Source organism: Phragmites australis, chromosome 13 (assembly GCF_958298935.1).
Source record: "Phragmites australis chromosome 13, lpPhrAust1.1, whole genome shotgun sequence".
NCBI lineage: Eukaryota > Viridiplantae > Streptophyta > Magnoliopsida > Poales > Poaceae > Phragmites > Phragmites australis.
The window spans coordinates 11480199-11552287 of NC_084933.1; the positions used below are offsets into that span (position 1 = coordinate 11480199).

General features: G+C 42.9%; 1 protein-coding gene across 1 annotated transcript; it reads left to right on the plus strand.

The window, feature by feature from the left end:
* The first annotated feature begins 20195 nt into the window (after positions 1-20195).
* LOC133887694 (protein MICRORCHIDIA 7-like) lies at positions 20196-44914 on the plus strand. Its single transcript, XM_062327663.1, has 20 exons — positions 20196-20632; positions 21733-21810; positions 21969-22003; positions 22087-22174; positions 23194-23286; positions 23376-23460; positions 24266-24341; positions 24624-24749; positions 25871-25969; positions 26051-26152; positions 32800-32958; positions 33039-33134; positions 33626-33677; positions 33762-33873; positions 34040-34110; positions 40861-41213; positions 41891-41988; positions 42972-43047; positions 44346-44468; positions 44579-44914. Exons 1-20 carry the CDS (start codon positions 20260-20262, stop codon positions 44645-44647), a joined length of 2364 nt encoding a protein of 787 aa, XP_062183647.1. The 5' UTR covers positions 20196-20259; the 3' UTR covers positions 44648-44914.
* The last annotated feature ends 27175 nt before the right edge of the window (positions 44915-72089 follow it).

The following is a 72089-nucleotide window of genomic DNA, read 5'->3' on the forward strand; positions in this document are numbered from 1 at the left end:
ATGCTGCTATACTCTGAGATATCTAGTCATTCCATACTGCTAATGATCTCATGTGCTGGACAACCTGGTTGGCTCTTTGATGGCTAGAATGATTATGTAAAAGGGTTCTTTTCAGTCACTGTCCAGAACGTAATTTAATTTTCAGTCCAGATTCTCTAAGCTAGTTGAGAACTCATTAATAGCCCAATCTATGATAAAAAGAAAGAACAATTTGGGAGCAAGATTCATATGTCTTGGGGCCAATTGTTACATAAATCTGAGAGCACTTTATTCATTTTCAATTTACTGCTGTCAGTATGTTGTGCAGATTATACTCATATGCTTTATTTTGATATTCAGTTATTGTTGGTATACATGTTTGAGGTGTTTTCTGCTGTTAGACTTATTTCTTTCAGCTGCTTAATCCTGTGTATAAATAGCTCAAATATCTGGTATGTTATATATATAGTTGGAATAAGGTATATGCTCATTATATGGCACTATATTATTCTACAATCACCTGATCCACACTCTCTGCACAGCCGCGCTAACTTCTCTGTTTTAGAGCTTTGTCACCCCGGCACTAGCCTACCGATGACCCGTCACCTCGCCGTGGCTGGTGGCATCCCCACCGCCTTGCTGCTGTGCCCCACTCCTGCCTCCTCTGCCTGGCCTACCTGCCTCCCCCATAGACTCTTCTAAGTTTGACAACCATGGAAGACTCCCTAAATCCCAAAACTCTTAACACTAATGATGAGCCCATGGCTTCTTCAGATACGATCAATATCGTCAATAATCCTGAAATCATACAAGGTCTAATTACAAGAGCACGTGCACGATAATTAGACCACCAGATGAACTCGTGGATGGATTACTACTAAATTTTTATGATATTTTATTGCTTAGGAACGTGGAAGAAGCACTATAACCTTACCCGGACATCACCCCTCGAAGGCCAAGTCTACTCGGACTCGAGGCTGAGCTCTAGTCGAAGTCGTGGACGTGGTCGAAGTTGTGGTCGTGATCGAGTCTCAAGATAGCACGTCAGTAAAACGGGTATAACGCTCTCATACGAAGTTCGTTTTAGGCGTTCTTGGACTTGCTGGAAAACTTATGTCGAGCCATTTTCAACGGATTTACGCTCGACCAAATATTCCTTATAGCTTAGTCAGAGTCGAAGTAATAAGGTGATGCATCACCGTTTTGGACCCTGTCGGGTCTTGTAATCATGACGAGGTCGGAGTCTAGGTTGCACACGCTTCTTTTCATGGCTGCACAACCCTAAGTTAACCCCCTCATGTCCCCCTATAAATATACGGTAGCCGTTATAGTTTAGGTTCGGATTTAGCTTAGATTATTCTGTTTAGACAGTTTTGCCGTTTATCGGTTTGTTAAACCCCAACTTGAGCACTTGGTAATTAGCAATATTCAGATTGCATCTACCTGTTCTTGCTTGTGTTCTCGATTCGCTTACAGGAAAAACCTTCTTGGCGAGGTTAACCGCGTCTTGACATGGTTGATAACTACGGAGTAATGATGTAGTGGTTGCGAGGATTCTCGATCTGTTCTAATCGGACCTTTGAATCATCAACATCGAAATTCCACCAATCGACTTATCATATTACCTTCGAAAAATCGGGTAAACATGCATCAACTAACCCCGATCGATAGCCGTCGTTCTTCATCGCCTAAAATCGAGCTCGTTTTCAAGCGTATGAAGGATATGAGAATTGATTAATATTTTGATTGAACTTTTAAAAATAATATAGCTAGATTTGTCTTGAAGAGTATATTCGAAATATTACTACACTCTTTTGTGATGGAGTACTCTATTGTGACCGAAGAAAGTATTCTAAGATGGATTGTGTGCGCTTGTGTGTCTTCTACCGTGTCGATCACAACTGTCTTTTCTCTATGTAGTGCCTGCCTCCACGTTTTTCTGCATGCTGCAGTGGATGTTATTGCAGGTTGGTAGGACTGGTCTTGGCACGCTGGGCAGAAATATCATGCTATTGCATATAGTGTAGGAGGTTGTGTCGTGGAAAATGAAAATGGCAGATTTAAGTTATCCAATTTGTACCATCCCTAAGGAAAGTGGTATGTTATTTGACTACTCATGTGTCATTTAAATACCTCCTTTACAAATAATTGACATCTTTGATTGTACTGTTCAAACTTTGAAGGGTCTAATTATGAGTATCTTAAAATCTTGGATGGATTTGTTTGGTGATTAGGGGATTATTTGATTGGTGGATAGCAATAGGTACTCTGAAAAGAAAAAAAATGTTATCTCACCCTTAGACCTTTTAAGACATGGTTTTCCTTATGCCTTGTGCATGAGCTGACCTAATGCACATGGTCAACACCTTTTGCCCTTTGACACTGCCCTCAACGAATTGATATACGATCTCAGTGAGACACCGTAACCATTTTTTTGGGTTGTGCTACAACCCTTGATTTTACCGGGTAGCCTGGACAATGATCTTATTACCCATGTGGCACCTACCCCGTAATGTTCACCCTAGTCTTTACCCTCGACTCTGGGGTCACGCTTGGATGAGCTCCTTAGTGCCTTACATCACGCTTCCATTGTTTTCTTGCCTGAGTAGAAATATGCTCTCGGCTCGATCGTGACAATTGGCAAAGTTGTTATATGCTTGTACATTCTTGGGAACATATCTAAATACCTCACATGACTAGAAATGCTAGGTCTCAGTATCTCTACGCACACAAAGATATTAGGTTCAATTTGATTTGAATGCTAAATCTTAATCTCTTCACACCCAAAGATATTAGGTTCAAGCAGATTTGAATGGTAAATCTCTATCTCTTTACACTCATAAATATTATGTTCAATTTGATTTGATTGATGAATATCAATCTCTTTACACCCAAGGATATTGGGTTCCGTTTGATTTGATTGCTAAATCTCAATTTCTTTACACCCAATGATACTGGTTCAATTTGATTTGAATGCTTGATGACGCTCATTATATACACATATTAGTATCATATTCTCTTAATATATTACTAATTATTCATTATTATTATTAATATATTAGTGCTAACCTTGATGCCACACACGCCTATAAATAGCACCCCATGCCCTCGGAACCACTTCAACAGTAAGCCATTCTCATCTTTCTCTTCTTCTTTCTTTTCAAGCCATTTAAATTAGTGAAGCTCTGTCAAAAATATTTTCTAGCATAGTATAGGTCCTTCAACCTGTTAATTTAGTGAGTTGGGTTAAGATTGTATTATGCTGGTAGGGCAATCTAAGCTGACCATTTCTTTTTGCATATTTATCACTTGTTTGCTAGCCTTTTTATCCATGCATTGCCCATTCTACACTGGAATTAGCGCAAACTTTGCTGGATATCCCTTGAAAACCAAATATCTCTTTTTGTGTTACGCATCCTTGTCCACAACCTATTGATATGAGTTTCTCATCAAGCCATTGCATTTCTATAATGGTCAAAATTTAGATGATGACACAATCAACAATTGATCAGCACGACTTCTTCAAAGGACTATATACTCGAGGACAAGCAAAATTCAAGGAGCAAGCCCGCAATCAAAGGAAGAAGTGAGCAAAAAGGCCATCAAACTTTCAAATAGTGTAATTGTTTGGTTGAAACTCATATCTTTCCAACCATGTGCAATCTGATAACAAGGACATCATTCGTGCCTTTATATCAACCTTTGCCATTTGCACATAGCCACTTTTCTAAAGAGAGTGTTCTCCCCTCTCACATCATTGAGTTTCTAATAGCCTTTTTATGAGTTTGTCGTAAAACCAAGCAGAATTATATCTTAGCTTGAAAATATTTCGAGTCAAAGATTTTGGTATCATTGTTTCTCTCACCAAGCTACACATATCAGCCATCCAATAAATATTTGTAGAATAGAAGAATGTTTAGCCTTTGGCTTGAGAGATTTGTGAGATGAGTGTTTACTAGGACAATGTGCAATAACCTTTATTACTTAGTATGAATGAGACAATATGTTTGGAAAAACTTGATCTGGAAACATCAATTAAAGAGTAATTTGCTTTGGGAGATGGGTGCATAGCAGTTATCTAGGTATGTTTTTGTGGTCGGTTCTACGACTATATATGTACCCCACATTGTTTAAAGGTCTTAGAACTGATGTATAAATCTTGAAATTTGGAAACTGTAAAGCAGAATAGATATGCATATATTCTAGATAAATGCAGGTGGATAACATGATTACAATGCTAATCCCCTATTGAGATAATTTATGTACTTGGTTTTTGTGGGGACCAGCTAATTAATAAATAAAATAAACTTGATTAACAAAATAAATTGCATGTATTAATTATGCAAAGAAATAATTAGTCAATGGCCCAGATGTGGTAACCATATCTTTCTCACGTTAGAATTTCACTTCATGCCAACCAATAGAAATGGAAACAGTAGTTCAAATATTATTGTTTGCTTTAAGGCCCACATATCAGCCATAAAATTGAGTTCTCACGGTGCAGCACATTACTACTTTAGCCATTTTCTATCATCTATATCCAACTAGATAAGTCTACTAGCCTGCACAGCACCATGAACTAGCCTTTAGTTTTTATTATGTCCACAAATGAAGAGCGAGGCTTCCATATGGGATCGTTTGCTGGTCAGATCTATCCAAACAAAAAAAAAAACTACTATCTACATAGGATAGCAACAACACCGAGCAAAAGTGATTGAAATCTATCCGACACGTCATCACAAATCAGCAACACATGCAGTTTTGAACTACTAACTTAGAGCACCCGTATTCATTCCTTTGGCAAGCTCATATACCAGGACCTGCTCCTTGTTTGCAAAGGGTGGTTAGCTAACCAGTGAGACTTCCAAGTGGGACCCAACGTTGGAGCCGGCAGGTTCACATTCTGTAGTCAATGGATTAGTTAAAGTTAGTTGATATCTTTTGCACTTTTGGATCATGCTTCTGTACCAGCCAAGATTCTTCATCTATAAATAGAGCATACCATCCATAAAAGCTTAAGCCTCCTTTCTGTAAGATCTAGGACACCAGCTAGAAGGAGTAAATAAGCTATTATTATAGAAAATGTTATCATTATTTTCTTTTCACTATCAGTTCAAAAATAACAAAAAAACTGACAATAAAATTCTATCCGACAAAATCCGGCAATGATACTTGATTAAGACTGTCGGTTCATAACTAGAACTGACAGTGATAATCAAATATCATTGTCAGTTCAATTAAAAAACTAAGAATGATACTATCACTACTAGTTTATTATATGAAGTCAGATGGAAATAAATGTTTTTATATGAAGTCAGATGGAGACAAACTGTATATAAAAATTGTAGAACTCGACAAAATCTACAACTTTGTAATTGATATCTTTTTTATTTGAAGCCATATAAATGCCCAAACAATTGTCTGAATACTGTCGAAGGAAAACCACGAACTGGACCACAAAGTAAATTGTTGGATCTATTGTAACACTAGTAGGAGTGATTGACAAAGCCACACATAGAGCCACAAAGTTGAAAATTACAAATTTAAATATTTTTATCATAAGTTTGGTAACTCGAATTGATGAAACATCTACACAATACTTACTTTTAGATGTAGCACTATGTCTAAAAAAATTCAGGTAAATTGAAGAAGGTCAATTTTTGACAAAAACTTAAGAGGTCCTGTCGAGCATCTTCAAAGCATTTTTGGAAAGGGGGGGGGGGGTCAAGAAAGATACATGTGTAAACACTTGTATTTTTTTTTAGATACGCCTTCTCTTTAGCTTCGAAAGTAGAGGTCCAACGTTAAAATCAGACTTTGTATGCAAAAGTTATGGATGTTTTACCGAATGGTGCATGGATTAGAGATAAACTTTTTCATACGGAGCCGGATGAACACAAACTTTATATGAAAACTATAGATATCAACGAGATATACAACTTTTTAGTGATAACACTTTCACTTGAAGCAATCTATATACCTAAATAATTATCCAAAGATTTGAGCAAGAAAGGTCAAAAGAATAAATTTTTCCATAGCCATCAGGTAAGACTGTAGGTGAGATTTTAATGAAGCTTCGTGCGAGGGGTGAGGTCGCGAGTTCGACTCCCACAAACTGCACGGGTGCATAAATTGCTATATTCGAGTGAGAGTGATCACAGGAGCCGCGCCGGGGAGGGGGTCATCACAAGTCAGAAAAGTAGCCCGAGGAGCCAGGGGTTCGTTCGTCGAGTGTATTTTTTTAGTCTAAAAAAGATCGGATCTGGGACCGAATATCACTATCGGTTTATAACACAAACTGACAGGGTTTATAACACAAACCGACAGTGATAACTCTATTACTACCAGTTCTAGAACTGACAGTGATAATTATAGATTATCACTGCCGCTTATTCACTGCTGGTTCATAAACCGCCAGTATGTTAATTTTGAATCGACAGTGATAACCTTTTCTATAGTAGTGGGTAGTATTAAAAACTAATTACTAAGCAATCAATAAAACATGCGGAATATAACTAGAGATCACTAAGGTAAGATAAACAATTACAACTATGTCGAATAAAGATAAGTTTTGTAATCCTAGGTTGATAAGGAACAATTCAATTTCTTGGAAAGTAAATGCCTTTAAAAGATTGCACAAGAGAGACAAGGATTTTTATCCCATGGTATCGATGATTTACTGATCACCTCTAATCCATGTTGAGGTGAGTTCAAGTCACTAACCGCTGCTCTATCAAGTCACCGAGATGGACTTGGTCTTGAGCTGAATTAGGATAATGAACTACTCAATACCTCTTTTCACTATAGTTGCACTTTACCTCTCCAGCAAGGTGCGCATAATACCTTTCACAAAGTACCACCAAGGCTTCTTCACAATCTTTTTTGAAGAGCTCACCGATTTCACCACCTTCAAGCTATCTAGGAGTCGACGAACTCTAAGAGTAACAAATCGATGACACTTGCTTGAAGAATCACTAGTGCCATAAAGCTCAAACATTTAACGCAATGCACTAGACTACTCTCACTCTTCACCAAGAAGCACAAAAGAGCAAATGAGAGGAGAGGAGACTCAAGGTTCATGAGTATGCAATCCAAATGAGCAAGGGAGTCCTCTTGAACCAGCAAGGGGACTATATGTAAGCTACAAGTCGAAATGTAGCCGTTACACAAAGTCTAACACCTCTGAGTTCCTGGCAGTCAGACCGCAGCTAGCCCATCACTACTTCAGAGCAATGATTGCTCTGATTCTGAACAACATTTGATCTGGAGGTCAGATCGTGAGCCCGAACAGAGACTCCAAACTCTTTGTTCGCTATGGTGGTTAGACCAGCATGACCACTGTCAAACCTCGAGCCAGAACAGAGAGTTTAAACTCTCTGTTCGCTATTACGATTAAACCGGCATGACCATGGTCAAACCATGAGACCATAACACTTGGTCAATGGCAGTGACCTTGCCCTTGCACAGATGGCGGTTAGACCACTAGGCACACATGACATATAAAGGGCAAGGTTTTCTAGTTTCTCTCTAAATGAATTCATCATTCTAGCATGAAATGAAAGTTTGAGCAGAGTAAGAACTAGAGATGATTCAAGCGAATGAACATCAATCCCTCTTAATAGTACGACATCTAATCTTATCAAATCTGGTCATTTTCTTTTCTGATAACCTTATGACCGGCAAAAGAAAAAAATCTCTATCTTATACCTTTGCCTTGAGTTAGCCATCATCCAATGCATTACATGTGCTTCTGTAGGATCGAATATGTGAAAAATACCCAATCATTGGGGGGGTGAATGATTGCGAAAACCAAATTCAAAGATTAACTCACCCAAATCAAAACTCGATTTAAACTCAGTATACCACTCGAAATAGATTGTACATGCTCTAGTAAAAACGATGTATAGAAAGATCTGCTAGTCAGATTGCTCTCAAATTTGGTCAGCAGAAACTAGATTGAATACGAAACTAACCAAACAAGTATTGAGTAAATCAGATATGTGGATCAAAAGTTATTCTAGATCACAATAGACTGTGTCAACCAGTATCGAGTAGAACAAACTTAATCGAGTTGATAAAAAGCTACTCGAGAACAAACCAAATCCACTAGAAATTTTCTCAGATCAAACATTAGATATTCTAGAAATGTTTTGGATGGATTAAACAAGATGAAACTTCATAGACACTTGAAATTAACTGAAAACCAAAACTAAACATGCAGAATATAGAACATAGAGAAAATTCCGAATCAGCAACTCATCAACTTATGAAACTTGATTTACATTGCATAGATGAGTTTACAAGATGTCTCTTCAAAGCATCGAACAAAGATTTTCACAAAATCCCAAAACAACTCTCTTTCTCGAGTTTCTCTTTCTCTCTGCTGCATTGTGCTGCCCTGTTTTGTGCTCTGTTGTACTCTACTCAATACAATAGAACTCTCTATTTATAGGGTAGCCACACACACAAACGTGACCGAATCGAACTACAACTCCCTGTCGTATTCAGTCTGGTCTATGTTCTCCTCTAATCACAAGAGGACAAACAACTTTTGCTAATTAACCTAATTAGCCAACAACTCTTACGTAACCATGCATGCATATCTCTCATGCACACATGCATATACGTAACCAACTTAGAGTCCGTCTCCAATACTAACTCTTGTCTCAAATCCAGCCACCACATGACTCCCTCGTGCCTGCTCTAACTTGAACACGAATTAGTCTTCACGTCCTCTAATGATCAGATCACCTCCTGCGTCCATCGTGAAGCCTTGTCTCCCTATGTATTGTTTTCTCAGCTCAAACGTCCCGTATGACATCCTCAATCACCACAACCTCAGTTCCTCCTGAACCTAGTCGCCGAACCTCAGTTCCTCCCTGAACTTAGTTCGTCGATCCATCATCGACCATGTTCGCCTTCGAGCAACACCTACACATGAATGAAATAACAATCGAGTACGAGCACAAGTCTTTCTCGACTTGACTCAAGATCAGTTCACGCAACACCACGCAAAACTCTAAGCAAAATCAACACGCTAACATAAGCATACCCAACTAATGATAACACATCAAACCAACTCATAAACATCAACCAAATGTCATTATACTAAATCACTTTGCTCTGCTAATTTTATCAATCAAACCAATTTTCATCATATGATCTCACAATCTCCCTCTTGATGAAATCATTGGCAACCCTCATGTGAACATTGGCAACCTTTTAACAGACATGATTTGATTTTAAAATCAAACGCAAAGAGAAATCAAAAGATCAAAAAAAAGCTTTGAAGAAAAAAATTTCTTTCCCCCTTTGAAGCAAAAATGAGTAACTTTCTCTCCCCCTTTGTCAATGATTTCATCAAAAATTCAAAAGAGAGAATCAAATCTTGTTATTTTAATTATTTCAATGAGCATCAGAATTCATCCACATATATAACAAATACTCGACCAAGCCACACTATCAAGAATACTTGCACTAAGAACTCCTATGTAGCATAAGCACTGGTTTCAAAAAAATTATATATATATATGTCATATATGATGCTCATCATATTTAATTGTTTTCTTATTTTTATAAACTTTGACAAAATCCAAGATATAAAAACTCTCCCTCAAAACAATCTCATAAGATGAATAACACCAAGTTCTCCCCGAAGAAAAGTAAACTGAGAAGAATCCAAAGGTTTTGTGAAAATGTCTGCCAATTGGTGTTCAATATTTACACGGAGAAGTTCCTTGTTTCCTTTTTCAACATTGTCTCTAAAAAAATTAAATCTGATATCAATGTGTTTAGTCCGAGAATGTTGCATATGATTTTTAGCAATACTTATAGCACTAGTGTTATCACAGAAAAGTGGAACACTCTCTAAATTAACCCCATAATCTTTAAGTGTAGCAACTATCTAAAGAGTTTGTGAACAACAACTAGCAGCAGCTACATATTCTGATTCAGCAGTAGATTGTGCAACAAAGGACTGTTTCCTAGATGACCATGCCACAAGAGAATTACCCAAGAAATGATATGTACCAGATATACTTTTTCTATCAATTTTACAACCTCCAAAATTAGCATCAGAAAAAGCTCTTAAGCTAATAGATGAAGAAGCAGAAAGTCAAATGCCAAAATCTTGAGTTCCATGAAGATACCTTAGAATCCGTTTGACAGCTTGTCGATATGAAGCGCGTGGAGAAGCTTGAAATCGTGCACACAAGCTTACAACAAATTGTATGTCTGGCCTTGAAGCAGTGAGATACAAAAGTGATCCAACCATACTTCTATATTCTTTTTAATCAGCTAGCTCACCATCTTTATCAGGATCAAGTGTTGTTGTTGCTCCAATAGGTGTCATGATTGGCTTGCTGTTTTCCATCTCAAAACGTCGTAGCAGGTCTCGTGTATACTTACTTTGATGAACAAAAGTACCTTCTTTGGTTTGTTTGACTTGAAGTCCCAAAAAGTACGCTAGTTCACCCATCATACTCATCTCAAATTCCCTGCTCATCGTTTCTGAAAATTAGGACACCAAAGCATGAGAAGAACAACCAAAGATGATATCATCTATATAAACCTGAATAAATAGTTGATCATTACCATGCTTAAGCACAAACAACGTCTTGTCCACTTTTTCTATTACAAAACCCTTTTCAAGCAAGAAGGTTTTAAGCCTATCATACCACGCTCTAGGGGCTGTTTTAAACCATATAAAGCTTTCGACAACTTGTATACATAATCTAGATATTTAGGATTTTCAAAACTAGGTGGTTGCTTAACATAAATCTCTTCATTTATGTAACCATTCAGAAAAGTACTTTTGACATCCATTTGATATAACCTAAAACCTTTATATGCAGTAAAAGCTAAAAGAATTTTAATGGCTTCTAGTCTAGCAATCGGAGCAAAAGTTTTCTCAAAATTTAGCCCTTCTACCCATGTAAAATCTTGAGCTACAAATCTAGCTTTGTTTCTAACAACAACACCATCCTTACTTTGTTTATTTTTAAAAACCCATTTAGTACCAATATGTGTATAATCTGGAGGAGGTGCGACAAGCTTTCATACTTTGTTGCGTTCATAATTTTTACGTTCCTCATGCATGGTATTGATCTTAGATTCGTTAGTTAATGCATGTGAAACATCTTTAGGTTCAAAATAAGCAACAAAAGCCGAATGTGCATGAGAATTAGAATTAATAAACCTAGGCCGTGTGACTCGATCATGCAAATCTCCAATCATCTGATCAGGTAGATGACTCCACTGAATGTGCAAAGGAGCTGTCACTTGAGAAGCAATCTTTTCTTCTCCTTCAATACGCACATATCATGTAGTAGCTTGAGATTGTCTAACTGTAGCTGAAGTGATCGAAGATGTTAAGGGATCTATAGCTGATTGTATCATCGGAAATAAAATCTCATCCTCATCGACCTCATCATCATCCACAAAAATACTCTCAAACTCCCTTTGAATATGTGCACTTGTACCTGCATCACTTGATCTAGTTCCAGGACTAGTCTCATCAAAAGTAACCTCACAGGTTTCAACTATTTTGTTAGTCTCCAAAACAAGCACTCAATAGCCACGAGTATGAGCAGGATATCCAAGAAAAATACCATCTGTTGATCTGGACTCAAACTTATCCAAATTTTCAGATTTCACTATAAAGCGCTTGCAGCCAAAAACTATAAAGTGTAATACACTAGATCTATGTCCAAATCGCAGCTCATATGAAGTTTTACCCAATTTAGATCTCAAGAAAACACGGTTTGAAACATAACAAGTAATAGATATAGCTTCAGCTCAAAATTTTCTAGGAGTACAAAATTCATCTAACATGGTCCTAGCCATCTCAACCAGAGTTCTATTTTTCCTTTCAACTATACCATTTTGTTGAGGAACTTTAGGGGCTAAAAATTGATGTTCATTACCTTTCTCGTCACAAAAGAGATCAAAAGAAGAATTCTTAAATTTTGTTCCATTATCACTTCTAATCACTCTCAAAGATCCTGGGAGATCAACAGATAATCTAAAAACTAAAACTTCTAAAATAACTAAAAGCTTCATCCTTATATGCCATAAAGTAAACCCAAGAATATCTAGAGCATTCATCAACAATAACAAGCACATACCATTTACCTCCAAAAGATTGTACTCTAGAAGGACCAACAGTATAAATGTGTAAAAGTTGACTGGGTGTATTTATCATAACCATGGTACTAGGTGGACGTGAACTTGAATGCATTTTACCATGTCTACAAGAAGAGCAAACTAACTCGTTATCACCCTTAAGCTTAGGCAAACCATGAATAAGATCTAAACCACTAAGTCGAGTGAGATGATCTATACCAACATGACCAAGTCTACGGTGCCAAAAGAATAAATCTTTAGAAACATTAGCAAAGAGACATCTAAGCTTAGAAGAAGGTGATGCATCAAAATCAGCCTTAAAAACTCTTCCAAAATGTGAGATTCTAAAAACTAGATCACCTGAAGCATCTAATACTTTACATTCATTTTTCTTAAAGCGCACCTCAAGGTCTTCATCAATCATTTGTGAGATAAAAAGCAAGTTAAATTTCAAGTTCTCGACTAAAGCAACATCTTTGAACATAAACTTGTCATTTACCTGCACTGTACCTTTTGCAACAACTGAGGTAGAAGAAGCATCTCCAAAAGTAACACTTTCAGCACGACATGCACGTACAAGGGAGGAGAATCAATTTTTATCACCTGACATGTGGCATGGGTATCTGGAATTGACTAGCCAAATGTTCTCCTTCCTCGCTCGAGAAGCCTACAAGTAAATAAAAGATGTCGAGGGCTCAATAATGGGGTTAGTAATAAAGCTTTTAGGAATCCAGTACTGAGTCACTTGACCTACGACACGAGTAGTCAAAACACGAGTAGTTTGAGCAGACTTAACTTGAGAAGCTCGAGTAAGTTCAACTTGAGTTACACGAGTAGTAAAAGGTGATGACTGTTTCACCCGATGCACAAAATGAGGTGTCACAACCTCACGAGGGATAAAACGTGCTTTTCGCAAATTAGACCTAACCTTAAACTTTTCTTTCTTTTGTTGTTTAGCTAGTCTAAAACAAAAATCTACTAAATGTCCATCTCTACCACAATGAGTGAAAGTGTACTTAACCCGATGTATGGATTTTGAAGAAGAAGCAACATTTGCATTCATTATAGAGGATAAAAATCCAATAGATGTAAAAACAACCTTCTTAGGTTAGATTCAGCAAGAGATTCAAATTTGCCACAACCAAGAGCTCTAACAATAGTGAGTGTATTTGTCTTAGAACGAGCATAGGAATCAAAACCTAGACCATGTTTACATGTACTTGATTTAGATGAATCTAAATTCAGGTTTAGATTTTTCTTTCCCTTAGAAAAACGTTCTAAAGTTCATTTCAAGTAATCAACCTGTTTAGAAAGAGCTGGGCACTTATCACAAGCAACACTCATGGGTTTCTTTTGTTTATGACAGTTAGAGCATTAAAGAACCTCATGAGTAATCATGTCATTAGTTATTTGAGAAACTATAGTATTAGCATCATGCAACTTCAATTCAAAAATTGATCAATTAGAGAAATTTAATCATGCAAATCAAACGTTGAACAACTTGCATTTTTAACTGTTTGCAATTTAACACAAAAAGTTTCTTATTTTTCTCAATTTCTTCTCTAAGTTTATCAAGAGTAAAAGCATGAACATCTCTAAGAGAAGTGAGCTCAGAATTAAGTCACATGACTTGCAAGCATCATCATCAGGAATTAAAGCCTTAAGTCTTGCAATTTCAGAATTAAGCGATTGAATTAAAACATCATGTTTCTTAATTTTATGTTTCTTAATTTTCTTGTTATGTTTCTCTAAGAGTGTACCAAGATGAATAACAGCATTAGATAGATCATCATAAGTAGGTAATACCTCGTTACCATCACTGTCAAGTTCATCCTCGGTTGAGCTTTCTTTGTTGCTTACCATGAGACTCACCAGGCTTCATCTCAAAATGCATGTAATCTTTCTTAAATTAATCTTGACATACCTCTTTAATAGTAGATGAACCTTCATGATAATCACATAGTGCTTTCCATACTTCGTACGTCGATTTGAGATGAATTACTCGATTGAAGTCGCTCCTTTCTAAGCCTTGGATGATCAGGTTCCTTGCCTTGCTGTTCGTCTCCACATGAGACATGTTCTATGTCGTCACTTCATTATTCTCAGGAACCACATATGGCTTATAGATCTTTTCCCAGATTGCAAATTCTTGTGCTTGAATATAGGCCTCCATCTTCACCTTACAGAACTGAAAATCAACTTCATCAAAAACACAAGGTTTTGTGGAATACCTATCTGAAGCCATGTTTCTAATTACCGATTAAGATCAATTAAAAAAGATTAAGGCTTTGATACCAATTATAGGATCGAATATGCAAAAAATACCCAATCAAAGGGGGGGGGGGTGAATGATTACGAAAACCAAATTCAAAGATTAACTCACCTAAATCAAAACTTGATTTAAACTCAGTATACCACTCGAAACAGATTGTAAACTCTCTGGTAAAAATGATGTACAGAAAGATCTGCTGGTTGGATTGCTCTAAATTTGGTCAGCAAAAACTAGATTGAAATACAAAACTAAACCAACAAGTATCGAGTAAATCGGATATGTGGATCAAAAGTTATTCCTGGTCGAAGCAGACTGTGTCAACCAGTATCGAGTAGAACAAAACTTAGTTGAGTTGGTAAAAAGCTACTCAAGAATAAACTAAATCTACTTGAAATTTTCTCAGATCAAACACTAGATATTCTAGCAAGGTTTTGGATGGATTAAACCAAGTTGAAACTTCATAGACACTTGAAATTAACTGAAAACCAAAACCAAACATGTAGAATATAGAACATAGAGAAAATTCCGAATTAGCAACTCATTAACTTACAAAACTTGATTTTCATTGCATAGATGAGTTTACAAGATGCCTCTCCAAAGCATTCAACAAGGATTTTCATGAAATCCCAAAACAACTCTCTTTCTCGAGTTTCTCTCTCTCTGTTGCGTTGTGCTGCCCTATTCTGTGCTCTGTTGTACTCAATACAACAGACATCTCTATTTATAGGGTAGCCACACGCACAAACGTGACCGAATCGAACCACATCTCCCTATCGTATTCAATTTGGTCTCTATCCTCCTCTAATTACAAGAGGACAAACAACTTTCGCTAATTAAGCTAATTAGCCAACAACTCTTACGTAATCATGCATGCACATATCTCATGCACACATGCATATACGTAACCAACTCAGATTTCATCTCCAACACTAACTCTTGTCTCCAGTCCAGCCACCACACGACTCCCTCGTGCTTACTCCGACTTGAACATGAATTAGTCTTCACGTCCTCTCACGATCAGATCGCCTCCTAGGTCCATCGCGAAGCCTTGTCTCCATATGCATTATTTTCCCAGCTCGAACATCCCGTATGACATCCTCGATTACCACGACCTCAGTTCCTCCTAAACCTAGTCGCTGAACCTCAATTCCTCCCTGAACTTAGTTCGTCGATCCGTCATCGATCACATTCGCCTTCGAGCAACACCTGCACATGAATCAAATAACAATCGAGTACGAGCACAAGTCCTTCCCGACTTGACTCAAGATCAATTCATGCACACCATACAAACTCCAAGCAAAACCAACACACTAACATAAGCATATCCAACTAATGATAACGCATCAAACCAACTCATGAACATCAACCAAATGTCATTATGCTAAATCACTTTGCTTTGCCAATTTCATCAATCAAACCATTTTTGGAGTCAATTAGATTTTAAGTGTTCTAATTCATCCTCTCTTAGGACATCACCGATCCCTACAAGTGGTATCAGAGTCAGGGCTCACACCTTTTACAAGGACATGACATTCAAGTAGCATTTGAGATCCTGTCTTATTTTGATCGGTTAGGCTTCACCGTTTGGTGAGTTGTGACGTCTGGGGTAGGGATGGATATCCATAGTGCTCTACTTTTTGATGGTACAAATCTCCTCCGTTGGAAAATTCTAATATCTGTTATTTGCAAGCCAAAAGTCTAGATGTTTGGATAGTCACCAAGGAAGGGATGAGGCAACGTATCAAGAAGGAGAGGCAATTAGATGCATTGACGAAGAGTATCCTTTTATATCTTTAAATGTTGATGCATTTAATAGTATTTATTCTCTCACCAATGCATATAATATTTAGACTAGTCTCATTGAAATTCATGAAGGCATAAAGGATGTGCGCAATGAGAAATATCATGTGCTAGTTACTAAGCTCAATAACATCAAACAACTACCCCATGGAGAAAATATCCAAGAATAATACAGAATATGGACAAACAATTCCAAGCTAACTAAAAGTGGTAACTGCACAAAGTATAGAAAAAACTAAAGCCTAACTGGACCAATAAGTTTTTCTATGTTAAACAAACCTTGCTATGTACAACTCCTTGATTATGTAAGCACAAAGGAATCCAGTCTGCCAATAGTAGAAGAAATTTGAATTGTTCAGTGATCAAATCAAGTCAGTAAAACAATATATAAATGATGCTTAAGAATCAACTTACAAACACTCCAAGGAAGATGCTTGACAAAAACAAATAACAGACATTCCCCAGGAATTTCAGCACAACGGCTACATTGCTATCACTCAGAAGATTGTTCCCATAACCAACTTGCAATGCTCAAACATAGTCTGTTGCAGCAAAGATAGCTCCAATTGCTGCAATTGTAACACATCAGAAAGAGATGAGGTTCACCTTGTGACAATATTATTTCTAGGGAAAGTATTACGTCGTAAAATAATGATGGCTTACCAAGAATTTAGAGACCCAACTGAAAAAGACCCAGCTCCGAATTTAGAGACTCAGCTGAAAAAGTGCACTATCCGAAACTACAGACTAATCCATAACTCCCTAACCCCAAATTGCATCCTATTTAACCCAATTCAACCTTTTTTCCTGCTTATCTCTGTAAGAGCATGCTCTCCTTGACCAAATATCACCAAGGCAACAACAAATTAGCACTATTGAAACATCTAAAGCAATCCTATTTCAGTGACAAGAACAATAAAACAAGGAATTGACGGCTCGATTGCAGGGGGGACTGAAAATACTCAGACAAGACAAAAAAAACTCAGGAAGAAAGGGAGCGTACGACCTCTTCGGAGATGATGCAGAGCTCGCTGTCGAAGTAGCTGCAACAACTGGCGAACTCGAGCATCGTGTAGCTCGCACCCACGCTGCCGTCACCCAGGATCACGTACGCAAACAGGCCCCCCTTTGACTCTCCCTCCTAGATGCGGGCTATAGCGGTGTAGTGGAATCGATGAGGCCACCTGGCGAGGCGGCGACATCCGAGATGGGGATCCGACGGCGGCAACGCCCAAAAAACAACGAATCCGGGAGGGGTGGTGTCGGTGACATGGGAACCAGGGGTTTCCGAGTCCCGAGGCCAGTACAACAGAGTGCCACATGGCACCATCCCTCAGGGAATATCTCCCCGAGGTCCGAGAAGACCCAGTTCCGGGAGGTGTGCTCGGGGTCATATACAGTGGTCCCCGAGTACACGAGTTCCCCGAAGACCCGAGAAGTCATAGTTCCAGGAGAGGGCACTCGGAGCCATGAACAGTGGTCCCTGAGTATCCGAGTTCCCCGAGAAATCGAGAAGCGCAAGTTCCGGGAGAAGTGCGCTCAGGGCCATGAACAGTGGTTCTTGAGCACCCACAGTTTTCCGAGGACCGAGAAAAGGCATATCCGGAAGAGAGTGCTCGGGGCTATGAACAGTAGTCCCCGAGCACCTAGAGTTCCCCGAGGACTTAAGAAGCCCCTTGCCGGTGGACCCCACAAGGGTTCAACGGTGAGGTGTCAATTGGTGAGAGGCCCGATGCTGCATTTAAGAGGGAGCATGGCCTGTCACTTCCAACCATCCCCACGCCTGCTGTCAGTCCCTGCCACTGCCTGATAGGGAGGCGTGGGGACATTTAATGCGGCGGGTCCCATCGCGCGTCATCTGGCGCGTCGGATGTCGTCGGGGCTCGAGGCATATCGCCTGCCGCACTACTGTGTCAGGTCTTCTCTGACCGGGCGGACCGCGGGGTTTCTCGGTGGCTGCCCGGTGGGCCCTCCCTGCTGCACCCGCTGAAAAGCGGTATGATGACGACAGGACCGGATGGGGGCGCGTTTTCAACCCCCGTAACGTCAAACTGCAGCCCATGATGGTTGCTTTCCATTATGACGCCTTGGGACTCGTGCCCTCTTTTCTGGGCACACCAAGCCTCCCCAACGGTATAAAAGGAAGGGGTGCACCCTGACGACAAGGACGGAAGCTTTAGAGGTCGACCAAGTCTTATGAGTCTGGAAGGTTGAACAAGGTTCAAGTGAAGTGATAGAAGATGAGCTCAAGAAGTTCAACAGACAAGTAAATAAGCTAACGAAGCTGAGCAGAGGCTCACGTAGACCGAAGCTCTAGACTTAGACAGAAATCCTTGTAACACAAGAGATCCAGACAAAGACACTCAGAGCATTTATAGCATACACACAAGAGTAGGGTATTACGCTCCGTGCGACTCGAACCTGTCTAAAATCCTCTGAGCATTTATTTCCTTTAGCATCCGATCATCCATCCCGCCTGCATCTCATGTACTCTCATTGATTCACGTACGAGGTAGATTCAGAACCATCCCCTGGCCGAATCTTAAAGGGGTCCCTCCGGATCCCCGCTTGGGAGTTCATCCTTCGTCAGACGGCGTTACTCCATCCCAGTCCAGTTACGAGGACGATGGCGCCGGATGGTGGCGCGAGCGCACGGGAGAGAAGACAATTGAGAGATGGCGAGAGACCGAAGATGGAGGATGTAGAGTAGCGTGTGCGATAGAGGAGCTGTTGAGGATAAATTTTTGAGACTGCTAGCTAAAAAACGAGATGACGTGCACGATAGATGGTCTCTTGGGATGCTCTAATTTCTAGCCGTTTTATATGCGACACTAATCTCACGCTAAGCCAGGTGGCCCATGCCCAGTGGCGGGCCTAGCATTTTTAACTTGGGTGTACATACCTATCGTGATCGTGCCCGCGCTCAGCCGTGTGCGCCGCGCCTCGCTCATGCCCGCGCATTCACCGTGCCCCGTCTAGCGTTTGGAGTCTTTCAGAAACATTTTGGTTCCAGATTCTCTCTGGAAACATTTTTTTTTCAGTAACAACAATTGACATACATATACAATATGAGCATCATTTCTGATCATTTTTGAACAATTGTTGCATGCATTTGCATTTAATTGGAATTGATCAAATTCATGAAAAGTGAGGTCATATGAAGAAGCTTGAAATTTCACTATATAACTTAGATCTGGAGATCATTTTAGAAATTAGCCCATTAATTAAGGTGAATATTGGCGATTTTTTCCTTATTTTTGGAATTCTTTTAAAGCTCTAAAAAATCATGAAATGTGCAAAAACAATCAACTTTAATGAATTTTAATTTGAATTCTGTTTAGGCTTTTTAAGTGCAGCCAGTTAAAATGAGTTGCTTATAAATTATACAACCTACACAAAAATTGGTAGATTTTTTGGAGCCTTTTAGAAAGTCTAAACTTATAGGGAAAAGAGATTAAAAATATGGATTTTTGAGGCAATCTTGCAACAGCTGAAGAGAAGGGCTGAATTGGGAGAGAATGTGGAGAAACGGCGATTCGGCCTGATTTTATGGAAAGTTTGGATCGCTGTCGTTTGGATGCCGTTCCGCAAGAATCGTTTGTGAATTCGGAAGCTTCGAGCAACCAAATTAGTAATATTTTTTATAAATATTTGGGTGTACATATGTACACCCATGACCTCACCTGTGCCCGCCCTGGCCATGCCTATCGCACCCTGCGCGCTGGACGCCACGTGGCAAAGCTGCACGTCCGATGTGCCAATCACAGCGGTAATTGTTTCGTTGTTCTACCCTTTGCTTGCGTGTCAATGACATGTCTGGCCTATGTGCACGAGGCTATGTGCACGAGGGAAAGGTAACAAAAGGTTTCCGTCTTTCTAAGGCGCTTTCCAATCTATGCTTACTTGGACACCACTGACAGGCGGGACCAATCAAAATTATAACTGCGGGACCACATGTCAGTTGAGGGATCGCGCGTGGCCCTGCCATATATAAAATCCGAAGGCGTGGAGAAGAAAAGGAAAAGAAAGAAAAAAAAGAAGACCAGGTTTACAGATCGATCCCTCCAACTTCCTCGAGATCGCTCATGAATCCACACGCGGTGAAAACGGAGGCGGCGGATGAGCGCTCCCGTCCCCCGCCGCCGGCCGGCCGCGGCGGGGGAGCGATCGCGGCCGCGGCCGCGTCGGCAGTGATCGACCTCATCAGCGACAGCGACTCCGACTCCGATGGCGAGGGCGGCGTGGGGAGCGGGAATAGGTTGAGGGGCGCTGGAAGGGGCGGCTTGGCGGGGAAGCGGGCTAGGGTCTCGGCGGCGGCGGCGGCGCCCGTGGATATTCCCCGGGGATTCCTCGAGCCTATCCCGCCGCCACCCCCGGCGAGATGCGCCACGAAGCAGTTCTGGAAGGCCGGGGACTACGACGGGAAGCTGCTCGGGGATGGAATGCCGCAGCCGTCCGGTATTCCTTGGCTAACACCCTTCTTCGGTCATTAATTTTTTTTGGTGAAACTTGTGTTCCTTTTGGAGATGTCTGATTAGGGAATTTGAGCTTTCCTTGTTATTTCGTTTTCTTTTAGTTGTGTAGTACTTGCATTAATGCACGAAGCATTTGACAGCGGTTTGGTTCTTTTAGTCGGGAAAAATCATGCAATCCAATGACTTCAGATCTTTTCACCCATTAATGCATTCTTATTTGGCTTCTGACGACTGACGAGCAATGTGGCGAAGAAAAGAAGGTCCTTGTTTGTAAGAGCTTTGCGATGGATTTATTAATTCTTTTGACAATGCAGAATGAGTAATGGCCTCTCCAATCATGTGTGGGAAATTCCAGCTCGAATCTTAAGTCTCAACGTGCAAAATTTGGGATGATGTTTGTTGCAGCTACTGTTTTTCTGACATTAGTTCTCCATGCTGAAATGCACAATAAGTCACTAGTACTAGAATGGGGAGTATTTAGTTCCTTAAGAAAAGAAATAAGGACTTCTGATTTAACAGCAGAATGGTGAAGTTCTATGTGAACATTCAACAACAAAAGATGTGCTGTTGCAGCAGGAATGCTGAAGCGACAGAGGCAAGGCAAAAGACTAATATGTAATTATGTTTATCATAATTTTGTATTGTAGTTACCTGGGGAAGAAACGCCAAGTGTGCTTATTAGGGACATGAGTATGTATGGACTGAAAGTTTTCTTTCTTTATCATGTGTTAATTTTACTTCATCATGAGTGGCAATTCCCCAACTGCTAATGAAAGACAGCAGCTAACAACTTGGGTATTTCGTTATCTTAGAAAGGTACGTGCTTCAGTTTGGAACTGGGCTTTGTTGAATGTTAGGATATGGCAAAGGAAGCACTCGGGAATTTGTTATCTTTTCTCTTTATTGTTAAAAATGTCAACAGAGATGTTCTTTACCGTTAGTGTGCATGTGGTTGTGTGTTTGTGTTTCTGTCTGTTATGTTTATAGTTGTCTGTGAGTAGTTATCTGTGTTCTCACCTACTTCTCATTTCAGTATCTGGAATGTGAGTAGTTATCTGTGTTCTCACCTACTTCTCATTTCAGTATCTGGAATGGATCACGTTCGTGTGCATCCTAAATTTCTGCACTCAAATGCGACAAGCCACAAGTGGGCTCTAGGGGGTATGGTCTTCCTCTTCATTTCACCTTATTCATATCTTTCACATGAATGCTGAATCATGAACTCAGTCAGACAAATCAGCAGTGTGTTATTGGCTTCTGTCATGAACTAATCTTTGATCATATTATTTGTCTAACATATTCTGTGATCAATATTGCAGCTTTAGCTGAACTGCTGGACAACTCTCTCGATGAAGTAAGCTTAACAAGAAATATTAATTGTTCTTCTTTGTATCATCAAATCCTTGCATGCTTATCAAGTATTTGTTTCTTTTTAAGGTTGTAAATGAAGCTACCTATGTGAACATAGACATGTTAGAGAATGGCAAAGATAGCGATGACAAATCCAGAATGCTTCTTGTTGAAGGTGCAAAGCTTTCTCTTACCCTGCATTGTTAACAGATATTTTGTTGGACATGGTTATTTTGACTGACTTGATTTATCTGACTAGAAAGATAAGAAATTTCTCCATCTGTTACAAAGTATCAAAATAAGCATGCCCCTTTCTAAGTTTCTATTCATGTTAGAGTTTAATATCAACTTTGATAAAAAAGAAATGAATTAACTTATATGCTGAGTTAAACACCGGTTATTTGCATCAGACTGTCCTGAACTTTTATAATTGTTAGATTTTAGTTCATCTTAGCTGGTTGCTCGTGCATTACAATGGATTTGAAATAAACGATTATCACAAGGCCTAAACTCCACTGACCTATTCATGATACACAAATAATTATTTTGAATCCTGAAATTACATTTAGAACTTTCAAGTGATCATGAAGCTGCAGAGATTCATATCATAAGCTACATGAATATGATTGTGTTAGTGACTCCATCCTGGGCAAAGGTTCCTCCATGGCACATCTATATGCATGCAGCATGCTTAAATCAATCTGCAAAATCCTCCAAGGTGAAGTTGGTAGATCTTATCGCCTCCACCACCAACTTTTTTAGTAATAATAAAGAAGAGAAACTATCGTTTGACTTTGGCAGATTTCTCGACTTGTCCTCATGTATTGATCTGACTTGTTGTATGGTTAGCTAAACAAAATTTAATATGATGTCATTCTCACATGTTAGGAAGCGTCATGTAATGCCGTTCTATTTTTTTTTTCTGCTTACCAATTAACCGGAAAATAAGCTAAAATTGGCACACAAAAAATTTAGGGTTCTACATCACAATAAACATCTTCTTGAATGAACTCTTTATGAACAACAATCAGCAATATGCTATTTTTGATCCTGTATGCAATATACAACTTGACAACATAGCATGTTTATTAATTATTATACAACTCTCAGACGATATGATATGATTGGATCCACTGATAGCATTCAGGTAATCATGTTGTAACTGATGTTTTTTCTTGTTAAATTATTGTGTAGATGATGGTGGTGGAATGGACCCCGATAAAATGCGGCAGTGCATGTCCTTGGGCTATTCAGCCAAGAGCAAAATTGCTAGTACTATTGGACAATGTAAGTTTGGAAGAATAAATTATGGAAACCCATAACATATTTTGGTTGAAGTATGATGCATTCAAGTTCCTTAATTTGTTGTGTTGCAGATGGAAATGGTTTCAAGACGAGTACAATGAGGCTTGGTGCTGATGTTTTAGTCTTCTCCCGTAGTCGCAGAAAAGCAGGCAAAAGGTTGTGGTCCAATTTTATCTTGAGTTACAATGTAAAAAACAAAAGTTTCTTGAAGATGCTTGTTATCATGAATATTGTATAGCTTTTTGAAAGCACTAAGTTATCTTTAGACAAAAGAGGAAACAAAAAACAATTTTTTTTGTTTGGTTTATGTGATCTTGAGAGCACAGAAATTTTATCTGTCTAATTTTGATGGCCGTTCAAGATCGGTACATCCTGATGTAATGTATGGTGTTGGATTTTACTGCATCCGCTATGCATGTTTTTGCTATGCTGAAAATGTTATTCCTTTATCTCTTGTAGACAGGTATAATCATGTCCTCCCTGTGTCCCAAATATCAATCTTTTCGGACAGCATTTAATCAATCTTTTCCAATTTTAATTACTAATACATTTAGATGGAGTAACTTAGATTGGCTATATGAAAATGACATCAATACCTTCATAATTAAAAGTACTGCCATGTTGTATACTTTATTAATTTTACTAACAGATGATAAGAAGTACTGGTAAGAATTGTGACTTGGAGATATCGAGAAATAAACGAAGACACATAGGGAGGAATGGATGGAGTAATTCGTAGTTGGAACAATATGTAGATAGTAGACTGCATCCAGATGTCACTGTTTGTGTTTAAATGGTTGGCATTTCAGTAAAATACTCATGGTTCTTGCAAATTAGTTCTCTTTTTTAAACTAATGAGTTATACCCTTTTATTATGTTTTTTTTACTATGATACATTTTGAGTTACTTTCCTTGTCAAGAAACTGACAACTTTTACTTATTACTTTTGGATGGCATGAAGGGCCACACAAAGCATTGGCATGCTATCTTATACGTTTCTTAGGAGCACTGGTAAAGAGGATATCATTGTTCCTATGGTAGGATCTGTTCCTTTATGATTTTCTTATATTCTTTTTATATCATATGTTCTTAGCAATCATTGTATTGGTTGTTGTTTGTACAGAATGGCTATTTTTGACAGACTTGAGTCATTGTTTGATTGCTATTTTCTATGAAGAAATTTTTTCTGGAATTTCACAATGTCGTGTGTCTATAGTTTATTCAACAGATGTTTTTATTTTGAGGCACATAATCAGGTTCGTGATCTTTGAAGTACATCAGTACATTCTGAGCATGGTAATTTTATGCACATTCTGCAGATTGATTTTGAATATAAACAAGGTTGGGAAAGAATGGTCCGAACTACATTGGATGATTGGAACACAAGCTTACGGACTATCCTTACATGGTCTCCATATTCAACTGAAGCAGAATTACTTGAACAGGTATAGTTTATGCTGTATTATATATACCATTTAGTTCAGTTGTGTGTATGAATGCGCTGTGCAGTTTGTCAAGGCTTCACCTTGTCACGGTGCTTGCTTTTGAATAAGAATATGTCAACTTTGTAAGATAAACTACTACAACCATTGCTTGTTGAGGCAATTATTCTTAAGAGTAATTGTCATAATTCATGTTTCAAAATCAAAATATCGTCAAATAATAGGTAAACTAATGTAGAAAACTATTAATACTTGCTGCAAGCCAAAAGCAATGGACACATGCTGGACATATGCTGTGGAATAGTATGTAGAGAAAATTGCAAATACCCCACCCCCCGTAGTCACTTAAAGATGCAAATACCTCCCTATAAGCACATTTTTGCCTTAACCACCCTATAGCTCCAGCTTTGGTGCAAAATCTATGAGGGTGCTTAGGCAATGCCATGTCAGCAGATTAGTAGTGACATGACCTTGGGTGCTCCACGTATGCTGCCAACGTGGAAGGTAGGGGAGGGGGTGAAGGTATTACTATGCACTGGGCCCACTGGACTTCTCACTCGGTGTTCATGGAGGGAACTGCAATGATGCATTAGATTTGGTGGGCTCTAGTAGCCCTCCCCTGTCTCATTCTTCCGATGTTGGCATCCTGGTATCCTACGTGGAGCATCCAAAGTTAGATCCACCCTGTCTCATTCTTCCGATGTTGGCATCCTGGTATCCTACGTGGAGCATCCAAAGTTAGATCCACCCTTAGGGGGAATTTTGAATGGTAAATGCACCAAACATACTTTTACTAGGGTATTTGCAACTTGAAGTGACATCTCAGGAGTATCTACAATTGTCCCTTGTATTTTATATCATTCTTTTTGGAGCATGTTGTCTTTTGTTGGAAGCATCATAACATTTGTTCTTGTTCAAATGGCTGTATTTTACATTTACTTTCATGGTTCGTGTTGGAAAACCAAAATATTGTAAAAATGGCAATACGGAAAAGTGTCAATGTAATTGCTGAAGTGCCAAAATTCGACACACATTTTGAACCTATGGTGTGTAATTTTATGTATGTTATTTTACTTCTTTTGGAGAACACTATATTTTATTGTATTGCAAAATGGCTTTTGCAGTTTAGTTCTATGAAAGAACAAGGGACTCGTATTATTATTTATAATCTTTGGGAGGATGACCAAGGAGACTTGGAGCTTGATTTTGATGATGATGTATATGTAAGTTCCAATGTCCAAAGACTGCATCACCATATTAGTTAACCAGCTAACTATGATTTCTAGTGATGTTTGAGATGACAGGATATTCAACTCAGAGGTGGTAATCGTGATGAGAAAAATATCCAGATGGCTAAGCAGTTCCCAAACTCCAAGCATTTCCTCACATACAGGCATTCATTGAGGGTAAGCTCGATCGATCAGGAGATCATGCATGCTTTATTTGAAAGTAAATTGCTGAACTAATATCTATAATTGATGTGTGTTTTTGTAGTGTTATACTGGTAGTCATAATTGTAGAACTTGTTTGGTATTAGTCACGTAATAGTGTCTCCATTTCTTAGATTTATTTTATTCAGGTTTCATTTGTATCCAAAATTGTTCTTTAGTCCATCCCGCCTTCTTAGCAGTGATTTGGACAATTTATATAAAACTGGACAACGGATGTTTACCTTATGTCTCTGCTGTGTGAAAATTGTGAGAAGGTATAGATGAATTGCAAAGGCCAAGTGCTTCCTGTTCAAATTGATGCATCAACAATTCCTTCCACGTATGACATCTTGTAAATTTAGAAGCTTTAAGCATACAGCGACCAAATTGTCGTTGTACATCAATTCATTGAATTTATTGGTGGATTCTGGCATGGTTACTAAGGTGAGGTGAGGTGCCTCACCACTGCCACACTGCCCAAGTGAATAAGGCGTGTCCGCGAGTGGCGTGTTGACACCCTTGATAGTGCGACGTCGGGCCACAATTGGCGACCGACTTGCCGCACTTCAAGGGACAGGCACCACGATAGTTACCACGGTGGATATTTATATCTTAGATAGGGTATAAAGTAGTTATCCAGGATAAGACCTAGTAATTCGGTCAAGTCCTAGATATTTGTACATTATGATAACTTGTACGTCAAGCTATGCATGACCCTATAAATAGGAGCCATGGTCGTCTGGGCTAAGGGACACGAGGTAAACGGCAGAAAGACACAGGTGAAAAAAAATATCAAGTCACGCCGTGATACTCTCCCCAGATTGATCCATTTTTTCTACCTCAATACATTTGTGATGTTCCTTCCTCTAAAATTTTGTCTCCAAGCTTGAGTCTCCTCCTTAGAAGAAACTCTCGCCGTACTTGCTGGGGCAAGACGAACTCTTGCTCCAACATCGCGCCGTCCGTGGGGACTCGAACACAGGAGTGCTAAGAGAGGTAGGAATCCATCATGGAAACCACCAAAGTGCTAGCCAAAACCACCATACCCACCGTTGCAAGCATGCAACCATATGCATGGCTGTCTCAGCCATGCACACCGTATGCATGCTCCACCCCCGCTGCCGTGTGGGACGGCGTTCCTCCGATCTTGGCCAACCCAGAACCCTGGGTCGGTACAGGAACTCCAGACGGCGCGGAGGCCTTCCAGCCTCTGCACGACAAAGACCCTGCCGCCTTAGGAGAGGACGCGGCCGAAGCCACAGCCAAGCAGGCCGCCTTCCAGTGGTTCTGGGCGGTCTAACCCAGGAGTTAACGCCTGGGCTTGGTCCCAAAGTATCACCTTCGACAACATCTGAGATACCTCGAGCGAGCCAACATCTTCGGAAAGTTTATCCACCCAGCGTCCTCCTTGGGCCCCTCAGGCGAAAGAGGGTTCCAAGGAGATGTAGGGCTTCGGGGTGCGCGGACCTTGCCAGCGCCTCCGACGTCGCCGTCACAACGCCAATCGCGCACAGGGAACTCTAAGCCCACCTCATCCGGAGAGGCATAGTCATAACCACTTCGGCTCCAAAAGCCGGTTCACCAGGCAGCCTCGACGGCCTCCCAAAGGGGAAGGAGACCCTGGGGAAACCACAGGCTCCGGGACACGCCGCATCCAACAGCGACCCCAACGACAACTCCAGGCTCCGGTGCCCCCGGAGGCACACGGGTGCATTCTGCACGGACCAGGGCGCAACCACAACACCAACGACTGCTGCACCCTCATGGCCTTCCGGGAGGAATACCTCGAAAGGCAAGCAGGATACTTGGCCGCAGAAGGAGCCAGCGAAGGATGACGCAGGGTTCGGAGGCCTGGGGCAAACTCCCCGGTCCCTCAACCCTGCTCCGTCACTACCAACCCTACTATCAACAGTACTATATCCAGCAACGAGAACCGAGTCGGGGACATGCCGTCGCCAGGCTCCGGTTGGATTACCTCCGGAGCTGGGCAACAGCTAAGGGCCGAGGCGGTCCTCACCTGGAAGGCAGATTATGCCTCTTCCAACTAGCCTTCGACTACGCCTAACATGCCGTCGTCAGGCTTTGGACGGATTACCTCCGGAGCCGGGCAACGGCTAAGGGCGGAGGGGGTAAGCACCACCTCTCCCGGCCTAGCCACAGGCTTTGAGGCCTCCAAGCCTCACAATAGAGGCCTTATTCCTACAAAGGTACGCCCACTGTTAACTGTCAGTAATTTACCTAGTGATCTATCTTTTATACAGCAAGGTTAGAGTATGTTGGAGGTCTCCAACCTTACTGCTAGAAGTCTTTTGCAATAGATAGCCACTAGGTAGAAGCAGTAGAACTTAAGTTATGTCCTCATTTAGCATGAATAGTTATATAACCTAGCTATGTTTTATACTATAATCAGCTTCTTATTGTCAACAGTAAACTGCAAAACTTAGCTAGTATAACCATGCAAAATCCTAAACTCCCGCAGACGCATTGTGCCTAGGTCGCCTGGGGGGCGGGTTTGCCCAGGTTTCCTGGAAGGCATTGTGCGGCCTCGGAAGTGTAGTTGCTATGTATCAAGGGATTTCTTTGATAGACCGTGTTGCGGCGCCACCTGTGGGACATCTTTGGATGGCGTGACAAGCCCACGTACCGCGGATGTAGCATACCTAGGTCACATGGAAAGCAAGACTGCCTAGATTTCCTGGAAGATATTGCGTAGTCTTGGTAGACAGTGAGGCCCACACACCGCGGGCGCCGCTTATGCCTAGGTCACCTGGAAGACAGATTATGCCCAGGGTGCCCTGGAAGGCATTTTGCATTGCGTCGGGTGTCAAAACCACGCCCCGGGGGATGTTCTCGGTGGCGGAGATGCGGTGCTTTGAAAAATGCTGTCGCAAGGAATCCTCGTTGCACGACATGCCTACACACCGCAGGCGTAGCATGCCTAAGTCACCTAGAAGGCAAGACTGCCTAGGTTTCCTGGAAGGTATTGTGTAGCCTCGGTAGTGTGTAGATGCCGATTACCAAGGAACTTCCTTGGTAATGTAGTTGCGGCGCCTCTGGGGGATTTCTCCAGAGGCGTGACAAGCCCATGTACCAATAAGCATCGCTTGCCTAAACCCAAGGTCACCTGACATGCTGTCGCCAGGCTCCGACACGCCGTAGCCAGGCTCCGGACGGAGTACCTCTGGAGCCGGGCAGCGGCTAAGAGCCGAGGGGGTCGCGGACCACCTCTCCCGCCTACCCTTTGGCTTTGCTTCTGACACGCCATCGCCAGGCTCTGGATGGAGTACCTCTGGAGCCGAGAAGTGGCTAAGGGCCGAGGGTGTCGCGGACCACCTCTCCCATCTAGCCTTCGGCTTCGCCTCGCACAACGCTGTCGCCATGCTTTAAACAGATCGCCTCCGAAGCCGGGCAGTGGCTAAGGAACCCGAAGGGTCGAGGACCACCTCCGGAGCTTGTCTCCAAAGGTTCCAGATGGACTTCGCTGGGTCGAAAATTTGGAACAAATTTGAAAGAAGGCCCTACTAGTGCCGAGTTCGAGGAGTACGCAATAACCGGGAACGATAAGGTCGCCACTACTTCACCTGGCCCTCCTTAGTTACCCTACGTATCTACCACCACCACATTCCTGAGGCCACCTCTCCCCTAGAAGGAATGAAACCGGCGATGATCTATGCGAAGGCTCGGTACCTCGGTCATCCGAAAAACTAGCCATCGCCTACGAAGGGGACGAAGAAGCGCGGCTCGAAGGCACGAAGGTACACACATACACTCACCCGTTCGAAAGATCCCCTTGCACTCCAATACAGAAAGAGACACGACCGTCCCCGAAGGTCTATATTATATTATTAAACAGCTAGTACATTCAGAGGACACATTCAAAAGCGATAGTACAGGAATTGCTACGAAGAAGATAGACTCCGACAGAGCAAAACAGGGTGAGAAAGAGTACAATGTGACTAAGTCAAGCCATGGGCCCACAGTAAGGCTATGGTCGACCGTGAGACATGGATGCCTCATGACTTCACCAAGAACTTCCTCCAGGAGATCGCATGGGATGGCGTATGCGCCTCATCTGCGGCCTGCCGCTGCGGAAGCCGATACAGTAGCCGGCTCCCAAGCTGTCGGAGGACGAAGAAGAGTCCGGGGAAGTCACCAGCGGGGCCTTCTCTCTCACCTTCCCAGCCTCCTCCTTCGCCGTCGTCTCCGCAGATGCCTGCTCGCTCTCCCCCCGCAGGAGATCCCAGTCGATCTCCTCATCGTCATCAGAGATATCGATGATCTCGATGGGTGTGGCCTCCCAAGCCAAGGGTCGGGCTGGAGTGGCAGGCAGGCGCCTCCCCTGTAAAGATGGAAGCGGCGTGGCCACCGGAGCCTCCGCCGGCAACCGAAACGGTTCGGCTCCGGAAGAAGCTGTCGAGATCACCGACATCTCCAAAGAGGATAAGGAGGAAGACGACGCCATACTCAAGACAAGGTTAAACCACTCATAGGGCTGTGGAGAATCCAGCCGGGTGGCCACAGCTTTATACCCGGGCCAAGCAGCCACGTAAGCTCGGAAGATGAAGCGGAACCAAGGCAGCGGTGTCCCACATTGAATGCCTGAGGGGACCGTGGTCATACCCCGGTCATTCCGCCAGCACTTGGCAGTGTTCCATGACGAATGCCTCGTTTTCTCGTACGGACATCCCGTCACATTAATAACCCAGACTTCTTTCAGCGCGTGACAGGGGTGTGGGCACAAGACCCTAAACAACCTCCCGCATTGTCCAGTCAGAACGCGGCAGTGGCATGTCTCATCCTGCAAGGCAAACGCGTAGGGTCCCCCGATGCTACACGTAATCTCTACTCTGACGAGCTCAAAAGGCAAGAAGAACCATTACCGAAGGAATCCGGATAGCCTGTATCGGCCTCGGCATGGACCTCGGAGTACACCACCTCCATCGACGCCCTTCTGGCCCGGGGTCCCGACACCGCGCATGCCGGCTCCAACAAGCTTCGGAGCAGATCGCCACCGCCAATACGCCATCAGCCTTGGGCCTTGCCATCGACGCCCACGGTTCCCGAAGTGAAAACTTCTTAAGGATAGGGAATTTCCATTGGGCATTTTGATATACCAGGTTGGGGTTGGTTTTCCTCTACATCCTCTCCCCCTTCCAAAACATCGAGGCCTGAGAATGAGGGGTACTGTTGGGGGAAAATAAACCAGTCTGAGAATAATGGTTGAAGATTACTATCCAGACCCCTCCGGAGCCTTGATCTCCGGACCCTTAGCTAAAGGCTCGACCTCTGAAGTCATTGCGGTACCTCTTCGTACCCGCGAAGCCTTCCCTTGGCTTAACCGACCCGGCCTCCCAAAGCCCGGCCTCCCGAAGCCTGGCCCTCCAAGACCTCGGTCTCCCGAAGCCCCGGTCCCCCGAAGCCTCGGTCTCCTGAAGCCCCGGCCTTCCGGAGTCCTGCCTCCCGAAGCCTTTACCTCCCGGAGTCATGCCTCCCGAGGCCCCAGTCTCCAGCTGCTCGGGTCGGCTTTTCGGAGGTTACAGGGTGAGTCAACAGGCTTTAGAAAAGATCTGCCGGAAGGGGAACACCGATTATACTTTGCCTGCTAGGAAGTGATTGGCATTAAACGCCTAGGCTGGTGGACGCTGCTCTGACACCCCGGCATAATTGAGGCTATCCTGATACCCCTGACAGTGCGGCGCCGGGCCGTAATTGGCGATCGACTCGCCGCACTTCATGGGGCAGGTACCACGGTAGTTACCATGATGGATATTTATCTCCCAAATAGGGTAGAAAGTAGTTATCCGGGATAAGGTTTAGTAATTCGGTCAGATCCTAGATATTTGTACATTATGATAACTTGTACGCCAAGCTACGCACGACCCTATAAATAGGAGCTATAGTCGCTTGGGTTAAGGGACACGAGGTAGACGGCAGAAAGATACAGAGGTGAAAAAACACCAAGACACGCCGTGATACTCCCCCCAGATCGACCCATTTTTTCTACCATCAATACATTCGTGATGTTCCTTTCTCTAAAACTTCGTCTCCAAGCTTAAGTCTCCTCCTTAGAAGAAACTCTCGCCGTACTTGCTGGGGCAAGAGGAACTCTTCTCCAACACATATGTCAATATGTAAATATTAGGGTTATTGTGTGCCCAAGAACTTGAATGGATGGAGTTTGCATTCGATTATTTTTCATCATTTATAGACTAAGATCCAGATAGTAGAAATTTCACTGAAACCTTTTTTGATAACCAGGACTCATAAGTCATCCCCTTCATAAAATGATCTCTTAGTACTGCGGATTGCTATTTTCAGATAGGTTAGACACAACACCTCCTGGCTCTTGGTGGAAACATAATTTATATAGTTTTATCTAGATTACTATTGTAATTGCAAAAGCCCTTGATATTTGATTGCAGATTAGCATAATTTTAGAATACTTAGTGCTGGCATAAGTGCTTGTTTACAATACATAACTAATTTCCTGCTTTTGCATTCCCCCATGTTGAAAAATCACAATCTATCTGCATGCTATTCATAAGAATATTTCTAATTTGTCGGTCCAAGTAGGTGCTTCTGGTAGATGTGCTTGTTGATACCGACTTGTAAAACTTTTGCAGAGTTATGCTTCAATTTTGTATCTGCGACTTCCAAACTACTTCCAAATGATTTTACGCGGAAAAGAGATTGAGCACCATAATATTGTGACTGACATGATGCTGAAAAAGGAGGTTACATACAGGCCAGTTGCACCTAATGGACTTCCGAAGGATTCAAATGTAAACAACTATGACTTCACAAATTTATCTTTTATCATGATGATGTATTAGTTACTCATTAGCGATCATCTTTGGTGCAGATGGTAGCTGAGGTGACAATTGGGTTTGTGAAAGATGCAAAACATCACATTGACGTTCAAGGATTTAATGTATACCATAGGAACCGTCTAATAAAGGTATTATTCTTATGTGTTACAATATAGATTATAATATATATTTCTTTTGTGATCACATAAGTCCATTTTTTTCCCTAGTCTACGGCTAGTGTAACTGTTGCTTTCCCACTCTTCTGATAAATTTATGACATGACAATGGTTAGTAATGCTGTAGAACACACATTTGGTTAGTTATCAGTATTTTGTAAAGAGTAAATTGCTTCAATACACTAAATAACTCCCCCAGTCTGCTATCCGTCACTTCACACAACCAATCGCTCCATCTTGGCTGTCATTTTAACAGTTAAGTAAGGTGTCGGAGGATTATTTTTCCCTCTCTCACAGTCATATTTGTAAAAAAGAATAGTGTTTACTTCAAATAGTACTGGTGACCGATTGGTTTCACTCAGTCAATGGTGTTGACCTGTATTCTGTTCCTGACATACTTCTTGGCAGTACATCACATGATATTTTCTGACTATATTGTACATGAGTTTTATTTATATTTTTAGCCTTTCTGGAGAGTCTGGACTGCTGCTGGAAGTGGTGGGCGTGGTGTCATAGGTTGGCCCTGCTTTCATGCTTCGGTTTCTTTAGTCTTTTATTCTGTTGTGTTCAGAATCTAGTAATGATCATTTTACTCCATAGGTGTACTTGAGGCAAACTTCATAGAGCCAGCTCATGATAAGCAGGACTTTGAGCGCACAACACTTCTAGCAAGACTTGAAGCACGATTGGTTCAAATGCAGAAGGATTACTGGTTTGTTTTGTTATCTTTTATCTTCATTCATTCTGTGGTCATTTGGAATAATGATATATTGACAGTAATACTTTCTTGGTTGGCCTTCTTTTGGCAGACCAAGTTGTTTGAAGAATCAGTCTAACCCCATTCTCAAAACCCCTCCTTCTCTGTCTCTTTCTGATAGGTCAGGGAATGCTCATCGAATTGGATATGTTGGAACACGACCTGAAAGGAACTCTGAGGCAGGAGAGGGAGGTAAATGAATGCCTGAAATTATAGGATAGGATAAAGCTGCATTTGACTTTGCTATGGCATGTTGATGGGATAAGTTTTTGTGGTCCTTGGCTGGTCTTTGTGATCCTTTCTAGGGTTACAGCATCTAGGACAGCATCTTAGCATCTAGGACAGCTAGGACAGCATCTAGGACAGCATCTTAGCATCTAGGACAGCATCTTAGCATATGCTTGGCTGGCTAGCAGCCTATAAATATGTATCCCCAACCCCTCAGGTTGGCATGGCATTTGTGTGAGAAATAAACCAGAAAAATTGCCTCAACTCCTAGTGTCATCCTCTCTCGATGAGAGTAAGAATTCAGCTACTACCAAGAGTAAGAATTCAGCGACTAACAAGTGGTATCAGAGCCGTAGTATCCTGTAGCCTGAGCATCTCCTGCTCACCTCCTTTCCCAGCCGCGCAACAGCCCCAGCTGGGAGCAGCAGCAGCTCCGGCCGCTCCTGCTCACTTCTCTCCCTCTGCGCAGACGAGCAGCAGCTCGTCTGAAGCAGCCCTCTCCCCACGCAGTAGCCCCCGGGTAGCGCGTCATGTCCGCAGGGCAGTCTCAGCGCTCGGTCGCCTCGAGCACGCGGCGTCGGCAGGAGGCCGAACCTGCCGCGGCAGAGGAACGCGAGCGAGCGGCGGCAGAGACCGCTGCGGCGGCGGCAAGGGCGTCGAGGCTGGCAGCGGCGGAGCTGGCAGCAGCCAGAGCGGAGGCGGAAGCAGCGGCGGCGGCGGATGCAGCGCGTGCGGCGGCAGCAGAGGTCGAGGCTCTGCGCGGCAGCATCAGCAGCTCCGTTTCTGCTGACGACAGCGCCAACGCGGACCTCGAGTTGCTGGGGAGGGAGGCAGCGCGAGCGCGGGCGGCGCAGTGGGCAGCCGTGCACGCCCACGAGCGCGGCGGCAGCCCAGACAGACGCGGACGCGCCGGCGGCGCTCCTGGAGGAGGCGCGCACGGCGGTGGCGCTCCTGGAGGAGGCGCGCACGGCGGTGGCGCTCCTGGAGGAGGCGAGCTCGGCAGTGGCGCTCCTGGAGGGGGCGAGCACGGCAACGGTGGCGGACGGGTCGATGGAGAGCGCGGCCTTCACAGGCAGCGTGGCTCTCTCCCCGGATCGGTACCGTGGTTACCACGGGCTCCAGGCTGTTGTCAGGGACGTCGGCCCCGGCGGTGGGTGGCCTACCCTCACTAAGACCAACTATGTCGAGTGGGCTGCGGTGATGAGGGTAAAGCTCCAGGTGCGGCACATGTGGGAGGCAGTCCGGTACGGCGACGTCGACTACGACCAGGATCGACGGGCGCTGGATGCCCTCATCGCTGCAGTCCCGTCCGAGATGCAGTTCTCGCTTACCAATAAGCGGACTGCCAAGGAGGCTTGGGACGCCATCGCTGCGGCACGCATCGGCAGCGACCGCGCCCGCAAGTCCACACTGCAGGCACTTCGCAAGGAGTGGGAGAACCTGGCCTTCAAGCCAGGTGAGGACGTTGATGACTTTGCTCTCCGTCTCAACATTCTGTTGCAGAAGATGGTGCAGTTCCGCGATGACAACTACGGCGAGGAGAGAGCTGTCGAAAAGCTCTTCCGTTGCGTCCCTGAGAAGTACAAGCAGATGGCTCGCTCGATCGAGTCCCTGTTGGATCTCTCCACGATGTCGATCGAGGAGGCGATAGGTCGCCTCAAGGTCGTCGACAGCGATGAGCCACAGTCTCTCTCGGGGCCCATCACCACTGGCGGGAAGCTCCTTCTCACTCGGGAGCAGTGGGCTGCCTGCCAAGGTGACCGGAAGAAGGGGGAGCCTTCTTCCGCGACAGGCGGCCGCAAGCGTGGCAAGCCGCGCAAGGCGCGCAGAGACGCCCAGGCCGGGGCGCGAGGACGTGCCGCGGGTGATGCCCGCGGAGGCGCCCTGGGCGGCGCCGCTGGCAAGTATAAGCCAGCACGAGACGACACCTGCCGCAACTGCGGCCAGCTTGGCCATTGGGCCAAGGACTGTCGACAGCCACGACGCGGCCAGGCCCATGTCGCACAGGCGGAGGAGGAGGAGCCGGCTCTGTTCATGGCACATGCAAGCATCGAGCTACCTCCAGCGGCACCGGCCGCAGCGGCTCTCCTCCACCTTGACGAGCCAAAAGCACACGCCCTCCTCGGCGACGGCTCCGGCAACGACAAGACTGACGGGTGGTGCCTCGACACCGGCGCCACCCATCACATGACCGGTCGACGGGAGTTCTTCACCGAGCTTGACTCTAGCGTCCGAGGCTCCGTCAAGTTTGGGGATGCCTCCGGCGTGGAGATCAAGGGCGTCGGCTCCGTCATCTTCACCGCTGCGTCTGGTGAGCACAGGCTGCTCACCGGAGTCTACTACATCCCCGCGTTGAGGAACTCTATCATCAGCTTGGGACAGCTGGATGAGAACGGTTCGCGCGTGGTGGTTAAGGATGGAGTCATGAGGATTTGGGATCGCCGTCGTCGCCTTCTTGCCAAGGTAACCAGAAGCGCAAATCGACTCTACATCCTTAACGTGCAGGTGGCACAACCCCTCTGTCTCGCTACTCGTCGGGATGACGAGGCGTGGCAGTGGCACGAGCGCTTCGGGCACCTTCACTTCGAGGCCCTGAAGCGGCTCAGTGCCACGGAGATGGTGCGAGGCCTGCCGTGCCTCGACCATGTGGAGCAGCTCTGCGACGTCTGCGTATTGACGAAGCAGAGGCGACTCCCCTTTCCCCAGCGGGCGAGCTTTCGAGCTAAGGAGAGGCTCGAGCTTGTGCACGGGGACTTGTGTGGTCCGGTGACACCGGCCACACCGGGAGGACGACGCTACTTCCTGCTGCTCGTCGACGACCTCTCCCGCTACATGTGGGTGATGGTCCTCGGCAGCAAGGGAGAGGCTGCGGACGCCATCAGGCGTGCGCAGGCTGCTGCGGAGGCGGAGTGCGGCCGCAAGCTGCGTATGCTGCGCACCGACAACGGCGGCGAATTCACGGCGGCTGAATTCGCGTCGTACTGCGCTGATAAGGGCATTCAGCGCCACTACTCCGCGCCGTACAGCCCGCAGCAGAACGGCGTCATCGAGCGACGCAACCAGACGGTTGTGGGGATGGCTCGGGCCCTTCTCAAACAGAGGGGGATGCCGGCTGTCTTCTGGGGAGAGGCGGTGGTGTCGGCCGTCTACATCCTCAACCGCTCGCCTACCAAGGCGCTCGACGGCAGGACACCGTACGAGGCTTGGCATGGGCGCAAGCCGGCGGTCTCCCACTTGCGAGTCTTCGGCTGCCTCGCGTTCGCCAAGGAGCTTGGCCACATCAGCAAGCTCGACGACAGGAGCACTCCGGGAGTGTTCATCGGCTACGCGGAGGGCTCGAAGGCCTACCGCATCCTCGACCCGAAGACATAGCGTGTGCGCACGGCGCGCGACGTTGTGTTCAACGAAGGGCGAGGATGGGCGTGGGACAAGGCGGTGGACGACGGCTCGGCTCCAACGTACGACGACTTCACTGTCGAGTACGTCCACTTCGAGGAAGCTGGGGGAGTAGGCAGCTCTTCTTCGACGAGCACGTCTACCCCAGTCCCCGAGCCTTCACCGACCCCGGCGCCTGCTACTCCGACAGCACCACACTCTCCAGCCAGGACCTCGGCTGCGATGAGTTCTTCGCTGGCTCCACCACAGCTGGCACCAGCACCGACAGGCACCTCTCCGGGCACGTCTACTCCAACACCAGCTCGTGTCAAGCACAGCCCGGTTGAGCTCGCTACTCCGCTCTCTCACGACGAGAGCGCATCGACGCGTACCACGACGGTGAGCCGTTGCGGTACCGTACGATAGAGAACCTTCTCGGCGACCAGCCGGTGCCGGGACTGGTGCCTCACGACCTGGAGGCGCAGTTGCACCTTGCGTGTGACGACGGCGAGCCTCAGTCGTTTGCAGAGGCCGAGAGACACGCGGCATGGCGCACCGCGATGCAGTTGGAGATGGATGCGGTTGAGAAGAACCGCACCTGGGAGCTTGCTGACCTTCCTCGTGGTCACCGCGCGATCACCCTTAAGTGGGTGTACAAGCTAAAGAGGGATGAAGCCGGCGCCATCGTCAAGCACAAGGCTCGCTTGGTGGCACGAGGCTTCGTGCAACAGGAGGGGGTCGACTTCGACGACGCCTTCGCTCCCGTGGCACGGATGGAGTCCGTGCGACTCCTCCTTGCGCTAGCTGCCTAGGAGGGCTGGCGTGTTCATCACATGGACGTCAAGTCGGCGTTCCTTAACGACGACTTGAAGGAGGAGGTCTACGTGCACCAGCCACTGGGATTTGCGATCCCCGGCAAGGAGGGCAAGGTGCTCCGCCTGCGCAAGGCCCTCTACGGCTTGCGGCAGGCGCCGAGGGCGTGGAATGCCAAGTTGGATTCCACGCTAAAGGGGATGGGCTTCGAGCAAAGCCCGCACGAGGCGGCCATCTACCGACGGGGCAGTGGAGGAAATGCTCTGCTGGTGGGTGTCTACGTCGACGACTTGGTGATCACCGGCACCAAGGATGCGGAGGTGGCGGCATTCAAGGAAGAGATGAAGGCCACTTTCCAGATGAGGGACCTGGGGCCTCTCTCCTTCTACCTGGGAATCGAGGTGCACCAGGATGACTCCGGGATCACGCTTCGACAGACCGCCTACGCCAAGCGCGTCGTTGAGCTAGCTGGGCTCACCGACTGCAACCCAGCTCTCACTCCGATGGAGGAGAGGCTGAAGCTGAGCCGCGACAGCACGACGGAGGAGGTGGACGCTACGCAGTACTGGCGTCTTGTGGGGAGCCTTCGCTACCTCGCCCACACACGGCCGGACTTGGCATTCTCCGTCGGCTACGTCAGTCGGTTCATGCAGCGACCGACGACGGAGCACCAGCAGGCTGTGAAGAGAATCATCCGCTACGTTGCGGGGACTCTCGACCACGGCCTCTACTACCCTAGGTGCCCTGGGGCGGCACACTTCGTCGGGTACAGCGACAGTGACCACGCCGGCGACATCGACACCAGCAAGAGCACGAGCGGGATACTCTTCCTCCTCGGCAAGTGCCTCGTTAGCTGGCAGTCGGTCAAGCAGCAGGTGGTGGCCCTGTCCAGCTGCGAGGCCGAGTACATAGCGGCCTCCACCGCTTCAACTCAGGCGCTCTGGCTCGCTCGACTGCTTGGTGATCTCCTCGGCAGAGACACTAGAGCGGTGGAGCTCAGGATGGACAGCAAGTCCGCTCTGGCCCTGGCAAAGAACCCCGTTTTCCATGAACGGAGTAAGCACATCCGGGTGAGGTACCACTTCATCCGAGGCTGTTTGGAGGAAGGGAGCATCAAGGCGAGCTACATCAACACCAAGGACCAGCTCGCGGACTTGCTTACCAAGCCTCTTGGGAGGATCAAGTTCCTTGAGCTCTGCTCCAGGACCGGGATGGTTCAACTTTCCCACAAGACGACGCACAAGACTTAGGGGGAGAATGATGGGATAAGTCTTTGTGGTCCTTGGCTGGTCTTTGTGGTCCTTTCTAGGGCTACAGCATCCAGGACAGCATCTTAGCATCTAGGACAGCATCTTAGCATCTAGGACAGCATCTTAGCATCTAGGACAGCTAGGATAGCATCTAGGACAGCATCTTAGCATCTAGGACAGCATCTTAGCATCTAGGACAGCATCTTAGCATCTAGGACAGCTAGGACAGCATCTAGGACAGCATCTTAGCATATGCTTGGCATCTAGGACAGCATCTTAGCATATGCTTGGCTGGCTAGCAGCCTATAAATATGTATCCCCAACCCCTCAGGTTGGCATGGCATTTGTGTGAGAAATAAACCAGAAAAATTGCCCCAACTCCTAGTGTCATCCTCTCTCGATGAGAGTAAGAATTCAGCTACTACCAAGAGTAAGAATTCAGCGACTAACAAATCACTAGTAGGAACTTCTATATAGCTTGTTGACTGTGCCATTTCTTCTTTGGAGCGATTTGAAATAGAGAACTACTGTCTTGGGCCTCTAAACATTTGACTCTGTTCTGCTTCCATTTTAGGGTGTAAACTGTTTGTCGGGTCTCTTTTTTTGTTCCTCAACTTTCATATCTTGAACTATTTTGTTCCAGTCAGTTAAGAAGTTATAAATCCGCTAAGCTTGTGTCACCGACATGTGGGTCTAGACCTACCCGTTTGCGACAGTAATAGCTCTGTTAGACCAGAGGCTAAGGTTAAGGTGCCAAAATAGCTGCCATTGAAAAGTAGTGGTTTTAAAATAAACTGTGGTCCAAACTTGGACGATCAAAATTGTACTTTTGAAACATGATAACCCAGTACAAGTTGTGCACAAATATGTGGCTTGAGATCTGTCTGTTTTGGGGCCGCATGGTTGAACATTTGAAAGTTGGAAGAGAGTTTTGAGACCAATGTAATGAGAAACTTTGAACAAATTATCTATAATGAGAAACTTTGAACAAATTATCTATAATGAGAAACTTTGAACAAATTATCTTTGTCATTTAGAGTTTGCATTAATTGTTCTTTCTATTTCGTCCACAATTAGCACATCTAAATTGTATGAATCCAATAAAAACCTTCATAGCAATATGATTTTGTATAACATCTTTAGCATTTTGCTTGAATTTGTTTTGCATAGGTGTAAGGTAGCACAGCAAATCATACAGTTAATTGTATCTTTTTGAAAGTGATATCTTAAAATAACCAGCTATTGCATGGCAATTATTCCTCCTTGTTTTCCGCAGAAAACTCTCCTGAAGTGACTGCAAGTGCACAACAATCACCCTATCATTCTGGGAAAGGTTACACACAGTCGAAAGATTACCTGAATAGTAAAAATAGTGGGAAGGCAGGCACATCATATAGTATTCAGCAGAGAGCTGAGAAGTCCGCAAGGATTAAACAATCTACAAGGTCAATACTACATGGGCTATCGGATGATGACAGTGATTCTGAGTATGTGGGAACTCCATCATCAAGATCTCACACCCTGAATACAAACAAAAAATCTTTGCATAATGGCAGTATTAACTCGACAACACCTCAATCCAATGGACTATCAGAAAGAGAGAGTATCAGAACTAAATCCCAGTTGTTGGTAATTTCGTTCTCCTGCTAATATTGGAATATAACTAGAGTTACTTTTTCCGGATTATACATAGCTATATGCTTAACTGCTTAATTCACAAATGATAACTAGACCATGATGTACCAGAGCATGATGATTTATGCAGCTTTGAAGAGTTTGCTTTTATTGCATTAACCATGGAAGCTTCTTACCACTGTTTGTAGTGATGATCCCTTACCTTTTAAGGCCTTTTGCTTTTAGCTGGGTTTGGGAGAAATGTTAGTTTTCTTTTAGTTAGTAATATAAGCTGCACAGTGAAGTGCCAGATTGATAACATGAGGTTGTACATAATTTTTCTTACTAAATCACATACATGGCTGGCTGGACTGCCTGATGGCATTGTAAGATGCTACTATTTCTGCCATACAAGCTCATAGAAAATTCTGGAACAAACAGTAGCATTCCTATGATGGAATAGCTGACATATCGAATTTCATATAGATTGATATCTTATATAGTTATATGCCATGTGAAATAATGGTTTGCGGATAAATTGTTTTCCTCATTTGTATGGTACACTCCTACATAACCTGTATAATATTCACAGATGCTTACAAATTTTGCATGTGGTAGTAGTTGCTACTTTATAATTACTGAATCTCTTATCTAGGCAACATCATTATATCTGTCTGATATTTACTATCCAGAACCCAAATGCAACAAGCAACAGAGATCTGCATAAGATTGATGAGTACGAGGCTGTTATCAAGCAATTAAGGGATGAAAACTCATCACTTGAGGAAAGGTATAAATATCACAACCAACATTAGTTACTGTATGTTTTTTTTTAAGTAGTTACTGTATGTGGATGGCAATCGGTTGGATTTGATTGAAATAAAGTTGAAATTTTTTGGATTGCTTTGCATTGTCACTTTCTTACCATAGCTCATGCTGTGCAAACTGCTGAGGGTTTGGCCCTACCAAGTACCAACGAGTAAGTTTGTGTTAAGTGATCGTTTGCACAAATGAGATATGGTACCAGAAAAGAGATTATGATGATGCACACACTGCAATCAGAAAAGAAGACTTAAAACTGATAGTGCATCTGTATTATATACTTCTTGTCGTCTTCTGATTTCGTAGTTAGAAGAGGAATGTGCTATTTATAGAAAAGATCAGGGCGATGAGGAAATTATGTTAACCTTGTGATACATACCTAGACACGCCTTAAAGGAAAGCCTAAAATTTCCATCCAAGGAAGAAGGAAACAACGGTATGTTTATCCCCACACCGAAAGTTTAAATTGTAGATAAGACATAATGTTTGAGGATTTGTTTGGAATTTGGATAGTTTGGAATTAGGCCCAATCCCCTGGATTTCTTGGGAATGAATATAGCAAATCAGGGATAATACTATTGTGGAAAGCAAGGATTGAAAGCCCATGTGAGTTGCTATGCTTTTGCGTGGCCTGTCCTGCTGCGGGGTGTAATTTAGTGAATTTTCAACTCTGGGGTGATATAGCTCCTCAAAAGGGTCATTAAAAACTATTTGATTAGTTAAAAGTCCCAATCATGGCACTAACTTGGTCTAGAACCACCCAACAAACAGTGTAGTAATCTGTACTTTATATATCCTAAACTAAACTCTACACACTTTGACCATCTAGATCCAGCCAGTCCTGCCCATTTGAACATGGGTTTCTGGAGCGACCAAACCAGCACGTTTGCATATTATGATTACGTTGTCTTGAGATTGCAGTAAGATGCCTTAATGATGTTCTTTTCTCAGATTATCAAAGGTGGAAGAATCGATGTCACAAGAGCTAGTGATGGAGCGTGATAAAAACAAGTCTTTGACAGAGAGGGTATGCACTTATGTCTTTTCTGCCTAGTGTTTTGCACTCTAAAACATTGTTGCTTGAATGGTAAAAACACTGTTTACTTGGCTGACCTTTCTTTAAATCATGCATGCCACTGCTCTCATACTAAGTGGCATATTTTGTGCCATTTATGTCTGACACTGATACTCACCCGATTCATGTTGGTGCTGTCTCTGGTTCTTAAAATGAAACTCAAAGTAACATCTGGATGCTGTTATGGTACTGTGTAGGGTAGAAAATCTGGGCCGAAAACAGGTGCATGCCATTTTCAGTGATCTTGGTGGGTGCTGGTTATTTTGAAAAACAAACGGTTTATAGGCCAAATGACACCATTTGTCTCTGGGAAATTTGATTATATGTCCTAAAGTTTGATCAACCTTTGATAATATATTCAACTCCTTTGATAATATATTCGAAGTTGATCATTATGTCCTATAGGGCCAGTTTGTAACAATTTATCCTTCATCTCTCTTATCCAATACAAAATTTTGTTACGAACTAGTCCCTGTAGGACATGATCAGTGGATGATCAATTTTAGACATATTATCAAAGGTTGATCAACTTTGGGACATATAATCAATTTTCTCTTTGTCTCCCCTTTTGGGCGAAAGATATGTATTGCAGCTTCTTATAGATGATCCAAACATCAAATGTTGAAAATCTCAAATTTGGAATTTTGAAAAAAAAGAAAACCAGCTGAAAACAGGTTTAAGTGGCGACATATTATTTCAAGCCCACATTTTGATACCTGGTGCTGTGTCATAAGGAAAAAAAATCTTAATACACAAAAACCTTTTGGCTCATTTTATATTAGGGTATTGACATATGGTTAGGTCCAAAACAACTGTAAAATCATGTTTGGTCCAAGTGATAGCAAGACAAGAGTCTGCCCAACTACTTTGTTGCAGTGCATGCCATTTGTATGCCTAGTGTTGTCATTGTAGCATTGTTGCTGGATTGTTGGATGAAATGTTGTTCCATTGACTTCTATGGCTTATTGAAGCTATCTTTTCACTGTTATATGCCTATGCACATGTCCTTGGTAACCCTAGATTCCTGATACATCTTACGTATTCATTGTTTATTTTTGTTTAATCAATGCCTAACAATGCATCATGCTAATCTTTCTATATTATCTCAATCCATGCCATGACCAGTGTTTGTGCTTGCTGCAGCTATGATCATTCATATTTATCATATTTCCAACTTATCTCCATAATACAATGTGATCTTTGGATGATATATACTGCTGGCCCCTGATCTATTCTTTTTTATTTTCCAGGTGGAGGATTTGCAGAGACAACTTGAATCTGCAAACAAGGAACAAGAAGCATTGATGGACATCTTTTCAGAAGAAAGAAATCGTCGAGACCAAGAAGAGGATAACTTGAGAAAGAAGCTAAAGGTGAGTGATAGTACTGTGACAGCAGTTCCTTGTGCCAAATCGTAGTACCGCATTACTCTTTTTTATTTCTCTGTATTAATGTGCAATTCAACTCGGTTCGTGTTTGGTAGGATGCATCTTCCACCATGCAAGACTTGCTGGAGCAACTGAACGCTGCGAGGAAAGGTTGCAAAGTTTGAGGAAATAAAACAATTTTGCTACCCTTTCACTAACTGTAGAAATTCAAGCCATCGTAGCATGCTGTAGGGAATTCCATGTTAAGCTCGTTCATCTTAGTTTAGGATCCAGGAACAGTTGCATCGTCAAGCCCAGATCAAATCGCTCATTTCGTGTACAGCCTAGTAATGACCCAATGAAGGGTACATGCCGAATGTGTAGGTGGTTGGTATGTAACTCTATAGATTAGTGAACTACTTGGTTAATGATTTCATTCATTTCGTTCAGAACGTGCGCCTGTGCAAGTCCTTGTCAACTTTTCTATTACTGTGCTTTCTTACTGGCTTGGACTTCCTTTTAAACCATACGGCAAATTAAATACGCAGGGTACTAGAATGACACCTCCAGATTGTGGCAAGATTCAGAATGTTAGCAGAGATCTTGAGACCGGTGCAGTCAGCTGGCTCGAAGCGTCCTGCTTTTGTTCAGTTTTAGCCGTGTAGGTTTCACCAAGAATCTTTCGTATCTTATATAGTCTGAATCAGCGTCATCATTTGCTGATTTTACACAGTAAATTCTACGAGTTCTCTCTTTTTCTCCAGGAAGCCAAACAATATAGCATTAGAAACCAATCACAGATGTATCCAGCGGTGGAACATTTGTAAATCAAAACCACCTTGTTAAATGTAGTTCAAAAAGATCACCTTAGCTGAATACCTCACTACTTGATTGCAAATTTGGGGCCGGTTGGTTTTATGCCGCCTACAAGAGCCATGACCTGCAGAAAATTCGGCCAGATTTGGTGTCAAAATGTATTGATGTATTGACACGCTAGTTCATTTCAGAGCCAATGTTGGTCAAAACATTGGCAGCCAATATGGTTGCACCAATTGCGCCATGTCAAAGTATGACTTGCTTCTAAATGGATCTGCTTCCTTAGTCCAACGTGCACTGGGAGGATTTAGAATGCCTATGGTTTTGCATGTGGTAAGGCTCTAACTCTTTGCTTGTTATGGGAATGATGAGTCAAGATAAATTTATCTAGCGCTCCCGTGCTCTAAGGCTAGAAACATCATGCAAGTAGTCATGAAAACTCATGATAAATTTTGGTGATGTAGAGTAACTATATCATTAAGCCTCTCACAAAATTTGAACTCAAATAACGACTTTTACAAGGAGAAATAAAAAAGATAAATTTGAGTAACTTTTATTATCCTTTTATTCTGTCTTATTGTTTTTCTTTGTACAAATAATTGTTTGCCTTGAAATTTTATGAGATGCTTAGTGATAGCATACCTACATCATAAGATTTGTCATATACTTTTTACTTATTTGTGGTGTTTTATGTCTCGGGAGCACGAGAGCATTGGAGCACTAGATATTTTCCCAATAGTCAACATCCGCAGGTACAAACTATTGGTTCTCTTGTATTTGATTCTTCTAGTAACCGCACACATGTGCCACACACGTGTAAAGCCAAAGAATGTATGTCCTACTGCCATCGATAAAGTGCTTTGCTGCCTGTGTGAGCTCATGCCAGCTAGTATCCGCTCTGCTCCCGTCTTCTCATACTCCCTTTGATCCACCACACACGCGCCGAGGTCGCTCAGCTCGTGCTCCATTGTGGCGCACACCGAGTCCATTCAGGTCTGATTAGATTGAACAGGGAAAGGAGGATGAATATTTAGGAGCAAGTGAACTTGACACACCCCTTATCGGCGACCTAGGTGTCAATATCGATGCTTTCCAACACTCAAGCACCTCGGAGGTGGCATTGCTTATGATCACCAGTACTGTCTTTTGCAGGTTGTTGAATTTCCACCGGTTGAGCACCTTGGAGGTGGCCCATCCTCTATAGCTTCTCCACCTACAGGCACTTTGCAACAGAGATTCAGATACATAAGAGTAAAGAGGAAACCTGAACACATTCACGAGCAAACCAAGAGGGAGAGAGATCTCAGATGGGAGGAGACCTTAGAGCTGGGAGGTGAGGTTGGCCCCTCGTCCTGTGTGAGCATCATGGTAAGCCCATACTTCTTCACCTTGATGAAGCTCTCCTCCTGGAACACCACGCAGTTATACAGGATACTGGAAACCACAACCCACCAAACATAACTCGATGAAACCCACCAAACAAACTCGATCAATCAATCAATCAATCAATAAAAGCCCAAACATTCTCACCGATATACGACATCAAATCAGCACCGACGTTGTCATTCTCCTCCCCGACTAGTGTAGCGTCTCTATCACTATGTAAAAAATAGACAAATGAGACACAATTTAGTTACGGGTCATTATACAACCCATCACTTATGTAGCCTTAGGTCAGAACCGGACATTGACCCATCATTTATCACATTAGTGACGGATCATAACTACACCTTTCACTTATTATCTAGTCATAAGTGACGGATCTTCATGCACCAATCATAAGTGACGGGTCATGTTAAGACCCATCACTTATTACATGGTCATAAGTGATAGGTCTTCCTGCACCAGTCATAAGTGACGGGTCATGTTACGACCCGTCACTTATGACCAGTCATACAACCCGTCATTTATGACCGGTATAGGTGACAAGTTATATTCTGATCCATCATCGATGACTTAGCTGTTATAAGTGATGGCCAGCTACTGTGTGCGCAGAACAGACTCAATAGTACTAAGTGCACAGTAATCTGGCAATTTTGTTCGGTTTCACTAGAGACTCCAATATTTTGTTGATTTGAAGCTTGAATTATTGCTAGGCATTTGAAGGTTTGCATCTCCCCCTTTCCACCCTCTAACTCCTATTTAATCTTGGTTTTTTGTACTTTGAGTTGTAATCGACAATTTTGCATCTTTATTCAAAATCTTAGTACAAGTGAGTTGTATTTATGTTAGATTTGATACTAGGTTTGCCCGATCTACCGCTTCATGCCACGGATCAAGTTTAATTGTATAGAATTTTTAATCACATGTTTAATCCCCAATTAAGGTAATTGTTAATGAAGAATGAATGTTTTACATTGTATATGGAGGACAAAAGTTGGATGCACTTTGAGACCCGAACTTGTCCGGAGTACCTGAGCGGGGTGAAGTATTTCATGAGAGTTGCTTTAGCGGATATGAAAGATCATGGTAAAATAGTAATGTATTGTCCATGTCGCGATTGCAGGAATAATAAGAAGTTCCCAAAACCAGACAATATCTATACACACTTGGTCATGCGTGGATTTAAAGAGAATTATACATACTGGAACAAATATGGCGAGGAAGGCCTTAATGAGAGAGAGATGGATCGGTCCATCAATGCCGACAGTGTGGCTCAAGGACTTACACCATGTGATATGGATCATGATCTTAGTGACGAGGACATATTAGGTTTCAATGATAATGATCTTGAGGATTTTGTGGAGAATGTGGACCAGATGGTACATGATGTCGAGCGCACGACGAGTATAATAATGGTGAGTTTGCCAAATTCTAAGAATTTGTGCGTGGTTCTAAGATGCCACTTTATCTCAACTATAAAGAGAAGTACACACGGATATTTGGGAACCTAAAGTTTCTACAGCTAAAGGCAACCTATGGTTGGACTAACAAGAGTTTTAAAGCATTGCTTGATATGCTAAGGGATATGTTACCAGAGGGGAACTTGGTGCCCGAGGGTGTCTACGACGCGAAGAAGATAATTTGTCCTTTAGGAGTGAAAATAGAAAAAATGCATGTATGTAAGCAGGAATGTATCTTATGTCATGGAGAGTATGTAGAGTTGGATCAATACCCCGTGTGTGGAAGCCATCAATATAAGTGTAGAAATGATGGTAGTGATGGGGATGGAGGCAAGAAAAGTAAAGAGCCTCTTAGGAAGGTGGTGTGGTATTTTTCTATAATTCCCCATCTGAAGCGTTTGTTTGCCAACAAAAAGGAGGCCAAATTGGTGTGTTTGCATAACGAGGGTCATAAGAACGACGCAATGATACGGCACTTGACGGATTACACTTAGTGGTGAATCATTGATTCCACATTTGATTGGTTTGCTGAAGAATTGAGAAATATTAGGTTTGCTATGAGCACAAATGACATGAATCCATTCGGTAACATGAGTACCTCATATAGCACCTGGTTTGTTGTATTGTCGATTTGCAACCTTCCACCCTGACTTTGTAATAAACGGAAATATATTATGTTGTCAATCTTGATATAAGGACCAAAACATCCTAGCAACAATATCGATGTGTACCTCAGGCCTTTAGTCGATGATCTTAAGAAACTCTGGTCAGAAGGTGTTGAGGTTTGAGATCAGTACAAGCAAGAGTACTTTACCTTGCACGCCATATTGTTTATCACCATCAATAATCTACTAGCAATTTGTACCTTATCAGGTCAGAGCAAAAGAAAAGGTGAAGCTTGCCTCCATTGCTTAGAGGACACATGCAGTTTGAGGTTGAACAACTCAAAGGAAATAGTGTACATGCGACATACCGAAACATGCACAAGCAGTTCGATGGTACATGGGAGAAAGCGTTACCTCCGAGGTATTTCAGCACGGAAGAGGTCCACAATCAGGTTAAGAATATCAATGTTGTTTTTGGCAAGCAAAAATGATCCTCCAAGGATGATGAACAAAAAGGAATGTGGAATAAGAAATCAATACTATTTGAGCTAGAGTATTAGGAAAAATTAGATGTTTGCCACTCTATCGATAACATCCATGTAAAGAAGAATATCTGCGAGAGTCAGATCGGTACATTGCTCCAAATGAAGGGAAAAGGAAAGGATCATAAGAACGCACAAGCTGACCTTGAAGAAATGGGCTTAAGGTTGGAGCTCCATACACATGATACAGATAAAGGAAAACACATACCCTCAGCAGCTATCACTCTCTCCAAGAAGGAGAAAAAAAATTCTGTAAGTTCTTGCACAATATGAAAGTTCCCTCTGGTTATTCATCCAACATCACAATACTTTTTTGGTGAAAGAGCTGAAAATGAATTTCGCCATGATGAAGTCCCATGATTGCTATGTGATGATGACGTCATTGCTTGCAGTAGCTATTAGGAACATCCTCCCAATTAAGGTTCACGAGGCTATCCCAAGCCTGTGCTTTTTCTTCAATGCAATTGAATAGAAGGTGCTTGATCTAGACGCGCTGGAGGAACTAGAAAAAAAGACACTTTGAGACTCTATGTATTCTTAAGGTATATTTCCTACCATCTTTTTTTTTGATATTATGGTACACCTCACTGCTCACCTTGTGAAGAAAATACACTACCATGGTCGCATGTTCCTACATCACATGTATCTATATGAGAGATATATGGGCGTTCTTAAGTCGTACGTAAGGAATTGAGCCTTTTCTAAGGGATGCATCATGCAAGGTTACGCGACGGAGGAGGTATTGGAGTAGTCTGTTAATTACATTGACCCAAATAAGCCAATTGACGTGTCTAAGTCTTACCATGAGGGGAGGCTCGCAGGTGTAGGGATTCTGTGGAAGAGGGGAATAACTCCTTATCCAAAGGCATAGGACCAAGCTCAATTTCTCGTGCTACAACAAATGAGCGAAGTGTGCCCATATGTCGATGAGCACAAGTAGATGCTACTTGAAGAGAATCCAGGGCAGAGCGAAACTTGGGTTGCGAGGCAACATATGCAAAGGTTCACGACTTTGTTCTGAGATCGAATCAGACAATCGAGTACCTTTACAAGTGCTCTGATAAAAAAACTAACATCGGATCCTATATACACAATTATAACATATCAAGTATACACTATAAATGGATACACATTTTATACGGTTGTCCAAGATGAGAAGAGCATATACTAGAACAGTAATATCCACATAGATGCTTATGACTACGACATACAGAGGAGCACATATTACGATCAAATAGAGGAGATCTGAGAGCTGAACTACTTGGGATTCAAGGTAGCTCTGTTTCGATGCCGTTAGGTACATGGGGCCTGTCCTTGTATCACCTGCCATCATACAAGGTACTGGGAATCAAATTGTAGGCTTTAGAAGCAAGGATTATGACGTATCTGGATGCCTAAGTACATCGCCTCTTTGATTCTCTTCATGAGATAGGATAGACCTTCTGTTGTCATGCTCCTGAAGGTGCCACCCAGGGTCACCGATTCTGGAATGACATTGAAAGCTTCACCTCCTTTGATGTATGCCGCAGACACCACCTGCAAAGAAATCCATAATGATTAGTTATGTCAATATCCTGATCTGCACCTACATAGAGCGAACGTAATGCGCCCTGAAGTGGATAGGTTTCGCGTGCAACGAGCTGCTGAAGGCTGAGCACAGCGGATGCGAGGACCAGCTAATTAATAAATAAAATAAACTTGATTAGCAAAATAAATTGCACGTATTAATTATGCAAAGAAATAATTAGTCATAGTCCACTTGTGGTAACCATGTCTTTCTCGGTAAGAATTTCACTACATGCCAACTAATAGGAATACATGTAGTGTTTTACAATAGTTTGAGGGATATCATCGTTGAAAGTTGACGGTTTTTCTCTATTAAGAATCTAGACATAGATCAAACCAGTTATTGGCCATCATAATAGAATAATTTTATGGTATGATTTAAAGCAAGATTTAGTTTTTCATAATATTTCCAACAGCGCAAAGTACATCTTCAGAGGATGAGTAGAACTCCAGTTTTGGCAAACTCCAGTTTTGGCCATTTAAACTTGCTGTTGTTGTTTCATCATTAGAAAAGTTCAGCCATATTCAAATAAAGTTTAGGCCTTCTTAATGATTTTTTTTCTAAAAACAAATGTATACCAAAGTTGTAATTTATGAAAATTTCTAACTTCCGGTGAATTTTGGTGTTTTTTTAATGTGTAGTTTAGCAGATAAAAAAAAGAGAAGTACGCTATCAGTTTCTATCAGACAGTTTATGTTCGTTGTTTTCAACGGAGAATTAGGTAGCCTTAGAGGTCAGATAAAATTATGGCTTCTCAACAAAAGTTATAGATATTTTTCTGTAGTTTCCAAAAATATACCTTTCTACTGTCATAGCTATTATAGGAAAAAAGATAAAAAGAAATCAAGCATCACTGCTCCATTTGAACGAATGTAATCTTTGATGGGTGTAAAGGCAGTGGACATGTATTTTCTATCTACATATTGTTGCTGCAGAAATTTTATAGTTTTGATAAGTTCGTGGAGTAGTTGTGGTAACATTTTAGGCTTTTGCGGTGTCTGGGGTGTTACAGTTGTTCTCAATAGACGAATTTGTTGAAATTAGCTGCCTTTCTACACCTCTTGTAGTTAGACTGATGCTACCCTGTTCTTAACCTTAATTCCTTTTCTTTCTTTTATTGAGAACAGGATATACTATACTTGATTTATATAGGACAGATAAGGATTGTCACCCCTCAGGAACCACAAGCACAGAGGATGCTAGCACTACAGGTCGCCCTGTACAAGATGGGGCGCATAGGAGCCTAAGTCGACACTCGTTGTCCTCCTCTGACAGCAGCGAAAGCCACTACCACAGCCCGAGCCCTGTTTCGTGCGAGCGGGAGTGCCAATGTCGGGAAAATAGCAAAAAATACAATCCCGATGAAGAGGTATTTATATGAGTCAATGCATTTTATACTTCTTGAATGGAGGAATATTTTTTATTATGTCAACTCCTCTAGTTTCTCTCTAGATGGAGGAAGCACACACTCTGAGCCAGATAACTGATAGTGGTGAACGAGCTCGAAAGCCAAGGTCACAAGCACAGTGGCCGACAGACAAGGTTGTCATCACGGGAATCGATGCTGACGGGGCTGCCTACGGATGAAAAGGCCTTGAATAGATTCCGAAGGGTCATAGGGTCATTGCTCGAGACAGGGTACCAATAATGACTAAATTTGATGACCTCAGTGATGAAGCTAAGAGGAACTTGTTCGATAATGTCATCAAGGAGTATCTGGAGTACCCTAGAAACATGAGTGAGCGTCAAACGATCGCCACGGTCAATGCAGCAATGAAAGCGATCGTAAAACTTCATCAAAACTTTAAGAGCAAGCTTGTTAATCGGTTCTTCGCTAAAGGGGTGGCACCCTTCGAGAGCTACAAGCATTTGAAAGAGGAAGATTGAGATATTTTTGTGTAGATGAAGAACTCAGAGCAGTTCAAAAAAGAGAGTAAGGTGAAGAAGCAGCTTCAGGCTAGGAACAATCACAACCACATGACCGACGCAACCAGTTACGTGGGGGAAAAGGGCGAAATGGCACGCAGAGAATGAAAATTATCCAAAGAAGGCCATGATAATCCTTGGTTGCAATTCCTGGGACGATCACGGTCATATTTGCATGCAAGGGGTGAGCTGTGTGAAAGTGGAGAAATCACATTTAGAAACAGCGAAACCTAGTTAGTCGTAGAAAAAGTAAGAGAAAAGGCAGCCGAAGCTAGCCAAGGTTCTTTCACCGGGGTTAAGGAACATGATCTCTCAGCGGCGTTGGAAAACCCGAAGCACACAGGTCGAGTGCGAGGTATATCAAGTTCCTAGAGCTTGAAATACGGCTTTCCCAAAGACATCAGAATGCACAAGAAGATAAAAAGATCAGGTGCAGTGGACGTGGTTGCATTGATACTGGACATCACCCAAAAAGTTTACGCAAACATCAGACAAACTCTTGTAACACAGGGAATAGAGATTACCATCCCAACGGAATCTAGCCCCAAAATTGCAGGGAAGAGTAGCTACGCCTCTAAGGAGGTCGATCAACAAGTAGTTGTTGTCATGACTAAACCAGATACTATTGACCTACTAGAATGCCCCATGACCTGCAGCCTTGCAATCAGGCCTGGCAGGTATCTCATTGAGGTTGCAAGGGGCCAGGTGCTTCCAGACGTCCGTTTCTTACATATAGTCCCGATACGTGCTGGCTATGCCGTGGTTATGGTAGACATGGTACATAGCAATGCCACCAATCATGTGTTGGAGCTCCCCCCAATGATGAAGCCACAACCCTGGGTGAAGCTCTTCGACAAAGGATCCAGTGGAAGAGAGGCGACATCATGATCTCTAGTGCATCCCAGTCTAGACGAGCTTCAAGTGCACCGCCACCGTGCTCCTCACTTCCAAAGAAGGCAACTTCACTGCCTTCTCCTCCTTCAGAGAAGCTAGCCTCACTGCCTTCTCCTCCACATCCAGTAACCTTGCTTTTGGCTCCAATGCCGTCCCCTGCAAAGAGCCCAAAGAAGAAGGAAAAAAGAGGTCAAGAAGAAAGGCTCTAAGAAGTACATGCCAAAGAGGTCGAAGGTCATTGTACCGACAAAGAAGTTCACGGATATTGGACCAGCGTGGACTAGTGCCCACACAAAATTCAATTATAAGAACCCTTGCTGACAGTAGATGACCTAACAAGAGCGGGACAAGCATGTGTCGACCTGCATAATTACTACATGCAGGCTTCTAGTGACACCAATTATCAAGTCATAGTCATACAATACAAACAATGACACTTCTTAAAAGATGACGGCTACTTCCTTATGGGTTTCAATGACTTATACGATATCTTCAACCGTGATGCCATGAACGTATCGTTATTACGGATCTTCACATTGTAAGTCCCTTGAAACTAGACATTTATTAATTAATACCATCTGTATGCACTTGATTAAAGAAACAAAGAAGAATAAGGAGCCCCTCAGATTTCTTGACCTTGAAGCCATTATAATCTCGGTTATCCAACTTCACTCCGACTATGCTATGGACTACGAGGCCAAAACAATGCAATATTATTCCAAAATGGACTACCTGTTGGATGCCCATAACACTGGTGGTCATTGGATCTTACTGATCGTCTCAAGTGGAACTTATTGTGGTACCTCGACTCTTCAAGACCAGTAGTAGGTCCAAAAGATGAACCTAGAGAGCATGATTATAGTGTTATAAAAGGAATCCTCAATGCGTAAATTCTTCTTGACTTAGTGTACATATTTAACTTTTCTAACATTCAAATGTTTCATGATCGACCCCTCTTTATGTAGGGCTTTTGACAAGTACCTTCTAGGTGATCCTGACTACAACGCGACAGACGGCCGCAGACTGACACGCAAGACCGGATTCGCGATGAGTACTACCAAACAGATGTACCTTCAAGCTTTTTTCCTTTCGATATAAATGTAAATTTTCTTTTCCACAGTGCCACTACCAACCACCAGGCAACGCCTACGGATTCTATGTTGCGTGGAACATGCTCCTCACGCTCCAATCAAAGAATATCAAATTCCCCCATGTAAGTTCAATACAAGATTATTCAATACTACTTTCAGTAATTAGTTTAATTCTCTGATAACATGATATTGGTTACACACCAAATTATACAGGATTTTTTAGCTTGTTTTTTCAACGACAGTGCACTCCCGAGGATTTGACATCGGATCACCAAGTTCATAATGTCTGAAGTCATCAACCCACATGGCGAGTTACACTATATAAACCATAGAGGTCTTATATAATATGAGTTGATTAGAACTTTATAGTATTTGTGATTCAGTAATAAATTGATGAAAACTTTGTAACCATTACGATTCTGTGATGAAGTGAGTTCTTATATAAGTGTGTTTATCGATATGGATTTAGATGTGTTGCTGTTCTTTGCAAGGAGAAGATGGCTACCAAATCTTGGCTATGCCCCAGAATGCAACTATGAAACAATACAATCATGTAGGGTAAAATACACATAAGTGACTGGGTGTTCATATAAATGACAGGTAACTTATTAACCTATCACTTATGTTATACATAAGTACCAGGTAACTAGGTTACCCGTCACTTATGTCTTCTCCCCAGCACATGGGTGAAAGACATAAGGGACAGGTGACTAAGTCACGCGTCACTTATGTTAGGATATAAGTGATAGGTGAAGAGGTTATCCGTCACTTATCTCTTCTCCTCAACACATAGGTGAAAGACATAAGTGATGGGTGAAGAAGTTATCCATCACTTATATCTTGCTCCCAAACACATGGGAAATGAGCATAGGTGATGGGTCACGGTTATGACCCATCACCAATAACTAGTCATCAGTGATGCGCTCGGGGTGATGGGTGTAGGACCTGTCACCCTTAACCTTTTTTCACGTAGTGTGGTCGCCATGTAACATGCGATGCAGACCAAAGCATTCTATCAAACACCTTTCGGGAGCACCAAACTAATTTGGAGAGGGAGGCGATGTGTGCTTACCAAAGAACTTGCTAACGATGGCGGCGGAGCCTCTTAGCGTGATGATGTCCTTGGATGCAGTCCTCCACAGCTCAACGCCATCTATGATCTCCTCCTCTGCCTTCTCCCTTGTGTTCGTGGCTCTCAATTCGGCTCTTCTCTGCCACGCGCACCGGTGTGAGGTCGTGGCTCCCAACCCTGCAAGTGCAATAGATTTATCGCCTAAAAAGAATGCTATATAGATGATTAAAATCACACAATGCTTATTTGCCTTTCAAGACTTGACAATTGAATAAACATTTCAATTATCTTACCATTTTCTCATTTATTTTCCCATAGAAAATCTAGTTTGTTAGAGTTCCTTATTTTGGAGAAATTTTAGCTATTGTTTGAATGCCGCTTGCTGTAGCAAAAGGGGAATGAAAAAAATTAGAAAAGGGAAAATAGTAGGTACTTTCAACCAAGAAATCTTTTCTGCACATAATTAAATGATAGTGCAAAAGGTAAATTTCTTATATGTAGATGTGGTGCAATAGAAAAGGTAGAAGGCACGAGTCAACCATAATTGAATCTCATTCGAAGCTATCCATTTGTATATGTCAGAATATAGAATGAAGTTGATCACAATAAACACCTTAGAACCTCTTATGCACATGCTTGAAATTAGCAGGAAGCATGTGAGCTTAACACAAATGCGATTTTAAAATAACCAAAAAAAAATCAAATAGGCACTTTCATAGTCTCAATGGAAAATCTGAGAAATGGAAATATGACATCATTTCACATATGTATAAATAAGAAAATTCAATACTTGATGCAGGTCATGCAAACAATACCCTCCATCTTTGGCTATAGTTAATGTACTGATAGATTGCAATACCAAGAGAATCAGTACAAACTGAACATGTGTAGGGATCGGTGACGTCCTAAGAGGGAGGGGGGGGGGGTGAATTATGACACTTAGAACTATTTCGGCTCAAAAAATAACACAAGATAAACCTATATCAAATTCTATCTAAATGTGCTCTAGGTTTATCTAGTGTGTCTACTCTACCAAACAAAGTGCTTGCAACCTATATAAGAAGGTAAATTGCAAGTAAGTAAATGCGAAAACGTAAATAAGGTAGAGGGAGCAAACTCGGCACAAGGATTTTTTTTCCAGTGGTATCAATGGCATGAATGCCACCCCTAGTCTACGTTGGAGCTCCACTAAGGATATGCTCTCGGTCGGCACCCAGTCATAGCCTTTGAGTCAACAAGTCACAAAGACAAGGCCTCCACCCGGATGAGCCACCAAGCCACCAAGGCAAGGTCTCACCACTAGCCTCTCTTCCGGTTCCTCACCACCGTGATCACTTCGGAGCTTGAGCCACAAAGGCAAGGATCTCTGCGTCCTCGCACAATTGCCTTGCCGCCTCTCCACACCAAGTCGGAGGGTCAATAAGCTTGTTGGCGAGTCACCAAGACTCCAAGGTGCCGGCGTACCAAAAGTTACACTGCTGGATCACTCCTTGATCCATTCTCTGGCAGTAATCACCTAGCAACTTATTCTTTAGGTCTATAAGTACTAATCACTCATTAATCTTGTGCTTAATTTCCTTGGATGATCACTTTAAGCACTTTGGTGGCTTGGATGTATTCTCAGGTGTATATGAACTTCTCTGGACTCTAGCACACTCAACTGACTGAGTGAAGGGGTATTTATAGCCTCAAATTCACACACTAGCCGTTAACCAAACGGCTCCAAAAAACTGTTAACACTGAATGATCCGGTGATAACAGTAGTACTAACATCGGATCATCCGGTGAGTACACTCTCACAAACTAGCCGTTGGAACCCCGCTCAAGCCTCTGTGAACACCGGATTATCCTGTGACAACTCTCTGAACACCGGACAAATGCACCGGATTATCCTATGTGTATATGTTCATTTTGGAGCTCTCTGGAAATAATAGTCTGTTGTGTTCATTTTATGAACATCGGATCATCTAGTGAGGCAAAAGATTTCACTTTAAACTTTCTGTGAACTCCAGACTATTTTTCATTGTTCTCATCGGATTATCCGGTGTAGCACCAAACTAATTTTGATGTGAGCACCGGATTATTCGGTAAGTCAAATTTCAGCAGAACATCGTTATGTATTTTGGGCATAACTTTTTGCTCCGAACTCTGATTTTGATGATCTTGGGCTATATGGAAAGCTTGTGAAGAGCTCTACAAGATTATATAGAAATTCATCTCATTTGATCACATCAAAATTCATAGAATAAGTCCAATTCATTCCTCTCTTTGTCCTAGCTTCTTTGTGTAAAATGCTCCGGTGAAACTATCCGGTGTGTATACCTTCAACACCAGAATATTCAGTGAGTTGATCTACAATCTTCAATAGCTTCAAGTCTCTCTGGAAGAAATGATCCGGTGTAAGCATCCGATGTGTACACTCCGAGCATCAGACTATTTGGTGTAACACTTCAACTTTTTCTAGACACGTGTCCCAAATAAAAACTCCGGTGTTACTCACTGCCGATCACCGGACCATCCGGTGAGGTCATCAGCTTTCTCTTCCCTACTGGACATAATACTATGGTGTGTGCAAACATCAGAGCACCAGACCATCCGATGTAGTCATTTCTCCTGAGACTTTTTCCAATTCAACTAAACTTTATCCTGGCTTCGGTGGCTTCTCTGTTATTCCATCCATGAGACCTACTAAAGTATATACCTGACAAACATGTTAATCCCATTGACTATATTGTCATTAATCACAATCATGACCTAATAGGGCTATTTTCTCCCCCTTTTTGGTGATTGATGACAACACAACCAAAGCAAGTGGCAAATAACAAATAATTCCAAATGTAAATATCATAAATGAGCACAAAGTCTTATCACATTGCTTGGAAGCATGTTCTTACCACTTAGTCTCCCTTTGTTGTGGCTCTCCCTTTCTCTATTGCCACTTTCTTGCTTGATTTGACCTAAGCAAGAGCTTCTCCCCCTTTGCTAACCTTAATGTATCTTGCACTTGCTACAATCTCCCCTCATTGTTCATCTTGCATTCCTTACTTTGACCATCAAACTTCTCCCCCTTTATCAACAATCTTCCAAAAAGGACTATATGAACATGTTGAACTTTATGGGAAAAACATTAGAGCATATGGGAGAGAGCTTCACAAATTATGAGCCAATTAAAAATGATACCAATTGTAGGAATCTCACTACAAATGAATGATACCAATTGAAAGGGATAAAAGCACATAGATCATAATTCATGAAACTGACATAATATAGTCTAAAAGTCCCCCTATATGTGTGCATATACATAATGAGAAGGAAACATATGCACAACTAGACAATATGTCAAGATAGAAAGTTTCAGCTATATTATGCATGTAGGTAGTTTAAATAAACAAAAATTTGACAAAGATATCAATTGAAGCGTTTGGGAATTGCCCCCTCCGGGGATATATTGATTGCTCTATGAGACTACAAAAGATGCAACTTGAAACACATGTTAGTCTCAAAATCACAACCTATAGGATATACTTCGCATAAATGTGTGCATACAAGTATTGAATACTTGTGAGATATATGCACTTGTTATTAATAACAATGGAGACTTATCCTATAGATTGGATCATGGCACATAAAAGATATCAATTGAAAAAGAAAAAAAAACTAGTGCCATGTAAGGGACCTACAACTAATAAACCATGTAGGTTGCTTCAGGGATAAGAGAGAAATACAAGTAACCTACCGTATGAGACTTACACTAGGCATTGCAATAAATTGAAATAAGCACATGCAATCCTAGATAAGGTAAATGAGCTAAAAGCAAAACAAAATGCATGAACAAGAATCTAGCTACATTTACCTCTTTTACCTTTGGATGGGGATTTAGGTATTTGATGATCATAATCTTCATCAACGTGCCCATCTTGTACACTTAGCTTGTTTGCTTGAATCTCCACTTCATCTTGTAAGCTAACCCTCCAAATCCCCATAGCTGCCTCGGCCTTCAAGTCTTCTTTGGAACCCAAACCGATTGGGGACCCTTCATGTTGGTGATGACTTCTTTGGGCACCCTAATGGGTTGGTTCCACCTCCGATCCTTCTTCCCAACCTTGTGTGCAACCACCTTGCTATTTTCCTTCTTCTTGAGCTTGTAGTAGTTGTTCTTTATCTTGTTCTTGTAGTTGAGCTTGGTGTAGAGGTTGGAGGTCTTGTTGGAGAGGTTTGCCATCTTCTTCTTCTTCTTGGTCTCCTTCTTCACTTTCCTGCATTGGAAGGACTTGTGGCCTTCTTGATGGCATTTGAAGCATATCATGGTTGACCCCTCTGCAAACTTCTTCACCATGAAAGCACGGTTATCTTGAGGAGGTTGGACATGTCCTTTGCCCGTTAATCTCGCCAAGTTCTCCTTGAGCTTCTCCACTTCTTGCTTGAGCTCATCATTCTCTTGTGCAATGAGTTCATTAGATTGTTCTACAACAACATTATCAATATAAATCTCATTGCAAAGGGGTGAGCTAAGTAAAGCATATAAATAATTACAAGAAGTGGAAGCATCTACCTTAGGATTGTAATTAAAAAGAGAGGTAGATTGCTTCAAAGAGACCTTAGTTTGAGATTCAATGCACTCAAATTTGGACTTAATCTCTTCGTGCTACTTATTTAGCAAATTGAATTTGCACAATAATTGTTCATAATTAGAAACAAAGGTAGCATGAACGTCATTAAGTGCATTGAATTTCTTAAGCTCTTTTGATTGTTTCTTAAGGACCCTTTGTTGCTCATTGATCAAATGAAGGAGTTCATCATATGAGGGAGAATCCTCATCGGATTCATCATCACTTACATCGCTATACATACCTTTGGCCATAAGGCACTTGTGAGATGGCTTGCGAGACGACTTGTGTAATGATGATCTTAAGGAAGAGCTTCTCTTGGAGGAGTGGATGGCGATGCTCTCATCACTTGAGCTTGAATGTTCATCATCACTCACCCATCTTCCTATGCTTGTGAATGCTTTGGCTCTTCCCCTTGTCTTCCTCTTATTCTTGGTCCTTTTCTTCTCCTTCTTAATATGATCAATTGTTTTGACCAAGTCCTTCATGGAGATTGGGTGATCAATCTTAGCATTGATCTTCTTGATGTTCTTCTTCACTTGTGAGATGAGCTTGACGACTTCGGGATCCATCTCTTCATCGCTTGAGGTGCTTTGCTCATCTTCTTCCTAGCTCTCTTAATCTTCACTTGAGCCTGATTCTTGCTCTTGTCTCCTCATCCTTGCCTTCATGTATTAACATTTAGCTTGCTTGCTTGTGAGAGTAAGGTTTTTGGTGTCAGATGAGGAAGAAGCTTCCACCCCCCATGTTCATTGTCATCTTATGGATGGTGATCTTGCCGAGCACTTGACTTGAAGTCATCTTCTTGATGTCATTGTTGTCGTAGATGATGGAGACGATCAACTTGTACTTTGGAAGAAGAGCTTGAAGTATTTTTCTCACCATTTGATCATCTTCAATTGGCATCAAACCTAACCCATTGATCTAATTGACAAAAATATTCAAATATGAGTACATGTCATTAGCACTTTCATGGGGTAGTTGCTTGATGCCATTAAGCTTAGTAACAAGCACATGATATTTCTCATTGCGCACATCATTTGTGCCTTGATGTATTTCAATGAGACTATGCTAAATATCATGTGCATTGGTGAGAGAATAAACACGATTAAATGCATCAACACATATAGATGATAAAAGGATAATCTTTACCAATGCATCTAATTGCCTCTCCTTGTTGGTGATGCGAGGTTTCATCCCTTCCTCGGTGACTCTCCAAACATCTAAGCCTCTAGCTTGCAAAAAATAAGTCATTATAATTTTCCAATGCGGAAATTTGTGTCATCAAAAAGTGGAGCACTATGACAATCCATCCTCTCACAACTCTAGAATTTTAAGACTATTAAGAGCACGAGACTCTGATACCAATTGTAGGGATTGGTGACGTCCTAAGAGGGGGGTGAATTAGGAGACTTACAACTATTTTGGCTCCAAAAATAACACGAGATAAACTTATATCAAATTCTGTCTAAATGTGCTCTAGGTTTATCTAGAGTGTCTACTCTACCAAATAAAACGCTTGCAACCTATCTAAAATGGTAAATTGAAAGTAAGTAAATGTGGAAACGTAAATAAGGTAGAGAGAAAACTCAGCACAAGGATTTTTTTTCGTGATATCGATGGCATGAATGCCACCCCTAGTCCATGTTGAAGCTCCATAAAGGATATGCTCCCGGTCGGCACCCGGTCACGGCCTTTGAGCCACCAAGTCACAAAAACAAGGCCTCCACCCGGATGACCCACCAAGCCACCAAGGTAAGGTCTTACTACTAGCCTCTCTTCCAGTTCCTCACCACCGTGATCACTTCGAAGCTTGAGCCACAAAGGCAAGCGTCTCCCCGTCCCCGCACAATCGCCTTGCCGCCACTTCACACCAAGTCGGAGGGTCAACAAGCTTGCTGGCGAGTCACCAAGACTCCAAGGTGCCGAAGTACTAAGAGATACGCTGTTGGATCACTCCTTAATCCACTCTCTAGGCAGCAATCACCTAGCAACTGATTCTCTAGGCCTATAAGCACTAATCACTCACTAATCTTGTGCTTAATTGCCTTAGATGATCACTTTAAGTACTTTGGTGGCTTGGATGTCTTCTCATATGTATATGAACTTCTCTGGACTCCAGCACACTCAAATGACTGACTGCAGGGGTATTTATAGCCTCAAACTCGCACACTAGCCGTTAACCCAACGGCTCTAAAAAGCTGTTAACACCGGATAATCCGGTGAGAACAGTAGTACTAACACCAGATCATCCGGTGAGTACACTCTCACAAACTAGTCATTGGAACCCTATTCAAGCTTCTGTGAGCACCGAATTATCCTCTTTTACCTTTAAATAGGGATTTTGGGTATATGATAATCATGAACTTCATCAATGCGCCAATATTGTACACTTGACTTGTTTGCTTTAATCTTCACTTCATGTTGTAAACCAAGCCTTCAAATCCCCATAGCTGCCTCGGGCTTCAAGTTTTCTTTGGAACCCAAACCGATTGGGGCCCCTTCATATTGGTGATCTTCCTTGAGCACCCAAATGGGTTGGTTCCACCTTCGATCCTTCTTCCCAACCATGTGTGCAACCACCTTGCCATTTTCCTTCTTCTTGAGCTTTTAGTGGTTGCTCTTTATCTTATTTTTGTAGTTATGCTTGGTGTAGTGGTTGAAGGTCATGTCGGAGAGGTTCGCTATCTTCTTCTTCTCCTTGGTCTCATTCTTCACTTGCTCGCATTGGAAGGACTTATGGCCTTCTTGGTGGTATTTGAAGCATGTCACGGTTGACCCCTTCTCAAGCTTCTTCACCATGAAAGCATGGTTATTTTGAGGAGGTTGGACATATCCTTTACCCTTCAATCTCGCTAAGTCCTCCTTGAGCTTCTCCACTTCTTGTTTGAGCTCATCATTTTCTTGTGTAATAAGATTGTTAGATGATTCTACAACAACATTCTCAATACAAATCTCATTGCAAAGGGGTGAGCTAGTAAAGCAATTAAATCATCACAAGAAGTGGAAGCATCTACATTAGGATTGAAATTAAATAGAGAGGTAGATTGCTTCAAAGAGACCTTAGTTTGAGATTCAATGCAGTCAAATTTAGCCTTAAGCTCTTCATGCTACTTATTTTGCAAATTGATTTTGCACAATAATTTTTCATAATTAGAAACAAAGGTAGCATGAATGTCATTAAGTGCATTGAATTTCTTAAGCTCTTTTGATTGTTTCTTAAGGGCTCTTTGTTGCTCATTGATCAAATGACAAGGAGTTCATCATATGAGGGAGAATCCTCATCGGATTCATCATCACTTACATCGCTATACATACCTTTGGCTATAAGGCACTTGTGAGATGGCTTGCGAGACGACTTGTGTAATGATGATCTTAAGGAAGAGCTTCTCTTGGAGGAGTGGATGGTGATGCTTTAATCACTTGAGCTTGAATGTTCATCATTACTCACCCATCTTCCTATGCTTGTGAATGCTTTGGCTCTTCCCCTTATCTCCATCTTATTCTTGGTCTTCTTCTTCTCCTTCTTGATATGATCATTTGTTTTGACCAAGTCGTTCATGGAGATTGGGTGATCAATCTTGGTATTGATTTTCTTGATATTCTTCTTCACTTGTAAGATGAGCTTGGCAACTTCGGGATTCATCTCTTCATCGCTTTAGGTGCTTTGCTCATCTTCTTCATAGCTCTCTTCATCTTCATCTTCATCATCTTTACTTGAGCTTGACTCTTGCTCTTGTCTCTTCATCCTTGCCTTCAAGTGTTGACATTGAGCTTCCTTGCTTGTGAGAGCAAGTCATTAGCACTTTCATGGGGTAGTTGATTGATGCCATTGAGCTTAGTAACAAGCACATGATATTTCTCATTGTGCACATCTTTTGTGCCTTAATGTATTTTAATGAGGCTATTCCAAATATCATATGCATTGATAAGAGAATAAACATGATTAAATGTATCAATACATATATATGATAAAATGATACTCTTTGCCAATGCATTTAATTGCCTCTCCTTGTTGGTGATGCGAGGTTTCATCCTTTCCTTGGCGACTCTCCAAACATCTAAGCCTCGAGCATGCAAAAAACAAGTCATTATAATTTTCCAACGCGAAAAATTTGTAGCATCGAAAAGTGGAGCACAATGAGAATCCATTCCAACCCCGGACGTCACAACTCACTAGGCAGTGAAGCCTAACCGATCACAATGAGACTAAGGCTCAAATGCCATTTGAATTGGCGAAACTTTGCGAAAGGTGTGAAGCTCTAACACGAATTGAAGAGCTAGATGTGAGCCATAGCTCTGATACCAATTGAAGGGGATCGGTAACGTCCTAAGATGGGAGTGAATTAGGACACTAAGAACTATTTTGTCTCCAAAAACAACACAAGATAATCCTATATCAATTTCTATTTCAATGTGCTCTAGGTTTATCTAGTGTGTTTACTCTACCGATCAAACGCTTGCAACCTATCTAAGAAGGTAAATTGTAAGTAACTAAATGCAGAAATGTAAATAAGGTAGATAGAGCAAACTCGACACAAGAATTTTTCCCGTATTACCGATGGCATGAATGCCACCTCTAGTTCACGTTAGAGCTCCACAAAGAATATGCTCCTGGTCGGTACCCGGTTATGGCTTTTGAGCCACCAAGTCACAAAGGCAAGTCCTCCACCCGGATGAGCCACTAAGCCACCGAGGCAAGGTCTCACCACTAGCCTCTCTTCCGGTTCATTGTCGCCGCTCCACACCAAGTCGGAGGGTCAACAAGCTTGTCGGCGAGTCACCAAGACTTCAAAGTGCTGACGTATCAAGAGATACATTGTTGGATCACTTCTTGATCCACTCTCTATGCAGCAATCACCTAGCAACTCACTCTCTAGGCCTATAAGCCCTAATCACTCACTAATCTTGTGCTTAATTGCCTTGGATGATAACTTTAAGCACTTTGGTGGCTTGTATGTCTTCTCAGGTGTATATGAACTTCTCAGGACTCCAGCAACCTCAAATGACTAAGTGGAGGGGTACTTATAGCTTTAAACTCGCGCACTAGCTATTAACCTAATGGCTCTGAAAAGTTGTTAACACCGGATGATCCGGTGAGAACAATAGTACTAACACCGGATTATCCAGTGAGTATACTTTCATAAACTAGCTGTTGGAACCCCACTCAATCCTCTGTGAATACTGGACACTCCGGTATATACTCCATCTTCATCATCGGACTTTCCGGTGAGTATACCTTAGCCATCCGAGCCAACATCTTCTCTGTGTAAATTGCTCCGGTGTATTTTCCGGTGCACATCACTTCATCACCGGACCATCCGGTGTGTTATCCTTAGCCAGTCGAGCCAATGCAACTCTCTCTAGAAAATATGCTCCGGTGTACACATCTTCAGAGCACCGGACCTTTCGGTGAGATCACTGTATTCTCCCCTTTATCAACAATGCTTCGGTGCTTTCCTCCGGTATGTTCAAATCAATCACCGGACTATCCAGTGAGGCTTTCATACCTCTGTCCCTTTTGACAGAGATGCTACGGTGAGTGCAAATACCCAGAGCACCGGACCATCCATTGTAGTCATTTCTCTTGGAACTTTTTCCAATTCGACCAAACTTTGTCCCGGCTTCGGTGGCTTCTTCATATATTGTATCCATGAGACTTACTAATATATATTCTTGACAAACATGTTAGTCTCAATGACTATATTGTCATTAATTACTAAAATCACAATCATAATCTAATAAGACCATTTTCGCTACAGATATCTTCGCTTTTGCTTTCATTCTTAACTCATGGACTCATCATCTGCATTACATGTAAAAAGTAAAATAAGCTACATATTCGTGCCAAAATAGAAAGACAATATTAGTAAAATTGGCAAAGAAGGATCAAAGGCAGCTAATTACTTGATAGTCATTAATATTCATAAATTTGAATCTACAAGAAGCAAATTTATAGCAGCTACCTTCTCATCTAAGTCCTCAAGTACCTCAATCTCATCGTCACTGTTAGACGAGTCTTCTCCAGAAGATAACTCTGTGTACCTATACAAAGAGCAACGAGGATTTTTCAAGTACCTTTGGAGGCGATGAGCATATTAACTTTCAAAGTTGTTAGCGCTGGGGCCTATAGATACAATTATCAGGTAATTTTTCAGTCATCAAGCAAAATACATCATTTGGGCACCCGACAAACCAACCAAAATGAGTGAAAGGGTCTTACTTCACGGCAGTCCTAGCAGATTGTCTGACTGAAGGTGCTTCACTTGTAGTCTGTGTGCTATTCTCATCCTTATGATCTGAATCTTCAGAAGCATCAAGAACATGCATGCATATGTAATCCGTAAAAATGTGTGTGTGGAGGGAGGGGGTTCTAACGAAGCAACGAAGGCTAAAAATTCAACCTTTGCACAACTGCAAACAGCAATTCTACTTGACCGATCCAATTGATCTATTCACCGATCAGCATAATTGAGAACTAATATTCACACACTCACCAAGCTCTCGAAGACGTTCTCACACACGACACCCTTGGCCAACCTTATCATCTGCAGCATCAGGTACTTGTTCTTGGGGTAAACGTGCGTCCCAAATAGCTTCATCCTTTCCTGCAACCACCACAAATCTGCACCCCACCCCAGCGAAAACCCCCATATTTATTACATTTCCCAGTGGCAAATCGCAGCCTCAGAACTGAACTATCTCCCTACCTGGGGGAACTCGAGGTACAACACTGGGTTCTTGGTCCCGAGATCGGCAAGCTCCCCGACATGGCCGCCTGAGGCGGCAGGCGCGAGGAGGCTGGCCGTCGTGCCGCATGATGTGGCAGCCCTAAAGCCGCACCACGATGCACGACGGTGCGAGCGCCGACCGCGGAGCCGCCGGCTCGCCGCGCTGGAGCAGTCCATTGGAGAAGGTGAGTGACATGACAAGGCCGCATGATGGTAATGGTGCGGTGACGTTTCGGGCGACGACGCAGAGAGCTGCACGAAGGCGTCGGTTCAGAGCCGCACAACAATGGCTGTGCGGGGCGCCGGCTGCTGGCGGTTTGGATACGGCCCCACAGACAGATAGCCATGGATAAGACAAGGGCAATGACTCTGAGCCATGCATATGGAGGAGTAGATCAGCGATTGGCATGGCCGCCAAGATCCAGTTGCCGACGGGGCCGCTTCATGCTCGAGGTCGGCCGGCGAGGCCGACGGTGACAGCGTGACCGATAGGGCGATACGCTGCGGCGAGGAGGGATTGTCCTTCATGGACGGTAGCGTGGACGCATGCGGGCGGCGTGCATGATAGGCTCCTGGTAGCAGCGGACGTGCGTGAGGGCTCCTGTAGCGGCGGATCTGGACTCCAAACATGGCGGCGGGCGCTAGCGCGAGGGAAGGGTGCGGGTGCGTCGTCAGGGCGATGGGCGAGAGTGTAAATTGATTGAGGTTCTTAAATTAGCGTAACAAGTGAGGAAGGAAGTTGAGAGTAAGGTACAGGAAGAATTTTTAATTGTAGATCATGTAAAACATACGATAGAGATCATTTGATTTTGCTATAACCTATATATTTTATAGGAGTATAAATATAGATTAGTGGATGCAACTAGTATTTTTAAATTTTACCATAGGTCTACATGGAAGTATCTGAAGTTTTCACTTCAAAGTTACTATGATAGTAGATCTTTCACCTGAAGTATTTCAATAGTATAACGTTTTTATAACTTTAGTTACAGAAAAACAATGATCAGATACATGTTACTCCCTCTATTTCAAAATATAAGGTGCCGTTTGACTTGACATGTTCTTCTAAACTAGACTTTGACTTTTAACTTCTCTTATAATACAATGTTCAAAACAATAAAATCATAATTACTGAAAAGAACCTTTCAAGTATGAATCCATTGATATCATTTTTGCATCACAAAGTTTACATATGGTTTGATTAATTGTTAATCAAAGTTCCCACAGTTTGAATCTTCGAATGTGTGCACACCTTATAAAAACAATTGGAGGCAAGGGCGGGCCTACTAAGTAACATGGGTGTACACAGATATACACCTAAGATTTTGTGTATTTTTTTTTCTATATGTCATGTTTTGTATGTGTGCCTAGTGATCGTGGTCTACAACGGCTCAAGCCCATCTCACCATGACCTGACGGGTGTTGACGCAGTCACAACTCATGACCCACACCACACATAGCGGCTCAGGCATCCTCAAGGCACGAGTGGCCACCATGTGCGTGAGTTTGTCGATTCCTGATAGGCTAAGATCATGTGTGTGTGACTTCATGACGACTGCGTGCGTGATGACCACGTTCCTGAGATGGAGGACAGCGACAATCGGGGTGCGAGTGAGGTGGGGGCCATGGTGGCGGGGCATGGGTTTAAGCCTGGACGACAGCGGCAGCGACAACATGGGCTTGAGCCAGGCAGGGTACAGTGGTGGAGCGAGCACGAGCGTGACGAGTATGTACACCCAAGTTAAAAATCCTATGTCTACCCTTGATTGGAGGGGGTATAAAGCAAGCCCATATCCAAAGTGGTGGCTAAAATATAATAGAGTGAGTAAAGGTCAGTTTCGGTTGACGTTCTTCGCTTTGAATTATTATAGTCTCGTTCACTGTAATATTAAATGAAAATCATTAATTTCATTGCAGAAAAGAATCACATCTTTCATAAAACAACCACAATACCAAGCAAAAAGATCTCCAACAATCCATATCAGCTAGTTATAAGTAGATGGAGAAAAGCTAGCTAGTACTAGTAGTTAGTCTATAGCTTGCTCCAAGATGCATACATACCTTAATACCATGTTACATGTGGATTCTTATTAAATTTGGAGAGCATGCATTACTTAGTTTATACTGAATGAATTTATTGCGGTTCATCTTTTCCTAGTGCCAACTGCTCATGGCAGTTGCCTTGTCTATTCCCGAATATATATGTAAACTAGTAGTTAGATGTCTCTCCAACAGGGAGACACCCATTCACCCTATATATATGTAAACTAGATCAGTGAGAAATAACACTGATTCCATTCTATTCTCTGAGTTCAATCTCCCGGTTTCTCTCTACTTCAATAGGTTATCATGCACTTCTGTTCTTCCTATGCTAATCGACCACTTTTTCATCTCAGGGTCTACACGAACACCTAAGAACAGGGACAAGATCGAGACACAGAGGACGAATATGCCATCAACCTCACCGCTCGGGTGCACCATGGCATCGACTGCATCTATGTAGCACCAACAGAACGTCCCTTCGTGGAGCTTGTCAGTTATCTCTCCTCACCAACGGTGACCCCCTACTCCTCCGAGGCATCTTGACTCCCCTTTTTCACCATCGGTAACTGATCCAATTGATCCAAAAAGGGGGAGATCATGGTGGCATCTCCAAGATCTACACTTCGGTGGTGCTCGACAAGCAACAACAGCCTCTAGCGGTGTTGCTCGCCCTCTAATCAGCATCGGCCGTGCAACACACTTCTCTTCAAGAAGGCACCATGCGGACCTAATCTAGTGGTGACGTATGCCCTTAGGCAACGCACCACACCAGCAGTGCCCGCTCTGGCCAAGCCTTCCTCCGATAGTGGTAGTGGGGCCCGCATTGTATTTCCGGCCATAAGTCCTCCTTCGGTGGCAGCACTGTCCTCAAGACGGTGGCTGGACGCGCGACTCCTTCTGAGGTTGAACTACCGAGATCCGCTGGTGGCCGAGCACATCCGGTGGTGGGCGATGGCTCTACCTGGCATGCAGATCCGACGGCGATGCCAAAGGACGGTGGCACACGCACTGGTCAGTGCTGTTACCTTGACTGGAATTCTGCAATTAGAGATTTGACCATCCATTAGACATGCTCTTAATATATAGAATCAGAGATGGGTCTTGGGCCTAGAATATATATGGCACCAATATTATCACATAGAAGAGGTGTGAGTGCTTCACAGGAGACACCAAAATTAGCTAACAACCAATGAAGCCATACAACCTATGAGGTGGTAGTAGCGAGAACTCAAAGTTCTGCCTCTGTACTAGAACGCAATACAACAACCCACTTCTTGGACCTCCATGTAAAAGGAGAAGTACCAAGAAGAATGCAATAACCGGTGATAGAATGACAATCCATCAGATCACTCGCCTAAGTGGAGTCTGAGTAAGCATAAAGTTGAAGCGGACTAGAACGGGCATAGAAGAAGCACTAAGATGATATCCCCCTCAAGTAACGTAATACCCGAAGCAAATGACCAAAATGCACAGACATTGGAGCACTCACGAACTGACTCAAAACATGAACTGCATGGGCAATATCAGGTCTGGTAATAGTGAGATAAACAAGACTACCCATAATACGACGATATCGAGAGGGATCCTCAAGGGGTGTGCCATCAGTAGGACGAAGGTGCAAATGGAGCTCCATAGGTGTAACAACTATTCAATTATCACTAATGCTAGAACTAGCAATGAGATCCTAAATGTATTTAGATTAAGAAAGATTGAAACCCTTTTTCAGAAGTCATAACTTCAATCCCCAAGAAGTTACTAATGGGCCTAAATCAGACATCTGAAACTGCTCACTGAGTTGTTTTTTCACATGAGCAACATGCTTAACATCATCTCCTGTAATCAACATATCATCAACATAAAGGAGAAGCAAAGTATGTCCTTTTGGAGATGAATAAATAAAGCAGGATCATGATCACTGGGGAAAAAACTAGCAGCCAGTATAACAGAAATAAATTGCTCAAACCAAGCACGAGGAGCTTGTTTGAGGCCATATAAAGCTAGACGAAGATGACAGACATATCTTGAAGGAGCATCAACACCTAGGGGTGCATGCATATAAGCTTCTGCATGCAAATCACCATGAAGGAAAGCATTCTTAACATCCATCCGAGAGATAGTCCAGGAGCGAGTAGCAGCCATTGCAATCAAGGTATAAACTATGGTCATGTGAGCAACAGGAGCAAATGTCTCATCATAATCTTGACCCTTGGTTTGCTGAAAACCTCTGGTAGCAAGGCGAGCTTTGTATACCTCAATAGAACCATTTGACTTTGTCTTAATCTTAAACACCCACTTACATGTGATAGGGACTGCATGAGATGGTAGGAGAACAAGATCCCAAGTTCTTGTACGATTAAGTGTAGCTAGCTCCTTAGACATAGCAAAAAACCACTTAGGAATATCATATGCCTCTTGATAAGTAGATGGCTCCTCAAGTACAACTGCACTCACATAGGGAAACCCCAACCTGTCAGGAGGCTCAATAGTAGCACGATCACGTAGATTATAATGAGGACCACTAGGCAACTCATCAACAACGGCATAATCAATAAATATAGGAGCATCAAGACTGCCCGAAGAGGTCGGATGGGACATGTGATCTGAAGGAACTATGGTCCAACGAGTATAGACATGGATGATAGGTGGAATATGTGGTGAAGAAGCTAAAACCAAATCAGGGGTGGGTGAAGGAGGCATAGAAGATGGAACAGGAGCATGATCACAAAATGAAGGAGGAGGAAGACATAGGAAGGAAGTGGACTCTGTGGGAGCAGATGATGGCTGAGCGAGGGATTATAGAAGAAGGGGCAGTCCTCAATAAAGGTCACATCACAAGAAATACACATGCGATGAGAGAAAGGATCGTAGCAATGATAACCCTTATGCTTAG

Coding starts and splice junctions, on each gene's coding strand:
- LOC133887694 (XM_062327663.1), top strand. CDS start 20,260: ATGAATCCACACGCGGTGAAAACGGAGGCGGCGGATGAGCGCTCCCGT. Junction 23,461..24,265: donor CGCAGAAAAGCAGGCAAAAG/GTTGTGGTCCAA, acceptor GATGGCATGAAG/GGCCACACAAAGCATTGGCA. Junction 43,048..44,345: donor ACAAGTCTTTGACAGAGAGG/GTATGCACTTAT, acceptor TTTATTTTCCAG/GTGGAGGATTTGCAGAGACA.